The following is a 72,089-nucleotide window of genomic DNA, read 5'->3' on the forward strand; positions in this document are numbered from 1 at the left end:
CTGAAACGTTCTATAGCCTACAGTAGCCCCACCTCGAAATGGATGTGGTCAGACTTTCAGCGGGAAGCTTCCCTCCACTCAGTATGAAAAACAGAGTCATAACAGAAAACATTTACTACAATATTCCTGCTGATAAATCAGGTCAGCAGTAAGTAAATTCCTAGCTTCGGTTTTTCAGCTTTGGAAAATCTGCAGCACAAATACCTCCTTAATTAGTTTTTGTATATCCTATAATCTGTAACTTAATGATTTGCCATTATGTATTCAGATGAATTAGCTTCTTGTATTTAAATTATTTATTGGCATATTGCAGTAAAATCTAGAATAATTGGACAAGTTTGTAACAAAAATGTAAAATATTACACAATTTTCACTGTTTATTTAACCAAGAATTCGAGACTACATCACAAAATATAGGACGTTCAAGTACAAGAAGAACGTAAAAATTACTACATACTCGTACCAGTTTTGAAAACCTGACCTCCAGCACAATTGCCTCCTTAATTCGCTTTTGTCTGTTATCTGTGACAATGACTAACCATTATGTATTCAGTTCAATTATCTTCTTTATTAGCACATTACAATAAAATTTAGAATGATTAGACAAATAAGTAAAATATTACCAATTTTCTCCATTTTTATACTGTATTAACAGAAATATGATAATTATATGCATGACAGTACATCCGACATTCAAGCTCAAGGACAACCTGCAAATGTTAACATATTTACGTAAATCAGTTCACAACACAGCTCCAAAATAACTTTTATGTATGGAAAATAACTGCTCCAATAGAATCATCTGTTCAAATTTACTCTTAGTTATAATTTCTTGTTTGAGTAGAATTGATTGAGACAAAAATATAGTCATATACTGTACATTGAAGATTAACATAACTGCGAAATAAGGAACTGAATTAATAATCATTCATGTAATACTTAATATGTATATTATATTAAATTTATTCACTGATGAATAGGCCACAGCATGTTGGAAAATTTTGACGTTAGTAACAGGCAACTAATTAGAAAACTTAATGTAAAAACTGTTTACTATTATATCTTTTCTTAAGAACCTATTGTGTGGACTTCTTTAGATATCGAATGTTAAACCAGAAAATTGTGTTTCGGTATCCATCTCTGTTACATATACCTCACTGTTTAATATTATATCTTTTCTTAAGAACCTATTGTGTGGGCTTCTTTAGATATCGAATGTTAAACCAGAAAATTGTGTTTCGGTATCCATCTCTGTTACATATACCTAACTTCTTTGCTTTACAGTTTTGAGAGATATCCCAGTTTAAAGAAAATCTACTTATAAGAAAAAGATTTCCAACAAGAAGTTTTGAAGAAATCCACTTTAGTGTAACTTCCATATTATTGAAATGAGATGGTATACAATAAATAACATAGTAAATTCTAATGATTAAATACATTGAAAGATGAGTAAAATGAAAACTGAAAATAAAGTCGTCTAACTAATTTTGCTTATCAAACAACTTATCGTATGCGATGGCATCAAATCAAGCACGGTATCTCATGAAACGTTTGGGAACAAATATATGGTTTCATTGAAATAATGACACATTTTTACTAAGCAGTCACTTACGAGGTAAGAGCGTATTTCGTTAAACCAAATAAGATTATGTGCTATGTAATGAACAGTCACAGAACTTCTTATACAGTAAACTACTTCCTTTTCTAATATATGTGACGAGTTTATGTAATTACTTTCTCATAATTAGAAGTATTAATGTTTACTAACACATAGAATTTTATTATATTATTTCATGCTGTACAATTAATCGAACTTATCACAACATTCTAATGACTTCGGAAGTGTGAATTTAATTGCATTTACTTGCAATAAATGAAATACTGGAATTTTTCTGCATTGTTATCTATTATTTCTCATACATCCATATACCCTCGTCTCGTTTTTTTCTTTCCTTTGTTAATAAATAGTGAAATTATTCAGTGCCATAGTCAAATTCACTGAACTATATGAAATTTGAATACTATTACAGGTTACATCCAGTAAAACAGATATGTATACTAAATTCTTGCCATATACTGTTAGATTCAAATGGCAACATTGGATTGGAAGAAAAAACAGTATAAAACACAAAGTAGTCTATTATAAATATAAATGCTCCCAACGTGTTTGAAAAATAATCATAAAAACGTAGTAGCATCATTCATTTCGTAGATCAGCTGCAATGTTTGTAAAAGTAATGTTGTCTATATAGGGTGTTACAAAGGGTTGGAAAAATCTTGGTTGGGTTGTAGGGCAGGATATTTTGAACCGTTTAAGATAGGGGATGCATGTCCACCGAAACTTCCTTTCAGAGCTACGTCAAGTCTTTTTAAAAGTGTCAGTCCCTACAGGTTGGAAAGTTTTTTTTTTTAATTAAAAGCTCTTTTGTTGCCTGGTAACTATGTCCGTGTTTAAAAAAGATTGTAAAAGCCTTTGTGAAATTACAGAGCAGGATATTTGGAGCCGTTTGAGATAGGATAAGAGGGAATGCATGTCTACCTAAGACTGTCGATGTACTCCTGCCAAGTTTATCGTTCTATATTGTTGGGAAGGAGTTCTCTGTGCACTGTCAACAGACTACAGCTCAGGCTAAGTTTGGTATGAGCATAATGGAACTGTGACTAGAGAGAAGAGTGGCACGGTCATAAACTGTGAGTCTCAAAACAAACGTAAGGATCGCTCTGAACATTTATTGTGCATAAAATACTGTATAGTGTTTGTTTTGAGTTGTAAAACCAACATTTCCAATTTGAAACATTTGAAGTGGCATAGTTCGTAATAAATGAAATGTAAACAACTCATCATGTTGCGCTCTTCTCTTGTCGCCATTCCACTGCTTATTGGCCTGAAGGAATAACGAGTAATGCTGGACTACAGACTACAACTCAGGGTGAGAGATGACGAGGACGTGTTACCCCTACTGTTGAAGAACGAGGAGCACTATTGCTTATTACAACAACCAAAGTGTACCTAATTCTCGCCTACACTATTGCTTGCTTGTTGTTTTCTCCACGGATACAGCAACTTGGCTACCTACAGATATTAGCACATTTGGATGGAGGCTTTCGCGAAAATGCATTCACTACCTCAAAGGCTCCCAATATCTTGCCCTACTACCCCAAGTATTTACAATCTTTTCGAAACACCCTATATACTGTGCATCAATGGCAAACAATGGTAATGGCCTATATACGTGATTGTGTGAACAAAGTTTACATGAATTGTGTCACTTCAGTAGTAACTAACAAGCAAGCCTTCTGATGGGGGCAGATAAAGTCAATTTTTTTTTTCTTCCACTATTTTCCTAATGTCAAAAGAAATGCTTATACAAATTTTGGCCACTCGACCGCAATTACGAGGGCCGTAAAAAAAATAACCTCGCCAGGAGCCGTTAACAGAAAAAAACACAATTTCATTGGATAAATTTATTGGAACGGACACAGTAATTTTTTAGTTATTTTTCCACATATGTTCCATCGTAATTGAGACATTTCTCATATCATGGGATCGACAGAGAGAGGTGCAGACGCAGTCAAACGCTGGTTCCGATCTGAGGCGGCTGACTTCTACGACACAAAAATTGATCCAATGGTATGACAAAAGTCTCAATTCCAATGAGGGATATGTTTAGAAGTAGCGCAACAATTGCTGTATCTGTTTCAATAAATATTTCCATGCAATTGTGCTTTTTTCTATAAACGGCACCAGGGAAAATCACTTTCACGGCCTCGTAATTGCGTCGAGTGGCCAACATTTTTATAAGCACTTCTTTTGAAATTATTAACATGGTGGAAGAAAAAAAATGACTTTTTATCTGCCCACATCAGAACGTTTGCTTGTAAGTCTATCATACCATCACTGAGTAACATTTTTTTTTAAACTGTAACGTAAAATTTGAAAATTGTGTGGTTTGTTCCATGAGCAGTAGTGCAGTGTTAGACAAAATGTTTCGTAGAAGATGGAGGTAGTGACGATGGTGTTGGTAGTGGTATGCGGATAAGGTCACCCATGCAACGTAAGCCTTTAGTTGATTCCCGAAACGTTTTCATCTAGACTTTCTTCGCTAATTTTACAAATTTAATGCTGGCAGAAGTTCATCATAGTTGAAACAGATTACTTTGAAGATGAATGTGCATGATATGTCACAACTATGTCACAGTTCACACAACCCGTAGTGCATTGCACTTTATCAATGCCACGTAAAATAATAAACTCCAATGTAATATTTAGAATATCAGCTGTAACAGAGAACAGTTTCCTTGAAAGATATTCGAATGTAGAGTTAGGCCTAGCTATGAAGAGACTTATTATGCAAATGTGGCTTTCAGGTAGAAGCTCCCTGTGAAGCAGACTTATTATTCCCAAATCATTGACAGCTACCGGTTTATAATAATGGTGAGATAACAGTGGTTTTGATAGTTACAAAAACATGTTTTTAAAATCTTCATGCGTAGAAACTTATTGATAAATTGTATTAACTAACACTACAAATTACAATGCAGATCTATCAAGTATTATGGACTTACAATGTATTTATGTAAATGGATTTAATTTCAGAATACATCATATACGGCTTAAATGATTATTCTTGCATTTTATATGGTAGTATTGCTATCTGAAATAATGAAATTAATCTCATACCAACTACACTTACCGAAATTAAAGAACAAGTTGTCATTTCAAATTTGTTCTCAATTCTGAGTGAGATAACGTAACCATGTAACAAGAAATAACTTCATGTCACAGAAGGTTTCTATAGGTTGCTTATTGGCTTCTTCAGTCTATTACCTGAACGTAGAATTTATAAGTGCACTTAGGACGAAAGCGAGCAATAATAAAGCTGGCGAAACAATATTGAACGTCGCGGCATTCTGTTGCTTGAACTCGTTGGAAGAGAGCACAATGGCTTCTTTGGAAAACAGTAAAATCTTCTGGCCTATGACTTTGTTCCTGTAACAAAAAGAAAATATTGGTGAGTCAGAGACTTGTATTACATAATTATACTTAGTATATCACTGTAAAAACGAGTAGAAACCCGGCTAAATTCGGAATTATGACGAGGATGTACCACTACGTCAACAAAAAGTGAAGTAATTGTCTTATCTGTTGATATATTTGCTCAGTTTGTAATGCAAAGCAAGGCTAAAGAGTGATTTATGAAAAAGCTGGCTATGTTGTTCATATCATGAAAATCTACAGATGAAGAGAAACAAGAAGATTTTTAAGCTACAAAATCTTGTATAGAAACCCTCAAGCTTCCAAGCAAGACATTTGTTTCCAAGACTTTGTACAGAATTGAGTTATTTCAGAATTGATAAGCTACAATAAACTTAAGCATTCCGTTAATAATAACCGCTCGTTATGCGTCAGTAGGCCTACAATGAAAATTTTATAGATCTGTTACAAGTACATTTCTATTGTAAATTTAGACATAGTTCGACCGAAAGCTACCATGGAGAGTTCTTAGAAATAATTATTCTCTCTTTATGCTAAACTTACAATAAGCAGTCACATCAATACAAAATCACGATCTCTAAAAGTTGCGATGCAGCTAACAAGGTCAACATAAAATACCTCGTCGTGATATTTCACTGTAAGATGAAGAGAAAATACGACTGGAATTGAGATAACTCATGAAAGAGACACATCCCTAGTCCAACGGCTAGACCACTACTAGAGTGTCGGCTGTCCAAACTGCTAACCCGGGTTCTAGTCTCTGCGGGACCAAGTGGAATTTGTGATAGACAAAGACGGTGTTTTGTGATAGATTATAGCGGGGTACTTCATCTACCCTATACGCATTCCACCACTGCTTTTAATCATCAATATCAGCAGCAACACCAGCATCATGCTATGCTATGTAATTCACCTCCGAAGACAGCTTCGACGCATCACTTCTAGGAGGAGTGCTTGGTTGTAAGGCTTTATAAATACTGGGTATAATCGTCCGCCATTTTAGTTCTTTCGTTGTCGTTCGCATCAAGCTGACGAGAGCGATATTTACCTCACCGTTAAAAATTATGTCGTAGCTCCTATGACAGCCATCAATCGCGGTGTAATTTTTAGGATTCATAGATAAATGAATGAGGAAAACATATTTAAAAAATCGAAATCAATATATTTTTCGCAAAGTGAGAAAAAATATTGACTTCCAAGATATCCGTTCAAAATAAACATTGACACCCTCAAAAGTTGATAAGCGACAAACTTTTTTATTTTTCACTTTAGATACGGGGGCAAAGCAAGAGAAATGTTTAGAAAGAATGAAAATTATTTTTAAAAGTGGCTGGTACTCAAAATCTATACTGATTTCCGAATTACGGCGAGTTAAACAAAGGAATTCTTTTGCTTAGGGGAGGACTAAAAACTCAATTTTTGTCTGTTAAAGGAGAAAGGACATTTGCTTCTTATAGAAATCATCACGCTACTTTCAGTGTTTGCAAAATTGTGGGTTGAGAGAGTCAAGGTTCTATTGGACATTGTTGGTGAAAGTGAGTTTGTTTTATCGAAATGTGTACCTTTAACACCTTTCGTTATTTCTGCTCCTATTAATATTTTCCCAGACTCTTCACATTATTTGAGGAATAGAACGTTCCATTTCAATCTTTGTATCATGGGCAAGGTGCACAACAATACAAATTTTAATTCTGTCCTCTTGTAGGTGCATGGCATTGAAATTACATAATATCTGAAGCCTTATCCTCGGTATTTCTTGCGTAAAAGTATTACCAAGTTATTGATATTCAGTATGAAATATTAGTTATTATTATGTTTATCTCAAACTTTATGAAGACTCAGGAGTAAGTCTCGGAATAAAATTTTCACAGTACATATACTGCACTTTAAGCTAATAACTGCATTCACATTTCCATAGGTACTTCTACTGCATATAAACCTCTATAGTAATGAATATGCTTTTACCTTTCATCTGATTCAAAAACTTAATATTAATGATTAGAACTTGGATGGATGGATGGATGGATGGATGGATGGATGGATGGAATTGGTACAAACGATTTTTCGAAACTTCAGTAATTTAATATCCGCCGAAAAAATACACACGGATCAAATTTATTTTAGAGTTAAAAGTGCCCAAAAAAAGAACATAACAATAGTAATATCAAATCTTGATTAGTTTGCAGTGGAATGGCTCTTGTGGTAGGGCAGAAAAATGAAACAAGATAGCTTCACTTCATTCAATAATAATAATAATAATAATAATAATAATAATAATAATAATAATAATAATAATAATATAGTAAAATAATAACAGTAAAAGTAATATGATACACATCTCAAAATGGAAATTGTAACACCAAGAAGGAATTGTTTACAGTAGAGTCTCGTTAATCCGAACTAATTGGGACCAAGACCTATTCGGATTACAAGATTTTCGGATTAACCGAAATATTTCCTGTAATGCAATGCATGCTATTCACGAGCGCTGAAAGGCGGTGGAGGGGTGGCGTGAGTAACCTGTTGCTATTTTTAGAACCACAAAAAATTATTGTTAAGTACCCTTGAAAGTGCTATTTTTATAATTTTTTAAAGTAAAAGAAATTGAGTGAATTTATACTTACATATTTTCTTTTCGCTACTTTGTACTATTACAATAGATTTGTTTTTTTTTTTTCTTAAAATAATTCTGTTTGGATTAACCAGATTTTTGGATTAGCGTAGTTCGGATTAACGAGACTCTACTGTATTGATTTGAATTTTGGGCTATTAATTGGATAGATGAAGGTAAGTAAACGATACCAGTTTCAGCGTTATAGGATTATTTAAAAGGCAGTTCCACGTCATTGGCAGTTGAAAAAGCATCGTCCATTATGCAGCGAACAGTGCTCTGTAGTTGACTAAGTGAAGTGAAGTGAAGTGAAGTGACGTGACGTGACGTCAGACATGCCCAGACGACGGAGAAGAGTGCAATATCAACTGTCGCAATTTGAGAGGGCTCGAGCCACCGGCGTAGCTCTGTCGGCTAAGGCGTAAGCGTTCGGGCGCGGGTTCGATTCGCGCTTGGACTGATTATCTGGTTGGATTTTTCCGAGGTTTTTCCCAACTCTAAGGCAAATATCAGGTAATCTATGGCGAATCCTCGGCCTCATCTCGCCAAATACCATCTCGCAATCACCAATTCCATCAACGCTAAATAACCTTGTAGTTGATACAGCGTCGTTAAATAATCAGGTTAAAAAAATTGAGAGGACCCGAATTGTTGGTCTATGTGAGAGTGGGTTTTCTCTTAGGAATGTTGCTGCACGTGCTGGTCGTAATGCATATGCAGTACACGTGTAGCGGTCAAATGAAGAGATACAAGCTCGTAGTCCTGGTACAGGACCACGAAGACTAACCACAGAGCAGGAGGATCGACGCATCATTCGGACGTTTCTGAAGGAACCCCGAGCAACGTCAGATGAAATTCGTGCAACTGTGGCTTCCCATGTTACCAAAGAAACAGTTGGTAACCGTTTGCGTCAAGCTGGCTTGCGATCCCGTGTTAGCAACTGGTGTTCCAATGAGTCGCCAACAATGACAAGTAAGGCTAGTCTGATGTGCGGAAAGATCGCACTGGGAGGAAGAGAGGCAAAGAGTCATCTTTAGTGATGAATCTTGGCCACAATGATCGTCGCAATAGTGCATGAATACATACTGGGGAGAGAGAACGAGTAGACCTTATTACTGAGAGACACAAAGGGCAACATCAAGCATTATGGTCTATGGACCTATTGACTTTAATGTCAAATTTCCATTGGTGATTATTCAAGGCAAACTGAATGCTCGACAGTATGTTAACAGGATAATTAATCCAGTGGTTGTTCCTCTCATAATGGACATTGAAAATGACATGTTTCATCATGGCAGTGCTCGTCCTCACAATGCTCTCGAACACATCACAATACTACCATGGTCCACCAGGTCTCCGGATTTAAGTCCGATCGAACATCTGTGGGACAAGATGGGTCGAAGAGTGTAGCCTACAATTCTCCACAGCCACCCCTTACTATTACACAACTGACCCTCGCAGTTCAACAAGCATGGAATGACATTCTTCAGGAATAAATTCAGAATCTTATTGGCTCAATCTCTCCAAGAATTCAAAACTGTATTGCAGTTCGTAGAGGTCACATCCTCTACTGAATTTTGTAACAAAGTGAGCACAGAGGAATCTGAATTTGTTATCATTGCTTCACTGTCAGTCTTCATATACCCTCAGTTTCAGCTTTGTCATTCCATTCGTTCATGTTGTTGCAATTTCCATTTCAGTAGTGTAGTAATATCAGTGATAATAAATTTAAACATTAGACTGTTATGACATTCTTTTCATTCTTATGAATTTCAAATTCTCATGGTAATAATAATAATAATAATAATAATAATAATAATAATAACACTAATAATAACAATAATAATAATAGTAATAATAACAATAATAATGCTCTATTTTTTCTCGCAGACTTAAGGCCCTGAGGCCTTCTCTTCCAGTCAACTAGAAGATAAAAAGGAAATACATGATAATACATTGTTAATACAAAAGAAAATTATAGGTATACCTAAGACAAAATCGAAACAGAAAAATATGCATAAGCCAGAGAATTATCGAACTTACTTACTTACGGCTTTTTTTAAGGAACCCGCAGGTTCATTATCGCCCTCACATAAGCCCACCATCGGTCCCTATCCTGAGCAAGATTAATCCAGTTCCTACCATCATATCCCACCTTGCTCAAATCCATTTTAATATTATCCTCCCATCTACGTCTCGGCCTCCCTAAAGGTCTTACTCCCTCCGGTCTCCCAACTAATACTCTATATGCATTTCTGGACTCGCCCATACGTACTACATGCCCTGCCCATCTCAAACGTCTGAATGTAATGTTCCTAATTTATAATGTCAGGTGAAGAATACAATGCGTGCAGTTCTGCGTTGTGTAACTTTCTCTATTCTCCTGTAACTTGATCCCTCTTATCCCCAAATATTTTCCTAAGAACCTTATTCTCAAACACCCTTAATCTCTGTTCCTCTCTCAAAGTGAGAATCCGAATTTCACAAGAATACAGAGCAACCGGAAATATAACTGTTTTATAAATTCTAACTTTCAGACTTTTTGACAGCAGACTAGATGGCAAAAGCTTCTCAACAGAATAATAACTTACTTAAACTAGATGACAAATTAAATTACATGATTACTTAATAAACTAGTTACAATTGTGCATCATAATATATAACATGATTTATTTATTTATTTATTTATTTATTTATTTATTTATTTATTTATTTATTTATTTATTTATTTATTTATTTATTTATTTATTTATTTATTTATTTATTTATTTATTCGTCCATTCGTTTGTTCATTTCATTGTTTGTTTTGTTTATTTATTTACTTTTTATTTATTAATTAATTTATTTATTTATTTACTAATTATCCTACTAATTATTTATTTATTATTTCTTTAGTTATTTATTTAACTACCGTAGTAGTATAGGCTACATGTTTATCTTAGAACCTATTTGTATTGTTCTTCAGTTGTTCGTGTTTCCATACAAATTTAGCATTTAATTCCTAGAAACAGGTAAAAATTAGGAGTGGACAATTCCCCAATCCTCCGCTATCTCTCTATTACCTCATTTGCAGTGTAATACTAGTCTTTCACTCTCAGTCTCACAGTTAAAGAGTGCTTTTCCTTGTGAGATAATCACGATCTCTCCGCGCATCTGTGACTTTTTTTTACTTGGTTATTTAATGACACTGTATCAACTGCTTTGTTATTTAGCGTCAATGGGATTGGTGATAGCGAGATAGTATTTGGCGAGATGAGGACGAGGATTCACCATAGATTACCAAACATTCGCTTTACGGTAAGAAAAATCTCGGTAAAAACCCAACCAGGGAATCTGCCCAGGCGAGAATCGCACCCACGCCCGAGCGCAACTCCGGATCGGCAGGGAAGCGCCTCAGCCGACTGAGGTTACGCCTGTATTGGAAGTTCGAACGAGTACTGTTCTCCAACCAGGAGATCAACCGTGAAAGGAATGTGCTTACTATTGCGTCATCTATTGGAGCGAAGTAGATAGATAATATTTTCGTTATAACGTCAGTTTAAAAACCATGCGCTCTCCTGCATTTGTTATTTCCTGTATGGAGAGATTAAAAGACCAGGAGATTAACAGTGATCTAATTTTGTAACTAGAGTAGTATAAACATGTGTGTATCAATGTTATTGTTTGTGCTGTAAGAGCGAGCCAATAGATATACGAGTACCCACGTGTGTGACCTTATGACATCTTATGGCATCAACATTCATTCACAGCATTACCCCGCTGCCTTTCAACCCGCAGAGACTTTCTCGTGGTTGGAGCACAGCAGCTACACTGTGCAGATTTACGTAGCTTTAATTCAGTAGATAATTATTTTAATTTTATCTTTCATTGCAAGTTAGCACAAAAGTTTGTCCTTCATTACGACAAAAGAAGTAGTGTTTCTTCTATAAATCAAGTAAGCGAGGATTCGACTCACCACAGGCATATACAGACTAGAGTCGTGGAAAACCGGTTACGAAAAATAGAAATTATATATTGCTATTCATCGCCTGGCGATGTAATCAGTATGCAGAGCTCTTCTGTCTGTCGGTTTAACGAATACTCGAGTTGTCTCTCCCTTCTTGTAGGTATACGACAAAGGCAGACTATATTGAGCCATGCACGAGTTCCAAGAGCCCATGCAAGGACGCGATTATCATCGTGTAGGCCTACCGTTTAATTGATAATTCTTTCTCTCTCACTACATTCAATCAGTCATCCATGGATTCATTGATTGATTCATTGACTGATTCATTGATTCACTGATTGGTTAATTCATTCATTCAATGATTCATTCATTCATTCAATCATTCATACAGGTATCACAGTTGGGTATCGTCAAGAGCAACATCATTGCGAAAGTACAAGCATTAGAGCTTGAGAGTGCTTTTCCTTTTGTTAATAACATTTTATCTTCTTAAAATTGAGTTATTAATGAAATACTAATACACCTGCTTAGAGTAATTAAAAGGCATTATATATTAACAACTACTGTTTTAGAGGTATGCATTTTGAGTTTAATGTGTAAACGTTACAATAGAATGTATGTACTTATTTGCTCTTCTATTTAGTAAGTAATTGTAATTAATTCTGTTCTTGTACTGTATTTCTTTATACGCCAGATTTCATATTATGCATTACATTTATTTCCTTCCTTGTTGCCGGTGTCCATTTGTTCATTTGTAGATTAGATATGAAGATAAGTGTATTAAAATGCCCAATAAATTGTAGGCCCATATAAAGCTAATATATATATATATATATATATATATATATATATATATATATATATATATATATATATATATATATTTTAAATACACATAGTAAATTTCTCTCAGTTGTTACTCCGTTTATGTACTCAGATAATATCAGTGTTCTTGTATGATGCAGTGCACCTGGTGTTCTGTCTAGCCTGTATAACATCAGGAGTAACCGGTTAAAATTCGGACATTCTATCTTGTAGGATGTTGTCTGACTGGTCGAATATGAACCGGTTGTAAGTCGTATTCTGCAGCTCTCTAATACAGACTTTTCTCCCTCCTAGAGTGACTAATGAGTGAATGTACAGCTGTCAAAAAAAAAAAAAAAAAGTGGCCGCACTCGTGAACAGCGAATATTTTCAAAGTCCATTTCGGGTCGCGTCGATGTTACACGATTCATGTGCTTGTACAAGCAGTTCCGGAACTATGAAAGTGTTCCATATCTGCTCCTCGCAGACCAGCGGTAGAGTGCTTGTTTAATGATTCAAAGGTTCTGGGTTCGCGCCTTCTTCAAGTTTTCATTTTATTTTTTAATCGTTCTTTAGCGATGTAAATGATATTCAAATTATCATTTATATCCAGTTATCGTTCTTTATGGATATTACGTTATTTATATTTTGTTATCGTTCTTTAGAGATATGAATAAAATTCAAGTCATCATTTGTATTCTGTTATCGTTTTATAACGATATGAATAATAATTATTACTATTGTAGTTACAGTATCTCCAATGGGGGTTAGCCCTATATTACATATGTAAGTTAGAGCTATAGTTTTATACACAAAAAAGATAAGCATAAAGAGAAATGGAAAAGAAAATTAAATTAGCTTACGCGATGTAAACAAAACATAAACAATCCGTAAATTAGGCATTGCGATTGCAAAACAAATATCAGTTATCAATTTGAAACATACAAAAACATTAACAACACACATACGTAACACTTCTATAACACAAATATGCAGATTTCCGTACCATACATCATAAATTAATACACAATAGTCACACAAACACAATCAAACTATAATTACGACATTGCGACGACATCAAGCATCCCATAACTGACTCACATACATAACAAATCAAGTATCCGTTGCAACACATACACTTCAACATAGTAACCACACTTTTAAAAGTTACAAATTTGGCTCCAAGAAGAATAAATAGGACACTGTTATTAATTACTATTCTTCTACAATTTCTTAAATACTTCTGTAATAAATCTGTGAAATTCCGATATGAATAATATTCACGTTTTTTTATATTGTTATCGTTCTTTAGCGATATAAATAATATTCAAGTTATCATTTATATTGTTTTCCTTCATTAGCATTATAAAATAATATTCAAGTTATTTATATTGTTATTGTTCTTTCGCAATATAAATAATCTGTATTTTATGTAAGTAATTATTATAACACAAATAAACATCTTTCTTTGTAAAATAGGTTATTTTATTTAGATAATTAAATACGTATTATATAATATCTTATATTAATTAAACAAACCGATATTTATCATTTATATTGTGTTATCGTTCTTTAGTGATACTGTATAAATAATATTCAAGTTATTTATATTGTAATCATTCTTTAGCGATATAAATAACGTAAATTTAATATTAGGTTTGGAAAAATCCAGTTGCATAATACTGGTATTAATTTTTCTTTTTGTATTATTACATTACACTCTCTTGAATCACAATAAAATGAAAAGGAATAACGAGGAATTGAACCTGAGACGTTGACATCTAAATTCCGACGTTCGTCCGCTGAGCTACGAGGGCAAAAGTGTGGAAACATTTTCGGAAAAATTGGAAGATTTTCTGATGATTCGTGGAAGCTAGTCCAGGATGCGGGGGGCAAAGGCTAATTGAGATTTCCCGATCTCTGATAAGGTCAAACATCCTGATAGAATTAATATTTAACCCTTGCCGTGACTTTCGGTGAAGTCCGGAGGGCCCAATTAGTCAAATCCACTCTCCTCATCTCCACGCTTGGGCCCCCTGGAATTTAATAAGATGCGAAAGAGATAGTGGTGTACGGAAAGCAACGGGATGTTACCGCATTTAGGCCTATCCTTCCCAAGAAAAACTGCAAACATGAACAAAGGAAGCTTTTAATAGAAGAAGAAGGATCTCCTGCGGACCTCTGGAAAAAGAACTAAGGAAGAGACTAGTGAAGTGCTTTGTGTGGAGTGTGGCATTGTAGGGGGAAGGAACATGGACATTACGACGAAATGAAGAGAAACGAATTGAAGCATTTGAAATGTGGATGTGGAGAAGAACGGTGCGTGTGAAGTGGACAGATAGAATAAGAAATAAAATTGTGTTTGAAAAAGTGAGTGAAGAAAGAATGATGCTGGAACTGATTAGAAAGATAAAAAGTAATTGGTTGGGTCTCTGGTTGAAAAGAATAATAGACGACATTAGGATATGTGGATCATATGCGGAGACTAAGAGGAAGACAGAAAATAGGAAAGATTGGAGATTGCTGGGTTTGCAATGAAAGACCTGCCCATGGACAGAACACTTATGTATGTATGTTCAGAATGCCTGGAATATCGTGTCTAAAAACAGTCGCTATTTGCAAAGACTAGTCAATTCCATGCCCACTCGACTGCAAGATGATCGAGATAAGAGGAAGATAGACTGAATATTGAATTGTGGCCTTTTGTTTTGTTTTTTGAACGCTTAATTGTTTGAATGTTTTAAGGCCGACGCCAGTAAATTTGTTTTGTTTATGCCACGAAATATATTTTTATTGAGAATAAAATCTTTTTTCTTTCCATTTGCAGCCACAATATCATAATGATAAAGTCATGGCATAATATATTAATGAACCTGATGTTAATTACTAAAATAATCGTAAAAGAGAAAGGAGCCATTGTATATAGTTTGTCTCTCTCAAAAACAGAACAAAAAAGAACATAAAAAGCACGTGGTTGTAGTCGAACGCAGGACCTCATGAATAAGAGGCCTGAACGCTACCATTATGCTATCGATAACACACAGAATACTTCAGTTATAACTGTAGATATCAGGCAACGTGGTCCAACAACATGTAACATCGCCTGTCTCCGAATTGTAGCGAAGATACCCGAAGGGAACATTGTTTCAGGAGAGCGGCCACTTTTTCTTTTGACAGGTGTACATTCCTTCCTTTGTTCTTATCCTCTATTGTTTTAGACAGTAATCTTGCGCCGTGCTAACAGCATAATCAGAATATCCTGCTATTTGTAGGCGTCTAGTTATCTTCAGAATCCTAAAAGGAGTAAAAATTGAATGGACCAAAAACACATTCCATGTACTATAATGGTAACAATGATGATGGTGATTGTGGCTATGTTGGTGATGATTAAGATCATTATGGTGGTGGTGGTGGTGGTGGTGGTGGTGGTCACTGAACTATATTAATATTACGTTAAATTTCATGAAGACCACAGTCTGTAATACTCACAGTTCAGAAGACGAATATACGCTGCTTACGTAGACTGAAAGATCCCTTTTTGCAGAGTAGTACTGACCGAGATCTACGATTTTCGTAACGTTCCCCAAGTTCATAATAACGATGAACACGTCGCTTCCGTGGAGTTCCCTGAAACATATCGTATAAATCAAAATGCAGAATTACAAACCAGTCTTATAGGAACGAACAGTTATAACTTCAAAGATGCTGTTCAAATCAGGGTAGTGGGAGAATAATGTAGTGACTATTTTTCACAAGTATACAGACTGTAAATAATATAACTGTGTAGATTTAACAGCTTATTTCTTGGATAGAGTACAATAAAAAATATCCAAATACTTTATTAGTCCCAAATTAATACTTTTCTCAACACTAATCTCACTAGAGGTTTTGATTTATCTAGAGAAAATCAAAACTCGAGTGGGATTTAATTGACTATTACACGATTAGAAGAAAGTATATAAAGATTAGAAGTAACAAAGTACTCCAATACAATAAAATATTAATTGGCTTACGAAAATACAACTGTCCTCAAATGTATTATTGTACCATCTCAACATTACGCTAGATGGCAGTAGTGTTTTATGATTATGTTTTCTTGTTATCAGTTGTGCCAACTATGGAATCTTCATTGAACTCTGTGGACGGTTACTAGTCAAGAAGGCCTTGTCAAAGAGTTTGTAATATGTAAGTATTACAAACTCTTTGGGCCTTGTTGATTCAGTTTCACTTATATTAAAACATTTGCATTCCACTTCAATCATCCGGATCCCAGTAATCAACATCACTTGACAGATGATTTTCAATAAATCTTAGTATTAAACAATCTCTGATACGCGACTATCCTTAATATAATATAGCAGAAGCTATACCAAACATAACCTAAATAATATAAACGAGTGTTAGAAAAGTTTTAATTAGGGATGATGAAATAAACAAGAAACGTTTTAATTAACGATGATGAAATAAAAAATAAACATGAAAATTTTAAAAGAAACAATTATTGAAAGTACAATTTTCAAATTTGAACGTTTTAGTGGTTGGTGGTTCAGTTGATGTTATATTGGACGTGTGCGTAAAAGAAGTGAACTCGTTGATGTACATCGTGTATCCCTCAACTTATTCAGGATTTCCGAATGGTGCTCTTCATAATATATTACCAGTGATCTTTATTAATTCTTGTTCTTGAATGCCAATGCGAGTCATAGCCTATTTGAAAGTGCTGTGCAGCGACTGGAGTGGTTTGTAATTTTCTGTTTTTTGACGTCCAGACCAGTGCAGTTTGAAATGTTGGCAAACAAAGAAACAAATGCTAGGGTAGTGATAAAAATGAACAAATGCTAGGGACGGGATAAAATTGTGCGATAAGCAGCCATGATTGGTTGAAAGACGTCCTTTCGTACCGTTTTATTGGTCAAAAGTAGTGTGACGTAGTAAAAGTCTAATAGTCAACAGTAATCTCACTAGACGTTTTGATTTATCTAAAGAAAATCAAAACTCGAGTGGGATTTAATTGACTATTACACGACTAGAAGAAAGTATATAAAGATTAGAAGTAACGAAGTACTCCAATACAATAAAATATTAATTGACTTACGAAAATACAACTGTCTTCAAATGTATTATTGTACCATCTCAACATTACAAATATTACGCTAGATGCATGCTAGATGGCAGTAGTGAGCAATGCCTTCTCGTCGAGAAGTTCTCGATCTATTATACACAATGGCAATGTTACTAGTCAAGAAGGCTTTGTTGATTCAGTTTCATTTTTATTAAAATGCAACATTCCACTTCAGTTATCCGAATCCCAGTAATCAACGTCACTTGACAGATGATTTTCAATAAATCTTAATATTAAACAATCTCTGATACGTGACTATCCATAATATCATATAGCAGAAGCTATAACATAACCTAACTAATATACACAAGTGTTAGAAAAGTTTTAATTAACGACGATGACATAAAAAATAAACATGAATAATTTTAAAAGGAATAATTATTGAATGTACAATTTTCAAATTTGAATGTGGTTGGTGGTTCAATTGATGTTATATTGGACGTGTGCGTAATAGAAGTGGAACTCGTTGATTTAGGCCTACATGGTGTATTCAACTTATTCAGAATTTCCGAATGAATAATTTTAAAAGGGATAATTATTGAATGTACAATTTTCAAATTTGAATATGGTTGGTGGTTCTATTGAGGTTATATTGGACGTGTGCGTAATAGAAGTGGAACTCGTTGATTTAGGCCTACATGGTGTATTCAACTTATTCAGGATTTCAGAAGATGCATAGGTATGATAAGTGATTTTTATTAATTCTTGTTCTTGAATGCCAATGCGAGTCATATTTGAAACTTCTGTGCATCGACTGGAGTGGTTTGTAATTATATATATATATATATTTTTTTTTTTTTTTTTTTTTTTTTACGTCCAGACCAGCGCAGTTTCAAATGTTGGCAAACAAAGAAACAAACGCTAGGGACGCGATAAAATTAAACAAATGCTAGGGACGCGATAAAATTGTGCCATAAGCAGCCATGATTGGTTGAAATACGTCCTTTCGTACCGTTTTATTGGTCAAAAGTAGTATGACGTAGTAAGAGTGTAATAGTCAGAAAAAAATAATTTTCTCCTAAATGTTAACCTTGTTTTACTTGATAAGTACTATCCATACGATTCTGACTTTTACTCTTATCATTAGAGACGCCGATAAGAAATGATTTATCCATTTGCAGTTTTTTTTCAACAAAATGGACGGTTTTCTTGCAAATAAAATAATCAATTAAAACGCATCTTTATTTTCTGCCATTAGGAATTCTGACAACTCTACTGCAGTGACTACAGTGCTGCTATTCAGATCTAAATTAGTGTGTGTAATCGTAAGCGAGCCGACGGTGTACTGTTGCAAAATTATGCACTTTAATGTATACTCTTAATTATAAAATGCATGTTGTTTTTTTAATTTTTTTTAATGTATTCTAATGCCCACGTCAATCTGCACAGTTATATCACTTCCACTCTATATACAGGGTGATTCACGAAGTTCTCCTCCGGTTTATGGAAGTGATCCCTGAGGTTATTTAAAACAAAAAATGTCAATAAATTAATGGGATCAAATTCATAATTACGGAGTTACAACACATTTTCGAAACGTGTCAATGGAGCGCTAGACATGTTTGTTGCCATAACTACGTGCACGTTGTTCATAGTCGCTATTTATTAAGCTGTTATCTCTTGTGTAAGTTACATCACGATGCCTTACAAGTTTTTTTCTGAAGAGTATGCAAATATGGTGCTTATTTTGAGCGTGTACGACGGTAATGCGAAAACTTCTGCTGTCGAATATCACCATCGTTATCCTGATCATAGAATTACTGGTTTCTAAACCTTTAGTGAGTTTAGTGGAATGTATCACACATTGCGACAAACTGGTACTCTTCCCAGCGTTCATATTCAATACAAAAGAACTCGTGACATGCGAGAAGATGAAAACATTCTTGATGCAGTTTATTTAAATAATATGTTATCATAATATAATGTTCTCTTAAATTTATTGTTAATATTGGGAATTAATTCAATAGTTTTCACAAAATACGCTATGAAATTATTCATATAATTTTTTTTCGAAAAGGAAGCAAAAACGAGCAAAATTGTATTAAACTTTTTTGTTTGAAATATCTCAAAGAATAACCTCTTAAAATTAATGGCGTTACCAACGGCTCACTTTGTATAAAACAAATCATTTTTTCAATTATTGAAGTCTGCCTTGCATAACGAGTTTTAAATGTTTTATTAAACCCCATCGATTTTACGCTTCCTATACACAAAATATTTCATGGGGTTTATATATTGTGTTGTTTCACAAGTAGGTGAAATGAAGCAGAGAGATCAGTGAAACATTCATCATTATTAGGAAATGACTTTGGACTTTGGTTTCTCCGATATTGGATGATGCACCTTTATTTCCATTATCTAAATATACATTCTTACAACCTTAAAAATATAACTAATAAAATAGCGCCTCAAAAGTGCTAGTTATTAAACAAAAATTAATATTTCTAATAGGACATTGTTGGCTACAGTTTCTTTTTGAGAGAGGACAAAGAAAAATTGTAACAAAAACATATGCAACCTCGATAGCAAGCTATACGTGTATACACGTATTAGCTTATCCATTGTTTGCAGGAGTTTCCGGAGTTTACACCTGCAGTTCAAATTGAGATGATGCTAGGCCTACAGTAATCTCTCGATTAACTGGGATGTTGATTATCCGGAACGATCCATATTGGAAATATATGTATATAGGTCTATAGTAGCCTGTAGGAGTTTCCGAGTTTACCCCTGCATTTCATAGTAAACTCTCGATTAATTGGAATGTTGATTATCCGGAACGATCCGTAGTGGAAAAAAATATATAGCCCTATAGATAATACAGTCTATATACAAAATAAGAAAGTAGGAGAACCTTGACGTCAAAATCTATTTCGTAAATAATACTTTTAATATAGGTTAATATTATTAAAAATATATTTCAACTTCTAATTTTCAACATCATCCTACATATTCGAAACTGCATGTCCTTAACCTACAAAATGCTCGAATAATCGTGAAACTAATGCGACCATAATATTTCATCTTATTAAAAACTGGATTTGATCTTTCTGCAGCTAGAGAAATATGAAGACTCAAGCGCGATAGTTCCTCCCCTATAAAAACACCATTTGTGGCTGCATATCCTGTTTTTCGCTTACATTACATACAGTACGAATGATTAAAGAAGCAATATTCACCTTCGACAAAGTTCCAATTTTTTTTTATTCTGCATTTCATTCTCGTTTAGGTTCATGAACCTTCAATTTACTCGTATCTACGTATATTCTGCATACTACAGATTTCTTCATTCACCTCTTAAGGGGAATTGCTCATTATTATACACGTTTGTGCTATTAAGCGTAAGAAGTAGAGAACCTAAGCAATTATAGCATATGACATAATGTAGCCCTACTACATGTTGTGCCGCATGAAACGCTCTTGCCATCTAACGATAAAATTTCGCTTGAGGAAGGAAGAACGAACCCACTTGTGTCAATCGAAGTCTTGAGGTTGCGAGTGTCGAACACAATATTGCGAGTTTTGTTTTAGTGCGATATTCTACTTCAACGTTATTTATATGTTATTTGTTTAAGTGTTTATTTTATTGTTTTACTGTGTCCTGTTATTTTGTGTTTTATAACAGTAACCACTGCACTGGATAGTGTAAGTGGGGAACAGTGGCTCTTCCCTGTTGTGAACATGTTCTATTATGTTGTAGAAATGCATCAGAACACAGAAATATTTATATTAGTTCCATATTTAATAATATTTGTTCTGATATTAATTATTTTTCAAACCAGTGTTTGAAGGAAGGGAAAACCACTGCAGTCAGACTGAAGAGAAATTGTAATTAATGTGCACAAGTTCTTTAAAGACGAATTTGATGCACTTAAAAATGGAGCGCCTACCACATCAGTCGCAGATGTCATCGGACGAACTGCTACCGCTACTGGAGTATCTCGCGTAAGTGTTCATAGAATGTTAAATGAAAAAATAAATGCTGACAGTACAGGACCCAAAATTCGAACCATTGGTAAAAAAAATGCCCAACAGTACATCGAAAAAGACGAATATAGACTCATTTACTGCATCTGCCATTAAGAGGACCATTTATTCCTTATATAAAACAACTTTCGTTCCCAGTTTGCTTGATATACACAAAGCTTAGAGAGAGGCGAAGTTAGTTGAGGGCAGCATATGAATAATGCGACAAATATTAAAAAAATATGAACTTCCAGTATGTTGAAAACATTGTAGGGCGAAAATGTTTAATGGAAAAACCCGACATTGTAGCAAAAAGGTTTCATTGTTTACGAAAAATGCTAGAACTGAGAGCAAGTGGTCGACCAATCATTTACCTTGTTTAAATTTGGTTATTACAGGAATGATGTGGTTATGTGACACGCCAGACGGTGAAATTAACATATCTATGATTGTCCCCCTGGGTAAAGGGCAGAGATTTATTATAGTTCATGCCGGGTCTTCTGAAGGGTTTATTCTTAACGGCCTTCTGTATTTTCGGTCTAAATACAGAAAGGACTACCACGAGGACATGGACGGTATTGTTTTCAATCACTAACCAACCAATCCCACGACGTAAAGCTCAACTTAAGTTATGCATTTTTGTTTCAAGTATCACAACAAAAGAGATGTTTGCCTTGTCAGGAATTTTAGATCAAACATGAGGAGGCCATCCTCCAGTAATACAAAATCATTATAATACAAATATTTTAGAAACACAACAGAAATGATTAGATTAATTGGCTAGTGAAATTTTAGTCTTCTGAAAAGAAATTGTTTGAATTCACCTATAGTTTCTACCACTTAGTCTAAAAAAGAATCTTATTCAGACGCTTATAATGCCCCATTTTGATTATTGCGATTCCTTGCTAACTAACGTAAGTTCACTCTTAGCTGAGAGACTACAACATGTTCATAATGTGTGCATACGATTCATCTGCAATACTCGTAAATTTGACCATATAACATTTTCCCTCCAGTTACTTTCATGGGTGCGTCTGAAGGAACGACGAACAATACATTCACTGTCTCTTCTGTTTAGAATCATGCATACTTCTACTCCTAATTATCTGTTATCGCGCTTTCAATTTCTTACAACTCTTCGAAACCGACATCAAGCACTTCTTTCTATCCTTCATCATAGAACGTCTTTATACTCATCTTCCTATACTGTAGAAATACCACGCCTCTGGAATTCGTTACCTAATGACGTCAGGAACTGCCGGACTTTATCACAATTCAAAATTAAATTGGAAAATTTTGTCTTAGCTAATGTTCTTTAGGTATTGCTAGAAATATTGATTTGTGTTTTTTTTTCTTTTTTAATCTAGACTAAAATTGCAAGTTTCTTGTTTATGTTAGTTAATTAGTTAGGATACAATTAATTATGATACTTAATCACTCATTTAAAGTTTGTGTGACTGCAATCTGTGTATATTTTTGTGTAGCTTTACTTTGTTTATAGTGTTTCTCTCTCTCTCTCACTCTCTCTCTCTCTCTCTATTTCTTGTGTAACTTTACTTTGTGCTTAGTATTTTTTTTCTGTTTATTTCTATTATTGTATTTGTATTCCTGGTGTTGTGGAAGAGAAGGCCTGATGGCCTTAACTACGCCACAATATATAAATAAATAAATAAATAAATAAATAAAATAAATAGTTCTCCTAATTGCAACTTCAACTCATTGACATTTTAATATATAATTCTTAATGCTCGACAGGGTGGAGTTGCGTTGGCTTATTGAAAGGCTTAGTTGTTGCCATGACTTCTTGCATTGAACGTACTAATAACGACACTTGCTTAAATACTTCTTTAAGTTGTAGTAGAAAGTTTTGGATGTTAAAAGAACGGAACAATTTATGAAGTTCATTTGGTTCTTTCTGTCTGTAACGGTTGAGAAGTTTGTCTAGATCCTGATTGAGAATTGACAGACGCCCAAGTTGAAGTTGAGACCAAAGGTGATGGGGGTTGCATTTTGAGTTCACTTTGCAGTATTGATTTCGGCGTGGTGAGTTTAACGTATGAAATACAATTTGGGCATTGACGGTAACTCACAGTGTGTTTATCTCCACAATTTGCACATAGAGCTTCATGTTGTGGTCCTTTCTTTGGACAATCAGCTATAGCATGTTCACCTATACACTTAACACATTTACTTTGGTGCTACATTTACTTTGGTGGTGACATCCTGTAGCCACATGACCAAAATCCTGACATTTGTAACACTGACGTATAGAGGGTTTAGGTTGGTAGGGCTCAACAAACATTTTAATATTAAATAGTCCTGTACATTGACGTAATGATTCACCGGCAGGCGAATTTTCTAAGGTTACAATCCAAATAGGAAGTTTCTAAGCTTCTTTGAAACCAGTTGATTTTGAGGTAAATTGACGAACAGATTGAACTGGATAGTTCAAAACTAGAAACTCTTGGTAAATTTCTTCTTCGGAAATTGTAGGTGGCAGTCGTTTAATGACATACTTTAACGGCCTTTCTGATGGAGAAATAAAGGTATTAAATTCAATGTTTTCAGAAATAAAATGTTTAGTAAATTTGTTGTGGGCCTCTACTGTTTTTTTATGAATTTTTAATCCATCAATAGTAAATGTAAATGTGAGGCTAGGGTCACCTGTAATGCTTATAAACTTTTTAGTGAAAGGCAATTGATTGTTTACCTTTTTGACTACAATCGGTAGTGGTTTAATGGGCCTCGATGAAAAACGAAGTCTGGACTTGAGTATTGAGTAGTGACCGAGGATACTGTTTCTTGATTTTTATGTTGTTGTGCTGCTGATAATGATGATGTTTCTGCTGCTAACGATGATGATGAAGATCTTGTTGTTCCTGCTGCTGATGATAATACTGCCGCTGATGTTCGTCGTTAACGAGAAGATTATCATAATTTGAGTGTGTGTTAATTCGGTTAGATAATGGAATGTTCCCAGATGTTGATGTTGAGGGACGATTTAACGTAGATTTGCGTTGAGATTTTTTCCTCGACTTTACAAATTGAAATCCTTCTTCGGAATTAGAAGACTCATCTCTCACTCTTTTATTGACATGTCTATTTTTAACTCGCTCAGCAAATGCTTGAGTGACATAGGAGAGACAGATAGCGAGGACGAAGGATGTGAACACTATAATGCTGACACCTCCACGGACATGATGGGAGAGATCAAGAGATTGTACCAATGCCAACAACACAGTAATAGCAGCTTTCCGAGAGAGAGAGATAGATAGATAGATAGATAGATAGATAGATAGATAGATAGATAGATAGATAGATAGATAGATAGATAGATAGATAGATAGATAGATAGATAGATAGATAGATAGATAGATAGATAGATAGATAGATAGATAGATAGATAGATAGATAGATAGATAGATAGATAGATAGATAGATAGATAGATAGATAGATAGATAGATAGATAGATAGATAGATAGATAGATAGATAGATAGATAGAGAACATATGCTCTCCACTTGTTCTTCAAATATGCGTGAAAAAGAGAAAGAGAGTTGAGAAAGGTGGTAAGGGGTAATAAGGGATAGAGGAGACGAGAGGGACATAGGGGGGGTGGAGAGGAGAGGAGAGGGTGAAAAAGGGGAGGAGAGAGGGAGACTGTCAGTATTGTTAATAAATGAAAGGACGTGGTGGTTGTATGAATATGAGATGCAATGTTGAATGATTTTATCATATGCAGTAGATATTACAATGTTCATATAAAAATTCGAGAGTAGCAGCAGCATGCTTCTCATTGGCCTTGGTGAAGGAAAAGAAAATCAGCATTAAAGGGTTAGTAATCTTACGAGAATGCAACTTACACATCAGTAACCTCATAGCCAAATATGCAGATGATACAGCACAGTCCACTGAAAATGTTTAATGAATTGTTTTACTTGAATAGATCTTCAAAATTAGACCGAGATATGGGGTACCAGGACGGGAACGGCAGTGTAACGATATAATGTTTGCTTCCGATACCATAACACAATTAAAATAAATGTGATCTTGTTCAATCGGGTATACTACTACGATGCGAGCATGAACTTGGTGAGGGCCCGCGGCGGCTGGCGGCTATTTTTGGCGTGCTTGAAAATTTCCGAGCAGTAATAATAATAAAATAATAATAATAATAATAATAATAATAATAATAATAATAATAATAGGCAGAGTTTAGACCTTAGGGTATTCTATTACACTCTACCTGCTCACAAAGTACGATTTAAATTTGTAAAATTTAACAAATATTACATAAAATAATAACAAGCGTTGATACTGTACAAAATGAAAATAATACCATAGGCTAAAAGAAAAAAAGTAAAATACAGATCTAAAGACTGGAATATACCATAAGCAATTCTTATTAGTACAAACATTTAAGAGAAAACGTAAGGTAGTATACAACAAATGTAATGTAATATGACAATAAAAAAGCTAAATTTAAATAAAAGCCATAATAAAAGGCTATGATAATAAGGCCTATATCCAGGGTGCGAATTAAGATTTCTGATGAGGGGGGATAGAATCCTAGATACAGAATACCATACAGAAAATTATTATTATCCTCATTCTATACACCTCAACGCTTGGTCGCACTGAGTTGCTTGTCTTGCATCTTGATCGTGATAATAATTATATCCATGAGCAGGCTTAAGATAAGATGTGTAATTTCTAAGTTATTGATTGTTGTCAGCTTGCTGGTGATGATAATATAGAAATATTATTTTCTTTGATACTTTGCACTTTATAAAGTACATATACTACGCGTATTAAAACAATTATATTTTGTGAGGGGGGGGGGATAGAAGTTATCTCTGGCAGAGATGTTAATATGAATTTATGAGAGGAGGATAACTTTCCAACAGGGGGGAAATCCCCCCATCCCCTCCATTAATTCGCACCCTACCTATATCTCGCGATTCTGATGTGCTACCACCTTATTTTGGTGCCAAACGGAAGATATCGTTGATATCAGTCGATTTAAGCCAGAAGCATTCCGTAAAACTTTAAGGCATTTTAATGGAATAAAACATCATGTTTCTAGAACACGTGCTAGCCACTGATCATTGTTGAAGCATCTCTGTAAATTAAGTGTATAACTACTGCTTAATGCTACCGGTTGTGTTGGCTATTGGTTAATTATTTCCGGTGATCTCGCCAAAATTAATTTATTAAGTCTATATTCGTATTCGCTTATATAAAACAATTGAAGTTGCATTGTTTTCGTCTCTTCAAATCCTTACAATATATTAGAACCGACTGGCTAAAAGGCAGCTCGTTGAGTCTTACCATAAGGCCCGCGGATCTTTTGTTTTATGACTAAAAATGTGCAAGATTGAAAGGAAATTTTGTTTTAAAATTAATTTATTTTAACTGCAGAATATGAAAATAATTGAAATTGTAATCTGCTGCAAAACATAAGCTGCGCCACGGAGACTTTTTTTTTTTGTGGTTCAAAAAATTAAAAAGTAAATTAAACAAAGAAAATTTTGTTCAAAGTGGAATTTAAACTGCAAAGTATTCAAATAATTGAACAAGGAAATTTAGAAATGTATCATCATATAATGATTTACACTGTATATATATATATATATATATATATATATATATATATATATATAATGAATGATAATGCTCCTTATTGTGTATATATATATATATACAATAAGGAGCATTATCATTCTCTAAACAGAAGCATAATCGTTTGGAGTGGACACCAGTAAAAGTGATTAGGAAAAGAACGAGCAATATAACTAAAATCTAGACTGTAGGTGAAGGTGGTCTTTGCAATAAATAAATAAATAAATTGTCGTTTGTTAAGTAATACACTCGTAGCGTAATATATGAATTCACTCGTATATTATTTGTGCATCATCTGTTTTTGTGTAAATCTTACCTTGCAAAGAAAAAAATGTCAGCATGAGGAATGTGGATGGTCAAGCTGCCTATTTGTATTGTAGGATGCTTTCTCGCTGCCACAAGACGCTTGTAGATAAGATAGTGGCTCTTGCTTGCTTTCATTTGAGTCTTCAGATTTAAAAATTTATAATTGGAGTTTACAGGCAACCACGTCTTGTTTGTTGAGAATCCTATGAATCAAATAATAACTGTCACTTAAGTGATAATGTAATATTTATAATAGAGAATATGTACAAGGCGGGCCAAAGACACGAGAGATTTTAATTTTGTTATTGGTAGTACATGGATTATTTTAGTAGACTTAGATTCATTGTCATTATTCAGCCTCATTGTTGAAATTTATTAAACGTGGAGCATTGGACTGGTGAGCCAAGAGGATTTGCAGTAAAACCTTATTGTCTAAATGGCCAATACGCAAAAGCTGCTCGTAGGGAGTTTCGCCGTCACTTTCAACTTCGTCGTCATGATTCTGTGACCTCGTCACATACGATTAAAACCCGAGTTCGCAATTTAGAATAAACAGGCGCGCGCTCTCTCTCTCTCTCTCCTCCGTCTCTGTCTCTGTCTCTCTCTCTCTCTCTCTTTCCATTGCAATCTGTTCTCATCGTTCAGCGGCTTGAAATTAATGGTTTTAAAATTAAATTTACACGAAAACCGTCCATGCTATGGAAATATGCCAGAATAATAAATGATTCTTTATTAGATGTTCTATCGATGCGGACAAAAATCACGATCCTATTCGTAAATAGTTACCGAATAAGAGGGTGATAAACATTTGGGGGGGAAAAAAAAAAAAACATTTTTTCTGAGAAAACTATTAACTCTCCACCAATATGGTATTACACTTTTTTTGTTACATACATGAGCCATTCGCTCTGAAAATCTGTAGGGCTATTTCACTTCTACTCTGTATATTGGGATAAATAAACTCAACAGCTCTTAAATTATGACAGGAAGAAGTGCATGCTTGAATACGAATACTTCTGTCTTTAAAATAATAATAATAATAATAATAATAATAATAATAATAATGACGATGATAATAATAAACTTTACTTCTCATTTCCGCAAGGTTTCTGGAAAGAAATATGATGTCACAGCATACATGCAGCTCTGTGCAAATACAGTCAAGTAGAACCTAGAGTTTAGTTGACCACGGTTCAGACTATGTCTTATATATTCTGTTTATATTGTTGGCTATATCCAAATCATCATTCATTGGCATGACAACCATAAAGTATAAGAAACATTAAAAACATAATGGAACTTTATACCTTCAGACGTTTGATATCTTGAATTTGTGATAATTATATGACATGAAATATAATATACAGTATAATAAATCACAGTAAGACATAATTTACGAAAAATAAAGCATAACCATAACTCATAATGTTTCATTTCAGACATCTGTATTTTTTGTAAATTTTCAAAAAAAAAATGAAAATGCTCTTTAAAAATCCTCTAACAAAGAAACCATTGTAGTGCTGTCATCTAGTATGACAACGGTGATCAACGACTAACTTCTTTCAAATGTAATTTATTACATTCCGTTTCATATTTATAGAACGGATTTGTTTCATCTCATTTTCTACTTCTTTACTTCTATGATACGTTCATTAAAATTGAGATAAGCTACTTTCTGCTAAAACATACAGGGTAATTATGAAGTAAGTACCCATTTTTGCGAAAACGGAATTTAATGAAACTGAAATGATGATAATAATAAGGTATTACAGCGATATGTGCTACTAAATCAGTAAATTTCGACATGACCATCCTGCGTATCTCGACACATCTCCCCGCTATCCACCACGTGTCGAAACACCTGTTCCAGAATATCCGGTGCAATGAGAGCTACAGCATTTATGATGAGACGTCTCTGTTGTCCAAAATCGTTTACCTTTACCTTGTACACTTCAGACTTAACAAATCCCCAAAGGAAAAATCTAACGGTAAGTCTGGTGAGCTGGGAGCCCACAATCTTGTTGAACCACGACCTATCCATCGTCCGGGAAATGTAGCATTGAGGTAACCCCGGTCATCGAGAGAGAAATGGAGTGGCGCTCCATCATGCTGGTAAACAACTGTGTCCAGAATTCCAACGGATAGCAACAGAGGCTCCAGAAATTGTTGCAGCATGTCTAGGTAACGCCAAACATGAAAGGTCCATAAACTTCGAGTTTGTTATTCTAACCCAAATGTTCACTTTTGGTGTATCCCTCTGCGATTTTCGGATCTCGTGCGGTTGTTCGATAGCCCAGATTCTGCAATTGTAATGATCCACTAGGTCTCATCGGAAAGCAACACATTGTTCATCAACCCTTCTTCCGCAGCCTGCACCAAGTCAGCACACAGCACACGTAACCTCTCGGGCATTATAGTCCTCCGCTGAAGGAGATGCAAGACTCGAATGTGGTACGATTTCAGATGCAGACGCTAATGTATTTTCCAAACTGTCGAATGTGGGATACCGAGTTCTCTACTAAGCAGCCTGGTGTAAGCAGATAGGATATGTGTGATAGCCTCCTCAATACGTGCCACAGTGAGATCTGATGTGAATGGCCGCCCAGAACATTAATTTCCTATCCTGTTTATATGATCTTCCTGTTTGGTCCAGATTTTCGGAACCTAGGTTGAGGTTCTCCTGGACCTGTTGATATGTCCATCCATGCAACCTTCTATATGCAATCACTATTCGTACCTCTGTGAACAGCATACTTTCAGATTATGTTCAAATAAAAATTCGAAAGTGAGTATTTCACACAAATGGGTACTTACTTTATAATCGCCCTGTGTGTGTCTATGTATATATATATATATATATATATATATATATATATATATATACATAGACACATATATATATATATATATATACATAGACACACACATATATATATATATATATATATATAATTTGATGATTAAAATTAGTACTTAACATGCACTTCAAAAACAAATCTTGATATATCGATAATAATGGCATAAAGGAATATTACTCCTGTTCAAATTGTGAGTACTTTCATTTCATACACTAAAATAAAGCACAATTTTAAAATACGTAAAGTAAAACTTGTAAAGCATAAAAAAGCATAATTTTTTTAAAGAAACCATTTTAATTCACAATTACATAAAGTATTAATGTGGTCGCTTTAGTAAGTTTTCTTGTATTCAACATCAAAACCTCGGTTGATGAAAGATTCGGGGAGGTGCTGTCCCATGTAACCCATATAGTTATTACAGTTAGATTCATTTGTACTAGTTCTTTGTTTAGCTAAATTCGAAATCCGCAACAAAAAGTCTTCGATTTAGTATTGGCACGGTGCATTATAAAATGTGATATCGTAGTCAAGTGAGAACAGTAATTTGATTTTGACATGAACATAATACATATAAGATTTCTTTTGGATCTTTTCAACAGAAACAAATGTCGTTAACTTCTACAACGGAAGATGATCAAGCAATGGATATGAATGTAAATACGACGAATAAAGATATTTCACTTTCTCTGAGTCTGTTAAATTGCTAATAGAGTAACATATTATGCTAAAACATCACAGCATTGAGATTTCCTTATTGATATTTTAATATTTTTTCACATTTTTTTGCCTTTTGATTAAAGGTTTCTCAAGTTTTAATATATTTCGTGCATGTCATGCAATTGTGTCACGTTTCCCACTAAAATAACATACTTTCTACGAAAAAAATCGGTGCAATTTCTCCATTTAGAATATTCATAAAAGTATCATATGGGCGACGTATTGTACTGCATTTTTTCCCTTCTAAGATAAAATTTACTCACTAAATACTTACTTCAAATCGTTGATTTAATTTATTATTATCTTTCTGCATCTTGTCATTCCTTTTTGGGTCATGCTAAGTATACGTGATTCATCGATGATATCTTACTTTTATAATAAATATAAGTTGAATGAACATATTTTGATGTATGTTCTTTCAGAATTTGGGAAACTGAATAATTTGTAATTTCTAATAATTTTTCAAGTCTTTTAGATAAAATATTTGGCTGCATAAAATGGAGATTTATAATCTATAAAGATATCAGTATAACGAGCTGTCAGATATATTTTTCTTACCAGCATACTGTGTGTCGTCCCATTGGAAAGGAGTCCTTTCAGGATCTCGAGATCTTCTTCTACCAGCGGTAAGAACTAATGGATCCACAGTTTGATTCCACCCGATGGCTGTATCTTGCATACCAATCTCCTCACCGTTGTACGTGAAAGCAGTTCCTGGCAGCAACATTATCAACATGTTGATAGCATCTACCATATGAGAACCTAGTCTGCTAGCAACCCGGCTCGTGTCATGTGTACTTGCCTGAAACGTAACACATTCGTTAATCGTTTGGATCGCACAATATGTACAAAGTGGCAGAATTACATGACGAAATTTATAGACAGATTTCAAAGTAAGGTGCTAGAAATAAACATGAACAAAACCCAGTCTACGTGACACAAGGCAATATATCACTGCAACGGATATAAATATTTGTAAACTACGAGAGAAAGTAAATGTAAGGTACCTGAAGGTAATATGGCCACCTTAATTTGAATTAATTTTTTCATGACTGTGGTATTCCCTAAATAAAAAGTTCGTATGTTTGCATGAACTTTGATTTTTTATGCATACATAGAAAAATAATCTAAGACTTTTCTTTAAACCAGAGTTTTTTATTTTTACATTTTGGAAAATCTTTCATTGTGCAATTAATATGTCCATATGGAGGTAATATGGCCAGAAGAAAGAAATTTAATTGTTTTGGAAAGAAAAATATTTATTGGTGTTTAATGAAGTTTGATTTGAAAATAATGATTCTCGGCTTCAAAACAATATTTCCACAAAATATAATTTGTGACTTGGTCTATAAAACATTGTAATTAAAAAAAAATGACAAAGTTAACAAATATAAAAATGAAAAAAAAAATCATAATGTCCCAAATTGATGTATACACTCTTTGAAATACTATTTCACAGCAAAGAAATGAGATAGAAATACGATTTTTACGGTTTATGATTCAGAAGGCAGTGGAAAGCATGGAAGCGTGTTCATCTCAACGAGCTAGATACTAAAGAGAGGCTAAAGACCTCTGATAAGCGCTCCCTGCGGAGGCCAACAGTACTATGGATCGTTCCCTACAAAACATGGCGGTCTATAGTACCACCAGCCTCCGCAAGGAGTGCTTATCAAAGGTACACTGCCTCTTTGAATAATAAGGTGTCCCGTAGTTTCCAACGAATACTTTATTTCATATTCTTGTATGATACACTTTCAATAATAATATTTCACAACATATTATTATTATTATTATTATTATTATTATTATTATTATTATTATTATTATTATTATTATTATTATTTGTATTAATTGTAGACTTGGGTCAGTGGAAGAGCAGGCCTTAACTCTGCCAGGTAAAATAAAATAAATTATATTTTTCGGATACATCAAATTTAATTTAAACATTTCGCTATAGGTTTTGCAAAAAGCTGATTTATAAATGAAAGAGTAATAATTTAAAATTTCCAAAAATGTCTCATTCCCTCGGATTTAAATGAAATGTACCGTAAATCATAATATGCGTTGCTGGATAATTAACCCCTCTCAATACAAGTACCATTGCCCCAGAGAATTATAAGATAAGACGGACTGAGCACAAGCGAAATATCTGTATTAATAAGTTTGTACCATCAAGAGTTTAGTATTTATTGCGTTTATAGGGCCTACTCCAATTTTCTTTTTATTAATACGTTGGGCTCTTTTTGTTAACAAAGAGGAAAGTTAGCACTTGCATCACACACAATTTGTCATTATTGTTCAAAATATGTAAGAACAGTTTTATTCTGAAAAAGCCTCTGCTTAGTTGCGAGATACGTGTGAGATCAATATTTGTTTCAAATTATATTAGATTACACGATGTCTCCATCAAGCGACAATATTCGTTTCAAATTATATTAGAGTACACGATGTCTCCATCACGCGAAAAGAAGTGTAGCTAGCTGTGGCTCCTGTTGTTTCTGATAACAATGTTAATCGTAAGTATCTTATCGTTTTAATAAATGCGGTGAGTTATGATCACGAGTAACTTTCTATTAGTGTCATTCTTTAATTATTATGTTGCATGCTAAGATGTTATTTGTAGTTTTAATAATTGCAGTTTTCAAAAGTTCTCTGTGTTAATTGCAATTTCAAATGAATTTTTCTCAATAACTTAATTATTGGATTTTTTTTTTTAATTTTCGCCACTACCTTTCCTATATTTTACTCCTATTAGTTACATACGTCGTCTCTCTTGAAATCACCTCGTGAGCACTGAATTACATGATTTCATATTAGGTTAGATTAACTGTAAGGTCATTAAATTTGTGACGAAGTCAAAAAATTATTTATTTTTCTTCTGCCGAATACATTCATCCGTCTTTAGGTGCTTTGCTTTTGTTACATTGAGTATAGCTTGTCATTTAATATCTGGGCTATATTTAGTGAAAGTAATAAAAACATAGGCCTACAGCTGTTATAAAACGTAAAGTTTTGTGTGTATTTTACTTTTTACTTATTAACATAGTCTTAATATGTAACTCAATTCACAATAATACTAACTTCATCACAGTCTTTTCCTACAACATCCGAGCCACGCCCCTTTGTTTTGACTAACCAAAATATGGCGGACCAATGTTCAATTGTCTTCAACTTTCAGAAGTCTTTAGCCTCTCTATATAGTATCTAACTCTTTGGTTCATCTGTTTATAAACAAACAGGCGGTGCATTTATTGTTCGATGAACGTAAGTGGATACTGAAATGTTATTGGAAAGTGGGGAATGTTGTTGAGGTTCAATGTGTTCACATAAACTCCTTTAGGGAAAAGACCCAAGGTAGACTTAGGCTTATATATTTGGACAATCTGGAGAAGTGCCTACGAACTTTAGAAATTTACAGCTGGAAATGTTTTTGTCAAGTCAGGGTGCAATGATACTATATCACAGACTAGTATACGAGTATACAGTCACGAAGTTCAATACGTAGTAAATATGCATCCATAGATAGTGCTGACCACTAGGATCGCTACTATCGCCTCATTACAAACAATACGAAATAGTACCGCACAGTCTAGTGTTCCAAGTACCCTCATAAACTCAAGCTTGGTAACTGTACTCGTATACTAGACTGTGACCATATTGTAAACTCAGCAGTCAAGAGCATTCGTAGCTTATAAGACTTAATAATAATAATAATAATAATAATAATAATAATAATAATAATAATAATAATAATAATAATAATAATAATAATACTCAACAAGGTTTTCATAACATGGACAAGAATAACTATTTTTATGTAATTTGTATATCCTGATTACGAATATGGCATTGAAAAAGTGCCTACACATCATATTTTTTCAGAAACTTATATTTTTTAGTTAGCGAATCGTATAAAAATGTAGGCTATTAAAACATAGCCACTTTGAAAGAGGTTATTTTCTTTAACATAGATCTTATACACAATTATATATCATTTCTGTTCTTTTAAGGTACTATTTGAAAAATACTTTCACTTTCGTGGGTTGAATGAGTGTTATCCTTCGCGGTGGTTTATTGTTTTATTACCCTTATTATGCAGCTGCACGGAGGATAGGTCATATTTGGCTATAACTGACTATAAGGGAAACGAGGAAATATAGTCGCTGTTGTATCGTTAGACAAGAAATTAACAATTTAGCGATTAGTTCTGATTGTGGAGATATTGTGAGCGGTACTAGTTATTCTGTAATAGTGTTAAATGGATCGCAATCGTCGTTCCTATAACAATTTTCCAAATAGTTTCTGCTAAGTTTGTGGGAAATTAACTTTGAAATTACAACGTCAATAAATAACAGACAATGTAAAAAAGGCATATTACTTGTATTTTGGCTATAAAGTGGGTGAACAAGTCGAAAATTGGGCACCACACGTGTGTTGTGTAACATGTTACGTGAAGTTAACAGAGTGGTTGCGGGGGAAAAATAACAACATGTCTTTTGCTGTTCCAATGATTTGGCGACAGCCCACCATTCATCTGAGAGATTGTTATTTCTGAATTATCAAACCACAGGGATTTTCAAGAAAAACTAAAGATAAAATTGTGTATCCTAATTTCCCACCGGCCATAATACCCGTGCCACATTCTCCTGAAATTCCTGTCCCTATCTCTCCGCCCAGTGAGGAAGATTATGTCATTCCAGAGGAACACGAACTATCAGAATTTCCAGACTACCCTTCAACGTCCGCTGATCTGACCCACATTCCCGAACATCATAAAACACCACATCTGATACGACAAGCAGAATTTAATGACCTAGTTAGGGATTCAGGTCTTTCCAAGCAACACGCTGAACTATTAGGTTTTAGATTACAAGAATGGGACTTATTAGCAAAAGATACCAAGATTTCTGTGTTTAGAAAACGAAATGATAAACTGACTAGTTATTTTGTAATGGAAAATTCTGTTTGTGTCTGCAAAAATGTGAACAGGCTTATGGATGAATTAGATATTCAGTATAATTCAGAAGAATAAGACTGTTCATCGATGCATCAAAACTAAGCTTAAGAGCAGTTTTATTGCACAATGGCAATACAAAACCTTCCATCAGTGGCTTATTCAGTCACTATGAAAGAAACTTATGAATACATGTCACTAATATTGAATGCAGTAAATTGTAATGAACATCGGTTGGCAATTTGTGGGGATTTGTTGCTTGGATTGAAAGGAGGATTTACTAAGTTATGTTCTTTTAATGTTTGAGGGACAGTCGAGCAACAACACAACATTATGTGGTGAAGAACTGGCCTATCACACAAGGTTATAATCCTGGTGAGCATAATATTAAATATCCTCCGCTAGCGCAACGTGAAAAAGTACTTCTTCCTCCACTGCATATAAAACTAGGGCTAATGAAAAATTTTGTGAAAGCTCTAGATGAGAGTGGAGAAGCCTTTCAACACTTAAAGACTCTGTTCCCTAAAATCAGTGATGCTAAATTAAAAGAAGGCATATTTGTCGGTTCACAAATTAGAAAACTTTTTAAGGACAGCATTTTTGAGAAAAGACTTAACCCCAAGGAATTACCAGCATGGAATTCTTTTGCATCAAAGGGTTTTTAGAGAGTCAGAAGGCAGAAAATTATCGCCAATTAATAGAGACGTTGCTAAGAAACTACAAAAAATGGCCTGCAGTATGTCACTGAAGATCCACTTCTTACATTCACATTTGGACTTCTTTCCTAAGAACTTGGGGGCTGTAAGTGATGAGCAAGGAGAGCGATTTCACCAATACATTGCTACAATGGAGCAACGATATCAAGGAAGATGGGATCCAGCGATGATGGGCGATTAGTGCTAGTTTTTAAAAAGGGAAGGTTCCAGCTCTCATAAGAGAAAAAATGAAGGTATATTTTTAATCTTTCTCTATTTTATTGCATGAAGAGTAGTTTTCATAAGTCTTAATGACTGGTCAGTTATTAATGTATCAGTTTTATCATATCTAAGCTGCCCTTGAAAATTTTCACACAAAAAATGAGAACAAGGTAATTTTTAATAGTTCAAAAAATCCTTATTTTTCAGTGAATCAAGTAAGTATCTATAACATAAAAACGTGACGTGTTACGAACTTTTCATTTCATTTTCGTGTTCAGCGCATGCAAATTAGTTGAGATCAGCCTATTTTATTAATGTTCTGGAAAAAAAGTTCAAATTTGTTGAGTAGTGTAATAATAATAATAGTTGAAAGTGTTATTACACAATATGTTACATATTATAAAAAACTAAGTTCGTGTCGTTAGAAGTTGATACTTAAGATCAGTAAGTATATCATGGAAACAGAAATTAAAATAATGAAAAACTCCAGAGAAGAAATAAAATTAACAACGAAATTTTAATGATATTGTGTACAAGAGGAGAGTTCAAGTTTTGGACGGTTTGGAACAGCTTATCGTTCAAGTAGTTGCACTAATAACATCTCAAATTCTCGTAAACACTTGTCAGAGCTTGAGTATTGTTTTGATAAGCACTTTACTATTGGAGATCTGAATGAATCTTACCGCCCAGTTGTACCAGTTTCCTCGAGGTACATGCGACATCCAGTCTAATATTGTCGAGCTGACAATTTCAGCATTAGACCCAGGTTCAATTTTCTTGATTAAATCGAAGTTAAATGGAAAATGTGCTGCAGGTTTATCCATGGTACCGTAATAACGCATTGTCTCATTTGTATTGCCTCTGCCATCTTCCACAAACAGCAACCTGCAATCAGTAGGTAGCATGGTCATTAGACAACGGGCTAATAAATATAGATAATTTCCTTTATATCTCACATTCAGTTGAAAGTTCTCTGCTGTTATCCGAAATATAGGTTTTGTGGTTACAGATACAGAGGGCTCAAGATTCGATAGTTGTCCAAGGTTGCGGGTTCGATCCTGGGCCAAGTCGATGGCATTTAAGTGTGCTTAAATGCTACATGCTCATGTCAGTAGATTTACTGGCATATAAAAGAACTCCTGCGGGACAAAATTCCGGCACATCCGGCGACGCTGATATAACCTCTGCAGTTTCGAGCGCCGTTAAATAAAACATAACATTTAAAACAAGATTCCATAGTCAACAAACAAGTAGAGATGTGACATATTTCTATAGAGATAAGTCGTTTTCTTGTTCTACAATTGTCACAATAGTGAGCACTACACTCAGTATGAAGTTACTGCGAAATAGTATTCTTCTTTACATCATTCAAGATTTAAGGAAAGCCATTAATTATAAATTAAATTAAATTCAAATTTTGGCCTTTGAAGATAATTGCCCAAAATAACGAATATTTTTATATAACATAAGCACATAGAACAAATACAGGGTTGTTTCTGATCTCTGATAACGAATTTGATTGACGTCATGTGCGTCAGGATTTACACCGACGTGACAGCTGAATTGCGGCGAGAGGTGACAGACCAGTAGTGAGTGATTTCATAGTCAGAGTGCACAGTATATCACAGTAGGAATGCCCAAGAAAATCGACCCTTTTTAGGAGGGGTACATAACAATTCTTTTCGATGCCAAGTATAGTTACGTGAAAATCATAGGAGCCTGCAAAAAAACGTGGTTTCGTTATTTCTAAGAAAGGCATCTTGTGTGTACCTAATAAGATTGGCAAAGCTCGGATGGGATTAATTCCAGAGTGGAAAAAGCAAGCAAATTCACACCCCGTTACAAGTCGCCGCACCCCACGAGATGATACAAATTAATTCCATTCGAGCTTTACCAATTTTATTAAATACACAGAAGATGCCTTTCTTTGAAATAACGAAACCTCGTTTATTGCAGGCTTCATTATTTTCACTTAACTGTACTTGTCATTGGAAAGGGTCATAATGTACCCCTCTCAAAAAGGCTCGATTTCCTTGGGAATTTCTGTTGTGAGTCGCCGTGCACTCTATGAGATCACTCACTACTGGTCTGTCACCTCGCGCCACAGTTCAGCTGTCGTGTGATTCCTGACGCACATTATGCCATTCAAATTTGTCATCAAAAATCGGAAACAAACCTGTAGTTTCATTTCAAATATTGTGATTGTGACATAGGCTATGAAAGAAACAATATATGTTAATAAATTTATTTATGACACTACCTGAAATGTCTTTAGAGAAAGAACAAAAAGGAAATTCGTTAGGAATTTTTAAGATTGTGAATATCTATAATTACGAAGGACTCAGAAATATGATTATAAGAAAAGGGAAGACAAAAAGGGATCGAAAAAATAATAGTTTGGAATTCTTAGAAAGTAAGTTAGAGGGATATAATAGAATAGACACGAGTATAAAAAAGCATCTCATTTCCATTGTCTGGATATCATAGGGTAAATTAGGGTCTGTTAGACAGTCGGGCATGTTGGACACTTTGTATTTTAACGTGTTACCTCGCCACTTGTGGGCACCACATTCGCTAGAAGTCAATGACGGAAGTAACCCCGCTCGTGGCTACTTCCGTCATTGACTTCTAGCAGAATGTGGTGCCCACAAGTGGCGAGGTAACACGTTAAAATACAAAGTGTCCAACATGCCCGACTGTCCAACAGACCCTAATTTACCCTATGTTGAAGATAATTATAACTCTCAAAAACTGCATAGGCCTATATCGATGGATTTGTGGTATTCTCAAAAGCATTGTAAAAAACACAATTAAATATTACGATGTTGTGGTAACCTGTGAACCTGAGTTTATGCACAGTTCAGAAGTATAGATGTAACCAAAAACACAGAAATGAAATAAAATAACAGGAATAATATTTTTTTCATAAATTAAAAAAAAATATATATATGATATATTAAACATTATTAAAATTATAGTACATTATGCAACGAGCCTATAATGATAGTAATTAAGAAGCGAGTATGGATGTTTATGAAACGAGCGCACGCTCGTTTCATAATTTTCATACGAGCTTTTTAATTACCATTATAGGCGAGTTTCATACGACTTTTTATGCTCGACCATATTTCTAACTTGAAATTACAGTATTCAGATGCATACATTTTATTTGTATCTGACAAGATCGGAAGTGACCTTGTTCTAGGTCGTGAATTGTGAGATATGCGCAGACGCGAAAGTATTGATTTTTTCCGAGGAACAATAATGTCATTGACCTTGTGTAATCCGTTAAACTTGGTATAACTTTAATTATTGAATTCGACATAGAAAAACGAGATGACAGATTGAATTTATTTGAATATTATTTACAATTAACGCTAATTATTATAGTAACAGAACATAACCTTCTTCGACAGTATTGGATTTCCAGCCTACGTGACTTTTCGCTAATTCTCTTTCGATTGCATATCCGAGAATAATCGATACTTGCGGTTTTATAACGGTACAAAGCTGACTCGTTATTGGCTGAACACCTGTAAGCTGAGTTGTCATTGGCTGAAAACACCTGAACTTTAATGAGTAGGTGTACTTTAATGACATGCATTAAAGGACTGCTACCAGGTGTATAATTACTACATTTCGGCATGGTCGAGCATAAAATATATTAAAGGTCTTAAACATAATGGGCCTACTCAACATTAAAAAATCAAGTGTACGCAAGAATTTGGAAATAATCGGGAGAAATTTTAAGCGTAATTTTAGGGCAGATAGCGAACCTCAGTCTCGACTTTAAATATAGAGATACTGTTACAGAACGAAACAGGTATCATACTTGATCCGCGATAGGATGAGAACATTGTGAATAATGAGTAGCTATCTTAATATTCTCCTGCTATACATCTTGGGGGGTGGAGTTGAACATGGTGTAAGTTCATATTCGGATTTTTCCTCAGTTAATATTATTTTATGTATAATAAAAGACTATTAGACAAGCAATCGGTGTATTTCGGCGGCAACGAGCTGAGCTCGTGGCTCGATGTTGCGCTCGGCCGTGGGTTCGAACCTCGCTTCAGTTGGATTTTCTTCGAGGTTTTCTCTAATTGCTAGGCGAATATCGAGTTATCTCAAAGCACATTCTCGGTCTCATGTCGCCGGAATACCATCGTAGTATTACTGATTCCACTGACACTGGATAATTTCAGCATCGCTAAATAACATGTTAAAACAATAGACAAACATTAAAATTTCACTCATGTGGAGACGGCACGTCCGTCGCCAGGCCTTCACCCAAGATAACAGAGTAAATCGCATTTACAACTAACAAACATCCGTACAAAGGCGGAATGTTGACTTTTCACCATAACCCCTGTACAGATAGCTGAAATTATTGCATGCCCAATAATAATAATAATAATAATAATAATAATAATAATAATAATAATAATAATAATAATAATCCGTGGTGCGATAGCCCATAGAGGGCTAAGGTACGTCTAGTCGGTTATTGGTCTCACCTTCACATGCCTCGCCAGAAGTGAGCAATCATCCAACCAGTAAGTAGATAATGTATGATAATTACAATGATCCTCCCAGGCATTATAGCTGGTTTTAGAAACCGAATTTTGCTACTCACTGTAGCTCTCCACATTCATCGCGATGCTGAGTGGGCACCGGTCCCATACACCGACCAAAATTTCATGAGAAAATTACTTTCTTCATGATTCGAACCAGCGCTTATTCCGTAGCACTAGTTTAAGACATGTCTTAGACCACGCGACTACGAAGGTATACATAACAAAAATACGAATCAATTTTATAAGGTACTAACCTCGTTTTTCCATCCTTTTTGGAGTACTCGTCCAGGTACTGTCTCCATCGCGCTACCAGATCATAATTCTCAGGCCGGTCAACCGTGAGGTTATGCACAAGAGAATCGTAATCTCCTGGTCTCGCGTTCGGGTCGTTAGATCTCATCTCGTATCGCAACTCCTTGTCTTCATACAAGTGATGCACAGCATCCACTCTGAATCCGTCAATCCCTCTATCCAGCCAGAATTTTAAAACATCCTGCACAAAAATACAGTATAGTGTTTGATTTCAATTTCTAGAATGGTAGGAACTTACTTATTTACTTACTTACTTACTTACTTTACTTACTTACTTACTTACTTACTTACTTACTTACTTACTTACTTACTTACTTACTTACTTACTTACTTACTTACTTACTTACTTACTTACTTACTTACTTACTTACTTACTTACTTACTTACGGCTTTGAAGGAACCCGGAGATTCATTGCCGCCCTCCCATAAGCCCGTTATCGGTTCCTATTCTGAGCAAGATTAATTCAGTCCCTATCATCATATCCCACCTCTCTCAAATCTATTTTAATATTATCCTTCCATCTACGCCTTGGCCTCCCCAAAGGTCTTTTCCCCTCAGGTCTTCCAACTAACACTACTTCATTTCTAGATTCACCCATACGAGCTGCATACCCTGCCGATTTCAAACGTCTTGATCTAATGTTCCTAATTATGTTAGGTGAAGAATACAATGCGTGCAGTTCTACATTTTGTAACTTTCTCCATTCTCCTGTAACTTTATCTCACTTAGCCCCAAATATTTTCCTAAGCATCTTTTTCTCGAACACCCTTAACCTCTGCTCCTAAAAATGAGAGTCCAAGTTTTACAACCATACAGAACAACCGGTAATATAACTGTTTTATAAATTCTAACTTTCAAATTTTTCGAGAGCAGACTGGATGATAAAAGCTTCTCAACCGAATGAATAACAGAATTATAGGAACACCTTAGAAAATTTGATAAGGAACAATTCAATCATTCCAGGGAAATCCTTTACAAATGAGACTGCTGCCCATTCTGTAATGGCGATGAACTGTCTTGCTGGAGAATGGTCAGTTTTTTATTAATGTAGATACGTACTCGAAATGTTAACCATCTATCTGTTCGCATTTACTCTCATCTTCGGAGTAAGACCTTCAGAACTCTGCTCAGTTCTTCCCTCCACATGAAATGTCAGAAAATTTTGTAATCATTTACTTTAATTTCTCGTCCGTGTTGGAAATAAAATTATTTTTTGATTAATTCTTAGGTCTGACATTTATTCCTAGTTCCTATAGATGTGAGCAATGAATTTAATAATTTAACTTTCCACCAAACAACGTAAAATTGCTACTTAGTAAGAAACTAGAGCAAACTGTTACTGGCAGCCTGCCATAATTATATTATGTACAATAGATTAATTTTTTTAAGTGCCCGTTTTCTCTTTACACTAAACTAACTTAAAAGAAGGTAAAAAGATAAACCCCATCTACACAGAAATCCACCTGTAACTGCTGGGCTATGCCAAATGTTATGAGATTCATCTGTTATATTCATTTTATTATCGTTATGGTAAATCTATCATTTGAAACCCTCAGATACTTTCAATGAAAATTTACTAAATGTCTGATTTAATAACATAAAGAGGTTTTGAATCACTTTTCATAAGTAAAACGGAATACAATAACGGAACGTTGGCACTCCACTGACAAAATATGTACCATAATTGCATCGCCATTGTATAATGGTTATTTTAAAATGATTAGGCATATTACACTTTTACTACGTCATACTACTTTTGACAAATAAAACTGTACGTAAGGACGTTTTTCAACCAATCCCACAATTTTATCACTTTCCTAGCATTGTTTATTTTTATAGCTTCCCTACTAGTTATTTGATTTTATCACTTCTCTAGCATTTGTTTCTTTGTTCGCCAACATTTCAAACTGCAAATTCTTTATGGTACTATAAAACATGCTTTGCGATCGTCATTTCTTTCTCGTATAGAAAGTCAACTGAAAATGGCGGCTCCGTTCAAATGTTCTGGTGAAGCTAACATTAGTGAAATAGAATTTTAGTAAGTCAATTAATATTTTATTGTATTAGAGTACTTTATTTCTTCTAATCTTCATATACTTTCTTCTGCTCTTATCACCTCCCTATCATTTGTTTCTTTGTTTGCCAACATTTTAAACTGCAAATTCTGTACGGTACTATAAAACATGCTTTGCGATCGTTATTTGTTTACCGCATAGACAGTCAACTGAAAATGGCGGCTCCGTTCAAACGTTTTGGTGAAGCTAACATTAGTAAAATAGAATTTCAGTAAGTCAATATGTTATTGTATTAGAGTACTTTATTTCTTCTAATCTTATACTTTCTTCTAATCGTGTAATACTCAATTAAATCCCACTCGAGTTTTGATTTTCTCTAGATAAATCAAAACCTCTAGTGAGATTACTGTTGATAATAGCTCAACTTCATCAACCGAAAACATTGGATGTAACATTGGCAATGTTAACGTACGCACTGCTATATCTTAAGAAACAAGAACGTTTTTGTTTATAATTTCCTTTACAAACACAAATATCAAGGATCTCCTTTATCACCTATCATGTTCAACGTATACTCGGAGGATTTAGTGAAGAACTGTTGCCAGAATATGAGAGAGATTATAGGAGGAAGAAGAATAAAGTGCATAAGATTTGCTGATGAAATAATGTTGTTAGCAGAAGAGGTGATAATACTAAGGGAAGTGCTACTGGAGCTAAATAACAGCTGTGAGCAGTATGGAATGAAGATAAATGCAAACAAGACGAAGACCATGTTTATCTAAAGAAAAATAAAAGAGATAAACGTGCGAATTAGAAATGAGGCAGTAGAACAAGTAAACAGTTTCAAATACTTGGGTTATACTGTAAGAAATAACATGAGCTGCTGCCAGAAAGTCAAAAGAATAGCAATGACAAAGGAAGCTTTTATAATATAAAAAGGAGCATCTTCTGTCGACCTCTGAAAAAGAACAAAGGAAGATACTAGTGAAGTGCTTTGTGTCGAGTGTAGTATTGTATGGTGTAGAAATATGGATATTACGACGAAGGGAAGAGAAACGATTGGAAGCACTTGAAATCTGGATATACAGAAGAATGAAACGTGTGAAATGGACATTCAGAATAAGAAATGAAGCTATGCTAGAACGAGTTGGTAAAGAAAGAATAATGTTGAAACTGTTAAGAAAGAGAAAAAGAAATTGACTGAGTCACTGGGTAAGAGGAAATCTGCCTACTGAAGGATGCACTGGAAGGACTGGTAAACAGGAAAGGGGCTAAAGGCGATATCAGATGATAGACAGTATTAAGATATACGAGTACATGTATCATAATATGGGGAGATCAAAAGGAAAGCGAAAAATAGGAAATATTGAAGAATGCAGGGTTTGCAGTGAGAGACCTACCCTTGAACAGAAAGCTGTGGATGAAAATGATGCGAATATTTCAATGGTCTATGTTTATAGGTACTCGAAATCTATATTTTATTCTTAAATAAAAAGCTGACTTTTATAAAATTACTAGTAAATTGGTTCCTCCGCTAGATGTAGAAATTCATATCCAAACGAGTAGAAATGAGGTAGGCCTTTATACTGACCAAGGTGCCATCAGGACAGTTTACGCCACAGAACTCCTTTTCTAACACCATTTTAACATCAAATATTGTATTCCCTCGTGTTATTGCTCTGTTAGCCAGTAGATATAGTAGGCCTGTTATGACAGGTTACATAAGTTAAGAGTAGATTAAAGCAAGTAAGTTTATTATTAAATTATGCATACCATCATTTCCTTGTCAACATCCAGATTTCTGTAGTTGAGATCCGGCTGCCTGGAGCTGTAACTATGGAAATAATACTGCCCCCGGTCTTCGCTCCAGGTCCACGCAGGTCCTCCGAATGCGCTCAGCTGTAATAAATACAATTCCAGTAACAGATTAGTGTAGTGGCATAGTCTAGTATATAGTCACGAAGCTTGAGTTGTTGAGGGTAATAGGAAGTAGGAATAATAGACTATGCCGGTAGGCCCTACTATTTCGCATTGTCTGTGATGAGGCGATAGTAGCGATCCTAGTGGTTAGCAACTGTCTATGGATGCATATTCCCTATGTCCTGAGCTTCGTGACTGTATATACTAGACTGTGGCAGTAGCTAGGCCTATGTGTCAGACTTAGATACTGTGTGAGTGTCGACAATTTTGTTAAATATTAACATTCTATGAATGAAGTATATCATAAAATATTGATGTAGAGAGTTGATCTTCTTTTTAAAAATTAATGGGTTCCTATTTTGCAATAAAAGACGATATAGGTTACTACTTAAAACCAATAAATGTTTTTTTTTTTTTTATTTCTGCGTTTATATTGCATAAAATGAATTGACCACTGAAATGGTGAAGCTAGTGCCAAGTAAAAATGATGTCCTAAAATAAATCAATCAATTAATGTCTAGTCCTAGAAAATTGTTTTTACTTTTCTTCGTGATTTTAGTAGTATGACCAAATGATTAGATACAGTGTGCCTGTTTAAATAAAGGATTAACTGTTACTAGTTATTAATTTACTTTTTTGCATGTGGGTGAGTTTACACATAAGTAAAGTAGTTAGTGTTAAAAGAAAGTCTCTCTGAATGGCAGCATTTCTCACATAATCTAATGAAAAGTTTTCAATTTATAATTGAAGTTAAATGCTTTACTTATGGAATTATGAAAAATGTATTTTGTGTGCAATCCAGAAAGTTAAATTGTTCATTTTATTTTGTTTTATAATAAATGATTTCATGTATAAAGAATGTGTCTAAATTCCCATTACGGACTTCGAGGGCTTGTAGTGGGAACCAAGACGGTTAAGTTTCTGTCATATCAGTTTCAGAATCTCTCATCTCTTCATGGCTTTGGCACTCGGTCTCAACAAGAAACTATTGTTCTTATACCTAAGCACAGAACTTGCCGTTATTCTGAACCATTCACAATCTACACCTCTCGAATCTGGAATCTTCTTCCTGCCGGTATTAGAATCTATCGGACGCTATCCTTTTTCAAAATTAAAATACACAATCACGTAATTCAACAGGCATAGTCAATCACATTCGCTCTTACATTTAATACTCATAAATAATATTTAATAATTTAACGTTTTTTCAGACTAGTTTACTGAATTGATTTTCTTTTATTATCCTAACAGTGATTATATTTAAACAACCCAATAAATGTATTTTACTTTATATGTGATAGTTTTTAGTAATTATCATTACATTTCTAATCTATTCAGATTAACTGGTAAGTTAGATAATTTCAGTAATAATCTTTCACAAGGCATCTCTTATTATTATTATTATTATTATTATTATTATTATTATTGATGTATTTGTCTTAATAATTTATTGTAAACATGGCTGTGTGGAAGATAAGATCTTAGGACCTTAATTCTGTCAGGTAAAATAAATTATTATTATTATTATTATTATTATTATTATTATTATTATTATTATTATTATTATTACTACCACCATTAATCTTAGCATTTTTTTCGGAAGACAGACCAGTGTGCGCTGTTTATTCTACTACCATATTTTTTTCTTTATGCCTCACAGTCTTCATAACTTGTCTTAACTTTAGACTAATGCCTCAAAATTCTTTCCTTTCTTTCTTCTTCTGCTAAACCTCCTCCATCCATACCAATCGACTTTCAATCCAATGCGGTGGAGGAGAGGATAGGCCTATATAGATATAGATCAACATTGCTGGTCTCCCTGGTCGTATGGACAGCACGGCTCAGGCGCACAGTTGAGAAAACACAGGACAACATATGACAAGGAACAATCTTCCAGTCCCGTGGACGGAGATAAATCTCTTTCTTTGCCCACACTGGAAACTGAATCAAGAACCGTTTTGTCGCAGCGAACACACTGTGCATATAGTCGCAACGGCGCACCTAATATGTGAACATTTCATTCTTTCAATAGGCTACGTTTTCCTGTAGGCCAAATAACGCCACGATCACTTTAACAAAAATTTTATAAGATCCAATAAGTGATACCAAATTATATTTAATCAAAATAACGTGTCCTAAACTTTTCAATTGTATAGCAACTCTTGAAAGCTCGTGATATATGAATATAATAACCATGTTGGGTCCGATAAGTTGTATGAGTAATCAAAGTTTATTTCTAGTAGGCCATCAAAACTTATCTAATTGTATTACAAAATCACAATGTTTTTATTTCAGCATATCGATAGACGTTTTCGGCTTAATTAAACCATCATCAGATCTTCCGTAAACCCCGTAAAAATTATGAACAAGTTGTTACATTGTGAACAATCAGTGGAAAAACAATGGGTTACATGATTGTAGGTCATGCTAATAGATGTAAAAATACGTGCAAGTTACTATAAGATATTAAAAATTATACATAAAAGATAAAATGTTAAAAAGCAATGTTCTAATATTAGATGTGAAAGTTGAACAATATAAATATCAGAACGACCCTCTATGCAATCATATAATTGGAATTGCATGATGTCTGCATTTACAAACGTCAACGCTCGCAACATATGTAATCTTTTAATGGAAACGGAGTGGAAGAAATGTGTCCGATGCTGCAGGAAGCTGAACCACAAATGCAAAGGAGCTTTACGTTTACAGATTGACTAAGTATTATCATACTGAAAAGTAGAGGGGGAGGGAGAGGACGTGTTGGAATACTGGAAACTGTCTGTGCGTGGAAAAATTAAAGTTATAAAGCGGACTATGTAAGTTTGGAAGATATTCATTTAAGAGATATATACTATTATGTATTGCTTGCGAAATGTAAAATTCTTCAGCAATATGAATTCGTGGATTATCATTCATGGGGTGGATGACCTGTAGTGTATAATTTATATTGGTTAGCTCGTGACCTTGTTCTATCAGATGTGTTGCAAATTTCGATTTTTGTCTATTGTATTTAAAATCGGAAACATGTTCATTAAACGGGGTTTTGTAATTTCTGCGTGTTTGACCAGTGTACTTGTTGAGACAATTATATTGTTCAAATCTCACATCTAGTATTAGAACAATTGTCTGCTTTTTAACATTTTATCCTTCATGTATCATTTTTAATATTTAACAGTAACTTGCACGCATTTTTACATCTATTAGCATGGCCTACAATTTCATGTAACCCATTGTTTTTCCACTGAGTGTTCACAATGTAACAACTTGTTCATAATTTTTACGGGTTTTACGAAAAGTCTGATGATGATTTAATTAAACCGAAAACGTTTATCGCTAGGCTATGCTAAAATAAAAACATTGTGATTTTGTAATACAATTAGATAAGTTTTGACGGCCTACTAGAAATAAACTTTGATTACTCGTGATATATAGATCTGAATTTTTGTAAATATTTGTGGGTATGTCATATTGGCAATGAATTCAACATATCCGATAAGTGAGTTTAATGTACAAGTGTGGTACCTACTCGAATAGCCTAGCACTAGGAAAATAGGAAGACTTCTTAATGTACTTCCCTCACTAGAAGTATTAGCATTACCCAGTTGTTGGGAGGCAGGCGTTCGTACGTAGTCTCATTGATTCTGCCGTCGGCCCAGATGTAGTAGTCTTTGTACGTGTCATCCTTAACCGACGACTTCTCGAACCATTCATGTCTGTCACTGCTGTGGTTTGGAACGAAGTCCAAAAGAAGTTTCATTCCTGTGAAAATTCAAATTGCCTAAGAACATGCATTATATGTACAATGAATGTGGGACAGAATGGTTTTCATCACGTGCTTTATGTACCGTAATTATATAGAATCTTTCATAAGTAACGAGTCTATCGAAAAATAAACTATTTTGGATAATTTTTTTGAAATGATGTTCATCCTTACGAGAAAGAATCCTTCCCGGTGCCGTAGAGTCGATATGGAAACAAACAGCCCCCCCCCCGCCAAAGGAAGCTACTTATCCATGTGTAATGCGCATTTGATGCCAACTTAAAGCAATCTATGGCCTTCTATACGCCAAGGGTAATGGCACAGGTCATGCGTATACACATTGTTGTGATAGACTGGAATGATAAAATGTCACGCAGCCGCTTAACGTTATTGCAGAAGAGAAACATTTCCCAATCCGTTGGCCTCTGCGATCACCTGATTTGACTCCCCTGGACTTCTTTTTCTTGGGATCCATCAAGGATCGTGTCTATGCGACTAAGCCACGCACCATTCCTGAATTAGTTGAACGAATTGAACACACGATACAAATGGTTACGCCTGACATGGTCACCAGAGTCCATGAAGAGTTGATACGTCGCTTACATTTGTGCATTCAACAGAACGGAAGACATTTTGAAAATTGTACACAATAATTTGTCAAAAATTGAAATTGTTTTTAATTTATGTGTTTAATAAAGGTTTAAAACACTAAGCATTCTTTTGTTTAATAGCTCTGGCGGTGAGGGGAGGGGATGTTTGTTTCCAAATCGACTGTACGGCACCGGGAAGGGTTCTTTCTCGTGAAGATGAACATCATTTCAAAAATTATCCAAAATAGTTAATTTTTCGATAGACTCGTTACTTATTAAAGACCCTGTATGTTAATCCGTATTTATACACTTATTACGACAAATTGAAAATATTCAGGTGTAACTTAATATGTGGGATAAACCTCTAGTATGGTTCAGAACTTAAACGTGATTATTTCATGTAAATAAACGTGATTTTTTTTCAGTAAGCCAATTTCTCTAGCTCATCTTCACAGTAACCAAACGTTAGTCACTCTCCTTGAACTCTCAGAGCACCTAAGTCACTGGTGAACCACAATATGTAACAACAGAATGTCATAACTCGTAAGTGTATTTTTTCAATCATACTAATACTCTCAAGAAGGAGTACATTACCTTTGGCTTCGGTTTCAATCCTTAACTCATCAAAATCCGATAATGTACCGAAAACTGGATCAATGGACTTATAGTCGGAAATGTCATATCCATTATCAACCATTGGAGATTTGAAAATTGGCGACAGGTAAATTGCATTTATCCCAGTGTCTGCTAAGTAATCCAGTTTAGAAATAATGCCTGACAAAAAAGAAGTGTTTGACATTAGTCGTTGCGATTGTTTTGAGAAAGGCATAACTTAAAAAGGTAAAACACATGTAAGAAAAATGTAATATTGGAACAAAATATTAAGTACAGTATTACTATTGTGTACACATTAATTTGTACAAAATTTCCTCTCATTGACTTAACTTACAAAAGCAATCAATATCCGTTGACTAAATTATTGAAGTTTCTTATGGAAAATTCCTTGAAATGTTACATAATATTACTGTACAAAAGCACAGTTAAATTCTACCACCCCCTAATTATTAAATGTTAAGTAAGAGGGAAAGAAATTTATCTTCAGTCCATGGGATTGGGTGTTTGTCCCTTGGCATGTGTTGTTCTATGTTGTCACAGCGGTGGCCTGTGCCATGCTGACCACACGACCAGGGAGGCCCATAATGTGTGCCTGTCAAGTGTTGGTCCATATCTATATACCTTCCTAAGTCTGTAGGAAAACAAGAGTTTAAATAGAGAAAGAAAGAAAGAAAGAAAGAAAGAAAGAAAGAAAGAAAGAAAGAAAGAAAGAAAGATTAAGAGGAGTATACCACAAAGCTATCTATTGCCGTGGTGGTGGTGGTGGTGGTGGTGGTGGTGGTGGTGGTGGTGGTGGTGGTGGTAACGTAGTAGTAGCAGTGTTGGTATTAGTTTTATGAGTTGCCCTAAACCCAGTAGTGATGTTTTTAATTGTTTATTTTACGACGTTTTATCAATTACTTAGTTTATTTACTGCCTGGATGAGATGAAGGTCATAATGCCAGCGAAATGGATCTAGGGTCCAACATTGAAAGTTACCCAGCATTTGCTCTTAACGGGCTGAGAGAAAGCCCCGGAAAAAACTTCAACCAGTGACTTGTCCCAGCCAGGATTTCGACCCGGGCCCGCTCGTTTCACAGTCAGACATGCTAACCGTTACTCCATATCAGTGAAAGTAGTAGTGGTAGTGGAGATGATAGTGGTAGTAGTAGTTCGCGACGAATTGCTCTAAACCCAGTAGCGATAATAGTGGTGGTGGTGGTGGTGGTGGTAGTGGTAGTGGTAGTGAATCGCCAAAAATTTAGAACCATATTTTAAATTGCTTATTAGAGTTATAGCTGACTAACGTAACATCACAATGAATTATCAAAATAATGTAGCGACAATAGGACTATATGAGTGTTAGTACAACAGTGCTCAATATTTCACAACTTAAAGGTACAATATAAACGGATTTAATACAGAAATAATACTTTAAAATAAATCGATTCAAATTACAAGGAAACTGATTGAAATAATTTATTAGACTTTATAAATAATTGAAGTTAAAATATATATTTTAAATACGTTTTGTAGAATGGAAGAAGTGTGATTACATAATGTTAAGCATCAAAATATTAGAAAATAAGAAAATAATACTTTAACAGTCTATGAAAAGATTTTTAGATAAGCGCACAGATCCGTTTAATGTATGCTTATTAATTTAAAATATCTCGAAATAAGTTCCTGATTTATATATAAAATTACACAACATTTGTTAATAAGTTGTGAAATATTCAGCACTGTTGTACTAACACTCATACGGGAAATCGGGGGAATATGGCACCTTAATGCTATTTCGGGTGCAATATCTCTTGGTTTTTTCTAATAATTAATTTTGCAGCTGGGATATGTTTCTTAACAATCTAACCATATTATATAAGAATCCTGACTGCTTACTCCTAAACGTATGTATGTAAAACTGGAAAATGCAAATTAATGTGTTTTGCCCATATTCCCCCGAGTGTAGGGGTAAAATGGACATTAATGATGTTAATCACAGACAACTGAAAGAAGTGAAAAAACACTTAAAATACTTGAAAATATAACTGTATTAACTATATTATATATTGTATATGCAATTTGTGATGGTTACTGCGTAACGCCTTTGGCAGATGTGACTCTTTGGCGATGAATGACGTTAGGAGATTCTAAGACATTTGTATCAGTGGAAGGAAGTGTATGAATTGTACGTTTGTCACCTGATGCTGCAGTGCCAATGTAAGCATAAACAGGAAAGACACTCATGTGCAGTGGAAAAGGGCCTGAAGCTCGGAAGGAATTTACAGCCCGACATACATTGACACATCTGTTCCATGCTTCTTTGACAATGGAAGCAAACTCGACCTTCGTAAAAGGTCTCCTATGTTGCCTGAAGAAAACTGAAGCACCACTGTTGTAAGCTTTCTTCAGAGGACCAAACAGACCCTTATCTGCTGATTGAAGTCAGGCTGTGGGGTGTGGAGGAAGACAAAACATGCATAATCCGTTTTCTACTGCAAAGTTAAGAGTGCCAGGATTACAACTATGTGAATCACGTCCATACACTATCAAAATTGCAGATACATGCTTACTGATGTTGAAATAAACAACGAAGTTCTTGATTATTGAGAAAAATACACGAGGTGTGATCATTAAATTCCGAGATTGTGTCTGCTGTGGGCGAAGGAATCACGTGATTGACACCTGTGCACAGCAGTGAAACTAGACGACCTTGAAGAGATGCGACACAAAGTTTCGAAGCGCTAACTTCATTGAGACCTGTGTCGCACAAGGTTTTGTTAGCACGTGCATCCGCGCATTTGCGAAATCACGATCGACTCGAAATTGGAGTAGAGAACCAACGTCAAATTGTTTGGGAAATCGGCAACCGTAACCCATGGAATGTTGAAGCAAGCCTACGGGAATGAAGCAGTGAGTCAGGCGAGGTGTTTTGAGTGGCATTCGCGTTTCAGAAATGGCAGAACATCGCTGAAGGACGACGAGAGGCCAGGTCGACTACACACGTGTAACACTGCCGAAAATGTCGAGAAAATTGACAAATTGTGTATAATGATCCTCACGTCCATTTTAAATATGAACGACCACAACTCTGACACTGTACCAGCTCACAGAGCTCTCGCAACACTCCAGTTTTCCACCCATAATAAGATGGTCGCCGTTTATCTCCCCCGTATTCACCAGATTTGGTCACCTGCGACTTTTTTTTTTTTTTCCGAAGATGAAATTCAAGCTAAAGGGTCGCCGTTTTGGCACAGTGAAGGAGATCCAACGCGAATCGCAGAAGGTGCTTGACAGGCTTCAAGTACGCGACTTCCAGGAGGCATTCAAAAAATGGGAGACACATTGGAATCAGTGTATAGCTGCCTGGAAGGGGATAGTAGCCAAATTTAAATGAGGTATTTTTTTTCCACTTATGGGATAGGTCTCGGAATTTAATGATCACACCTCGTATCTCCGTTAATGTAGGCAGACTGCTTGTTGAAGTACAACTTACTGACAGCAGGCAGCTGTTCTTTCAGTCATAATTGCCCTCACTCCTTTTATAGTGATACTTGGAGGAAAGTAGTTCCCTGCTGCATAGGCGCAGGCCACAAGGGTAATGGTTTCTGCCTTTTATTTAGGATAAATGCAATGCACCACTTTGTGTTCTTTGAGTGCAATGACATCTTTCGCTCTTGTAATCATTTGTAGGCCATTTTCATCAAGATTGAAAAGTCATTTCTATAAAGTATAATGCTTGCCCATATTCCTCCGAACATTAGCACCCATATTACCCTGACATGTAGGGTTTACTTTCAACAGTTGGCACTACCATAAACTATTCACAAAACAACGTCTGACGCAATAGAACGGCAGTTCAAGATGTGTATTCTGTATGTATACTATTAGAATTAAAATATTTTCTAAAGTTCATGTGTAATATATTGCATATAACATATCTATAGTCGACCTGGTTGGCAAGTTGGTATAGCGCTGGCCTTCTATGCCCGAGGTTGCGGGTTCGATCCCGGGCCAGGTCGATGGCATTTAAATGTGCTTAAATGCGACAGGCTCATGTCAGTAGATTTACTGGCATGTAAAAGAACTCCTGCGGGACAAAATTCCGGCACATCCGGCGACGCTGATATAACCTCTGCAGTTGCGAGCGTCGTTAAATAAAACATAACATTTTAACAACATATCTAAAAATAAGTACTGTGAAATTTTTGTACACTTGTAAGTCAATACGTTTTAGATGCTGTTTTAACGATGATATGAGACAATACTGCACAGCGCGCTTCCCACAGCAACCATTACGATACTCTCATTTTATACTAACCGTTATTAGCGAAGAAACATAATTCGCTGCAAGAGTTTCGACATGAAAACGTAATATTGCCTATATTCCCCACGTGCCCATATTCCTCCGAATTCCCCTATAGTCCTATTGTCGCTACATCCTCAATATTTTACAACTTAAAGGTACACGGGAAAAACGATCAAGATCAATCAAAAATCGAAATTGAGTTATTGATGCCATCTTATAGTGGAAAGAGAGTGCTATGGTTTAGCTATTTTTCTGTTAAAACGATCATGGCCCTCGAAAATGAGCGTTGAAGTGTTCATGTACCGGTACTTCAGAAGAACGAGTCCACGCCTGTGTAGTAACGGTTAGCGCGTCTGGCCGCGAAACCAGGTGGTCCGGGTTCGATTCCTGGTCGGGGCAAATTACCTGGTTGAGGTTTTTCCGGGGTTTTCCCTCAACCCAATATGAGCAAATGCTGGGTAACTTTCGGTGCTGGATCCCGGACTCATTTCACCAACATTATCATCTTCATCTCACTCAGTTGCTAAATAACCTAGGATGTTGATAAAGCATAGTAAAATAACATACTAAAAAAAAAGAACAAGAACGAGCAAGCTCCAGTCGGCTCTGTGGAAAAAGATCAAGATCCATTTTTCTACTCTACTTTTTCTCCTATGTTTTGCCGTATAATGCTGCAGCTTTCCGGCAATTTATTTAAAATGACCTGAACGATACTTTAATTTTACTTTTCCACTGCTGAGTACAGATGCAATGATTACTTTTCGCACTAAGGTAAACAAGGTCTCATATTGCAGCTTGAACAAGGACAATGAAAGGAAAAGAAGAAGAAGAATATTTTTAAATTAACCATCAGATGGCCAAAAATAAATTAAGTGTTGGAGTTAGAGGTAGTGTTTCACTATAATGCACGCTTTATCTCATGTATCTCGAAGTTTTCTATTTGGACCTTGATCGTTCTTATTTCGGAAGTTTACACATTGTTTGTTTATATTGCATCCAACTTTAGAGCAAAATGTAATTGTTTAATTAATAAGAAATCATCGTTCTTACATTCCACTATGGCAATTTCTATTAAATATACCAGTGAGGGAAGTGAGACAGTATGCGCCGGTATGGAATACCGCCACTGCTTTCTATACCCAGAAAACATACCGTTAGTGAAAAATGACATATCGTCACTAAAAAAATGTGATCCGTAAAAAATAATTGTTTATATATTCCTTCATAGCCTTCTGGAACTGTATTCAACGCGTATTTAGACACATTTATTTGATAAGTCAACCTGGAACGCTTAACAAAGGTAGCATTTCAAGTATAGAAGGCTGTGTTCTGTAGCTTGTGGTGGCCATTGTTGCCAATTTAGTGACTATGTCATCAGATCTTATTCTTTTAAAATATTTGTCAATGACAAATATAGTTAATTATGTAATATTTAAATAGGGTTACATACAGTACTATTTTAAGTATTCGCACTTTGAAGCTTTAACATTATTTTAAATGATAAGTCTCATTGGACATTGCAAAGTAATCTAGTAAATAACTGAAGTAACCTGAAATTTATTTTATTAAGAAATTTAATATGTTGCGTAAGCTTCAAAGACTGGTGTTACTGACTAAATGAAACAATTTATTGCATGGTACTTGTATGTTGTAAAGGAAAGGGGGTAGGCCTACGTCTTTTTAAATCGAGGTATGCCAGGGGAAAATCTTGGGGTAGCATACTGTCTCTGGTTTTTTTCCCACTTCCCACACTGCACATAACTAAGTATTAAGTGCTTAAAATTTAAAATTAATTTTTCTCGAAACTTTCTAAAATGTACCTTGATTGTGTACCTTCAACTGTACAATAATCGACGAATATAACACTTCACTACACTTCTTTGAACAGGAAATTCACTGAGCACGACATTCCTTATACCAGACATCTTGAATTTTTTACATATTTTCTTTGTGACATTAAGTGAAAACTCAGCCTGTAATAATTTTCTAAAGCAGAACACATTTACCTTTAATGTCTCCAATTCCATCTCCGTCGCTGTCCTTGAACGACCGAGGATATATTTGGTATATCACAGCAGTCTGCCACCAATCAAGATTATCTAGCGTTTGATTGATATACACTGTTTTATCATTTATATGTACTGTCGTAATATTATTGTCAGCTTCGGAAAGATCACCAATGAATACAAGAGCTGAAACGACTGCAACCACCAACCACATTGCCATGGCGACTACTTGAATCCTTCTGTACTCTGCAAACAATTGTATAAGTGCAAAGCAATGAGGAAACGATAGGCCTAACATGACCTGGAAAATCAGCGATAAGAATTCTGCACCTGACCATTTGCGCCGAGCTGTTTTCCTTAGCGCTCACCCAAGGACGTCGCACTGTACTTGTCTTCTAGTAAGCATTTAATTTTTGTTGTCTCAGTATCTACGCGAGTTCTAGTGAGAAATGAATGAGATCCTGAAAGAAATTGTTTCCATTAATTTATAGGATAATTAATTTTTGGATTGCCGTATAGGCTATTTGCCTTTAAGCTCTTCTCCTGAATTAATGGACGGATATTGTTCAAATAATATCTACGAATGATTTAATTTTCATGAACTTGACACATACTAATTTATAATCATCATTATAACGTCTAACGAATTTCCCAACAGCTCAATTACTTTGTCATATGGTTAATGCTGTTTCCATTTGTAGGTAGCCTATGTAGTTCATTTTCTTGAAATATCATTCAGAAGACGTGCATTAATGAAATCATTTAGTATGTAGGTGTTCAAATGAGACAATTTTTTGCGTTACCCATAACAAGTAAGTTGTTTTTGTTGTTTGGTCAACTATCCGAAGAAAGGTTTGAACTTCATAAATGATACCAATGAGGCGTCACTCAGAATACAACTAAGACAGATGATAACGGGGTAAGGTGGCCAGTTCTTTTCTTCCTCCATTGCATACACCCCTGACTATTTACATATTTCACCAATCACATTTCAGATGTATATAAACAATTGTTTTCCTCTGATGATATTATCAAATGAGGTGTACAGTCTTCGAAAAAAGTTTTGTCGGACAGAACATTTTTTTAAGTCCCAGAAAGGAGGCAGTGCACATGATCAGTAGAGCTAGGATTCGTATGTAGTAAAAGCTAATATTTTTAGTCGGTATAGTTTATAAACATACAAGCTATGACCCCCACTCCTTATACATGTCATTCTTGTCATTCAGTACTTCCATTAGTTAGCGCTAAGGGTCTTTAATCCTTTTAACCACCACTTACAAAACAGCGAGAGGTTTAAAAGCTGCATTGTCTAGTCTTTGTGACTTTTCTTGCATTTCGTGTCTTGTCAACCAGTCTTAAAATCTTCTTAACCGGCATCACATCGACTCAACTATACTGTAGTAATTCTTACTACATATAAATCCTAGCTCTAATGATCAGACATACACGAAACAGAACTAATTTTATTACCTCAACTAGTCGCTCGTCTTCTGATCATGCGCACTGCCTCATTTCTAGGACTTTGGTATCCGTGCGACAAAACGTTTTTCAAAGACTGTACTGTCATAATAGATGTACATATCAGCCAAAATCTCAAACAGTTATGTATAGTATTATCCATAATTTATTATACGCGTGATTATAAGAGACTTTATGAATTGTACGACTTATGTAGCTGTATGCACGTTATTAGAATTGTACATATTGACATGAAATAGCTATTCGTATATTCTAATATTATTTATCTTCTTACAAAATCAAATCTTATGTCAATAATGGCTCATAATTAAATTCTAAGTATAATATTAAAAACTTACTTCTCAAATGGCCAACAGTCCTTCGGCAGCATATAATTCAAACAGAACTTGTCAAAGTATAGTCCTGGATACTACTTGGGATTTAACAATGCTATCTTTAGAACTCGGCGTAGGGATGTGGCGACCCCATCGCCCGGTTACGGCCGCAGTCAGCCAACCCAATGCCTGGGGGTATATCTGGGCCACCCTGTCTCCAGGGGATATAAATATGGAGGCCCCTAGCCAGGGTTAAGGTGAAGACCTCAACGACAGCGAAGGTGGAGAGGAAGATCATCGGTACAGCGGACCTGGCGGAAGAGGCAATCCAAGATGGTATGTCTGTTCTCAGATTGAGCGGTACCTACTTGGGAATGGGCAGATGAGGCTCAAAGGTGCAGAGAAACCAGCTCATCTAGGGGAGGATACCCCAAAATCAAATCAGGGGTAGACTGGACTCTATAGCCGTAGTGAAGGCAACCAGTCTAGGGGACGGAAACCCCAAAATCAAATGACCTGGTCCTCCAGGTTGGGGGTTGAAACGTGAGGCTGACAACCTCACTTTTGTAAAAAAAATTTACCGTTGAGAAACCTAAAGCGGAGAGCCATAGAGAGGGAAGATTGGGCGGCAATTCTTAAGGAGGTCAAGGCTAAACTAAAAGGGCTGTATGACCACAGATGATGATGATGATCTTTAGAACTAGTGACGGCAAATCTTTATTACAAAGAGATCAAAAATTATTTTTTTGTCCGACCTTCCTTTTAAATTATTACTGCCAGGAAATGATTTCTGAAAGTGATTTGGCAGCCATGTTTACAAAAGTTGCGCTTTCACAGAAAAATGCAGTTTTCTTATTTTGTTTAATTCCTATGACAATTACGGTTACCATTCATTCATTCATTCATTCATTCATTCATTCATTCATTCATTGTTTTCTGCTCAAGGACAGTACTTTCACTGCAAACTTAGCATTCTCTAATCTTGTAATTTTTTGCCTTCCTCTTAGTCTCCGCATAGATCCATATGTCTTAATGTCATCTATAATCTAACATCTTCTTTGCTCCGAGCTCTTCTTCCGTTCACCATTCCTTCCATTGCATCCTTCAATAGGCAGTTTCTTCTCAGCCAGTGATCCAAGCAATTTCTTTTTCTCTTCCTGATCAGTTTCAGCATCATTCTTTCTTCACCCACTTTTTTTAACACAACTTAAAACGCGACTGACTAATTATTTTTAACTATATAACAAAACCCTCCACGGAATCTAATAAACTCCCCTTGTGTAGAGGAATGGACTCGTTCACATTGTCATTTTGCCAGATATGATGTAAGCATTTCTTGTGACGATAAAGAAATCGTTACACATTACTATGGAAAGTAAATAATCTTTTATTACAAAGAGAGTTCAACTCAGGTCGAGCTGTCTCGACTGATTTTTAAACTGGTGGCGAAAAAGCAATTCTGACCGCATATTTTGGACTGTTATGGTATAATACGCTTTTTATAGAAAATAAGCCCTAAAATTCTTATCTTAAATAGCTTTAGATATGTTATATAAATTGTTTTAAGAATGATTCATTTCCCCAACACATCACTATTCTAGAACATACTGCCAATCTCATTATTTTATCACTGTATTTTACGCAAGAAATAAAGTTTAAAAATGAGTTAATTTCGAGAAAGTTGAATTTTGTGTGTGTGTGTGTGTGTGTGCGTGCGTGCGTGTGTGTTTTTTTTTTAGATGACCCATTAGTTCTAGCAAAAGTAACATCATTCCTGGTTGAATTTACTTTAAGGTGTCGTTAAATCCTAATAAATGTTCCTTTATGACGTATGCTAAAAATAAGATAATTACTCGAATTTCATATGAAATTAATGGTGTGAAATTACTTAGAGTAGAATCATGTAAGGATATGAGTATTCATTTCACGCATAACTTATGTTTCAAAATGCACTTAAATCACGTGGTAATTGATGCATATAGAAAATCAAGATTTATAATCGGAAATACAAAATACTGTAATTTTAAAATATAAATACTATTCTGTGGCCGGGAGGAAAAAGGTCTTAAGTCAATTTTTTGTGAAAATGAGATTTTTATATATTCTGAAAGCGGAAACAATTCTCTACAATCTGGTGAAACGGCTAAAGTCAAATAAGAGTCCTGACTGGATTTCTAGAGCGTTACCAAATGTCCTAAGTACTTTTTGAATCGAGCACATACAGAATAAAGGACTTAAGTATATTTAATACTTTACTCCTTACAAACCATCACATGTTTACTTTTCATGCTTCCCTATTAAAAAGGTCTAACTTGTATTTTAGTCATTTTATCACATACTGATGCCCATTTTTTTTTAAACTTTAAGCACCAGGGTAAACAGTCCTATAATTGTTTAAGACCCATTTTGCATTCCTAATAATTTACATTTCTCATTTATGTAGACATGAAAAAGGTCTTATGTTTAAATAGTCTCTTCTACTCAGTTTGAGTTCTAATCTTAAAAGGGCTTAAGTGCGGCTATTTTTGGAAATAATCAAGAAAATGGTTAAATGAGCAACATTTCCTATTTTAGAAGAAATATAAACAAATAATATCGACGAAAAAACTCTCAATTAAAAAAACCCTCTATAATTGACACCAATTTCAATCTTTCTACTGCTCTCCTGAAAAGTATAAAATTTTTACTTAAGACCTTTTTCCTCCCAGCCACAGTATTAATACTCCATATAAAACTGTTGTTAGAAGTAAACTAATGTATGCGTCTGTAATATGGTCACTTCAGTTCCAGTCCCATCAGATGCAAATAGAAAAGATAAAAAAAATATATATGTTACTTATATTTTTAAAAACATCACGTGTCGTCTTATGAAAAGCAAATTTTATATAATCATTTCTTTTTGAATTTAATTATAAAAGTTTAAAATCTAGACGATTAATGAATAGCCAAATTTTACTCTATAAGACTGTTAATGGTATATTCAATAACTGTGATTTTCTTAAAAATTTCTTCAATTCGATCTAAAAAGAAAAGAATTATGTCACAAGCAACCTTTTGTTATTTCCAATTCCTGGAACTGTTTTTTTTAAGAACTCCCCATTGTTTGTTATGTGTAATACTTACAACTCTCTGTCTTTAAACCGCGATTCTTAATTAGATTTCAGTTTATCAACTAAAAAAATCGTACAATTTTAATTTTTGCCTTAGGTATTTAAATTATGAATGAGTGTATTATAATGTTTTTACTCCAATTTTGAAATAATTTTGCATTTTATATTGACATTTGGCACTAATATTAACTGCAATATTATATTCTAGCATCTGTTATGTATCTTTCTTTCTTTCGGTTGTGTTGCTTGTTTTATTTTTTCAGTATTATTGTTTTGTATATAAATTGGAAGCTTGCTTCTGTTGGTGGTGAAGTTTAAATAAAATAAATAAAATGATCAAAATCTGCTCTACAGTTCATTTAAAATAGACATATACACAGATAGAGTGTACCGAAATAATGAGAACATAATTTCCGGGATGTACTCGAAATAAATTTATGCTTTGTAGGCTATGATGATAAAGTAAAAATAACGCAGAATTTAGTTTCTAAATTCTCAATTCTTGAGTAAGAACTTCTTTTAAGCATAACAGAAAAGGCTTTGCGCAACATGTAGGACGCTTGCATAACTACGGGAAATTAGAATTACTCTGTTCATTAGTCACTTTTGCAGTAGATGCTTCGTCACGCTTTTATCACGTGGAGTGTAGTCACATGGAATAACCTGAACAGATAAGAATTGAAACATTTCAACATCTCATCAGAGACTGAATCTAATATTTTATGTTACTAAAATACTGAAAACAGACTTATAAAAATGGTAAAGACGTGATAATGTAGATTTGAACAAATTCCTACAATTAACATCGAAGATAAAACATGACTCATTTTATTAAAAGGAAATAAATTACTATCGATATTAAACATATTTCAAAGAAAAAAATTAATGAAAAATCACTCTTTCCTCTATTTATAAATAGTAGCCTATTGCTTACTGACAATTCAATCCACAATACACTAGATCATCCATGTTATTCGTTGATTATTTGTCATCGAGGTCCTCTCCAGCCTAATCTGTGGCACGAACAGACAATGAAATCGAAAACTCGTCTCCTGGTCTCACGTCCACATGCCTCAGCAGAGGTGAACGATCATCTAACTAGAATGACGGTATCACGTGGTCAACACGATGTTCCCCCCAGCCGAGCCGTTGTAGTTGGTTTCCGAAAGTATATTTCGCTATCTATTATAGCAACTCAAATTCATCACGATGCTGGGTGCACACCAGTCCTATACACTGACCAAATTCCTTCCCAATGAGGAATCGAATCAGCGCTCATTTCGTGAGTTCTAGGCATGACGCCACTTAGGCCACGACACTACGGTGCAAGTCATCGGGGTCCTGTCCACATTGCACAAGTGACAATACGAACAGTAGGCCTATATTTAAATACAGATAAGGTAAAATACTCGTTGTGGACATTTAAGTACGAGCCCAGAAAGTTATTTCACAAAGCAAAATGCATGGTGACTGGTACGAAAGCTAAACAATAATTTATCAATAGTCAAACAGTTCCACCTTGTACAGAATGTAAACATTTGGAAACTTTGTTAGTATCTGCCTATACAAGACCAATGGTGATAAGAACTTTAACAATTATGTATTGTAATTTTATAGTGTATTGTTTATATTGTGTGTACCACTGCCACCGGGTGCTTGCCCACTTGCAGTGTAAATGGATACATATATACAATAACGAGGAACAATAGGGAAGCGAACTCTATAGTAGGCCTACTGTAGCTATTCAGTAAAGCAATGAACCAAGTGTAAGACGTAGTGAGTAGAATAAATATATGAAGAAAGAGTACTTGCTATATAAATGAAGAGTTATACAAAAGGAGTAGTGTCCAAAATACAGTAAATAAAGTGTACGAAATTTTTTAGATCCCAAGAAACAGACTACACTACATAATTTCATAAAAATATAGAGAGATTAAATTAGTAGTTAAATGCACATAGCAGGATCACGGACATAATAAAGACATTCATAAGCAACTAAAAACTGACTTCATTATTTTAATTATAAATATATAATATTATTATAATGCAATTATCATAACTGAAATTAATGTAATTTTTAAACAGAGTGAACAATCAAGACGAACTAAGCATGAGTGAAGAACGGGATTTACTTAATCTCTGCTAAACTATTTTATATTAAAACAAAATGCGTTCAGTGTTATGACGCAACTATTAAGCTTCGAAAATGAACAGAAATTTGTTAATCATTTAGCATGTGTATTATACGCATTTTCAAAGCTCGTGAAAATTATTTTAAATCTTCAGACAAGAGATGGGTTGGTTCCATGCAATTTTGAATGTAGTAGGAATTTCACTTCCGAACTGAGAAGATTTCGGACAAAAATGCATCTGAGAAACGGACCTTTTACCATGCTTTCGTATCATAACATCGAGAAGTTTGAAGAAACTAGGTCAGTTCATGATAAAAGAAAATCGGAAAGAACAAGAATGAATTAAACACAGGCAGCAGAGTTTCTTCATCGAAGTCTAAACCTAGTTAGAGAAATTCCTGTATCAGTCAGTAGTACTAATGTGTTAAACGCTTCCAAATACCACACTACTCAAACTTCTGAAATTTTATCCTTATAAACTGCAAAGTGCAAATGATGTTTGTTGATTCCCCAACCATAAAGCAAATGCCAGGTAATCTATGGCGAGTCCTCGGTCTTATTTCACTTCATCCCGCCAAAAAGTTGTAATCTTGTAAAATTTGGACTTCTTCCACATCTTTAAAGCTTCGATGCTAATTTAAGATCTATGGAATACAATAAATGAAATGAAGGAAGTTGATTGTTAAAAGGGATACAGCTTTTTTCTACATATAATATTAGCTCAGATGGAAATTGAACCTGAATGGTTACTTCGAATACTGTGGACAGATGAGGTCCACTTTCTCAATGTCGAGGTCAATACTAACAAAATGTTGTCTAATGTGGACAACAGACAATCCACGTGCACAGACTAAATCACATTCTATAGCCGCTTAATTAATCTTGATTGCTCTTTTCTGTGGCAGTTAGGCCTACATTAGTTTCAACTAATGTCAGTTTCTTCATAATGAACCTATATTAACCTACTAACTGGATCCAACATGTACGGAGTGTGGACAGGGAAGAGTTCCACAGTTAATTCTGAAAATCAAGCAAAGGAAAAATGAAATCAAGGGCGTTCTCTGAAGGGACTCTGGATAACTGAGGTCAGAAAAGGTCACATAACACAGTTCCATGATAGTTTGATGGTGATGATTATGATTACGATAGTAACACTACATTCTAAAGAATAGAAAGAATTCACTTATTCTATTTCAGATTTTATATTATTTTTGTTCGATTAGTGTCAGTAGAATTATTGTGACGAACAAATCGAAAACTCAGTTAAAAGAGAAATGTCTGATTTTTGTATAAAATATCAAAATTTCAAAATATATGATAAAGCAATTATTTATCCTTGACTTTAAACTACTATATAACGTATTAGTGCTCGTTGCTTGTAAGTACGGAAACAACGGTGATATTTTGTCATATCGCATTTAATATTCATGTAAGCAACGCCTATATCACGTAGAGTTTATCTGAAGAATAAATGTTCACCAGAATAAAAAGTTGTCAAGTCCTTGATCCCGTGTACATAGGTACTAATAGATCATTCAGGACGTTATCGCTAAGCACTAAAATATTAAGCAGGCTTCCCTTTTGTTCTTCATACTATTTCCTGGTAATACTCCTCACATGCTGACGCCAGTTATCTTAATAGTGACATATGTCTGCTAGTATAGTTCTTTTCAAGTATCTTTGTGCCTTGTAGCTTTTTCTTTGTTTCAGATAATACAACTATGGAAATTTCCTTCTTTGCCAAAATGCCATCTAATTGTTCTTCCTTGTGGGCAATTCTTTGTACATTCCATGCACCAAACTTAATAATGTTTTACTTTTTCCATTTCATGTCCTTCTTCAGAGCTGTGTTGTCATATTGAGAATCCGTCTGGCTATATCTTTTTGTAGACTTGCAAGCATATTAGGAATTTCCCTCCAACTAAACTAGACGTCATTTCGGAAGGCGGTTAGCTTCTATATGCGCCGTAGCATTTCTGGTATGTGACGTCACAAGCTTGTACAGTAGAACCAATCAGAATCAGTCTATAACAAGCACTTCCTGAGTTCGTTTGTTCATGTGCGAGTGTTTCAATACATTGAATAAGTAAAACTAACATTTACTATGTGTATGTAAGGTAAATAAATGGAAGAAGAGACTGTAAAAAGACAAGTATTACACAAGCAGGCGCGGAAAATAGTGTTTAAGGTGTATAATTATTATAAAAACGTTAACGAGCAGAACGCTGCCGGCCATCTTGATGCTGGCAGCAACATTGCCAACGTGCAAGAAACGACTGCAGAAGCATGTGGTGTGGGATTGAGAAACGTGCAAAGAATATTGTTAGTGAAGGAAAGAGGGTTTGTTTGGTGTCATGCTTACAGTAATCAACGGCTAAGGTCATTATTGTCTTTTGATAATTTAAATTCTCTCCTGCGCTATGTGTATTGCACGTGCGTGAAGTACGATGTGGCAATGTTGTACGCTGCCTTGCTCTCTCTATCTGTCTCGACGCAAACGCTAGCAGACAACCCGCCTTCCGAATTGCCGTGGACTCTAGTTGCTAGTAAGGAGGAGATAAATCCAGTGGTGGGGTAGCCACCTCATAGCTTCTGGACAAGCTGCATTTCCTCAGTATACGGTGGAATGGTTATACTGTCATGACTCGATTCCCAAAGCCTCATTTGTTAAAACAGGTTACACCACGGGAAGGTGAGGTTGGGATTTGAGTAGGAGAGGTTATGGAATTCACTTCACAACCTGTGAGAGGATTAAAATGATCAGAGAAAGCAATGGGGACGGTAGGCCACAGTATTAAATAAAGGATGATAAGTGCATAAGTCATCTGCTAAGTTTATAAATGATGTAAGTAATATAAGAACGGGAATAGTGGCTCGAATATAGTGTGACAGCGACGTGAGATTCGAACTCACGACCAGCGTCCCGCAAGAAAGCAGATCGCACAGGCTCCACGGAACACTGAGTGACGGCGCCGCGCGGTGGAGAGAAGAGAGGGTGTGTATTACGTCAACGCGACGAGAGTGCGCGCGCATCTAGTGCTGGTAGAGAGGAGAGGGCTCTGGATTTTTCTGGAGTGCCATCTCTGGAGACGCATGGAACTTTCGAGGCTACGTCGCTGTGATTATAAAAGAAGAAGCGCCAGCGAACTCGAGCAGAGTTTTCAGTTATTCAGTCAGTGAGTAAACCAGAGCAAGCAAGCTAGTCTTGTGTACCGGAGTTCGACTCGAGTGTGCGTCCGCAACTGTATCAGCATCCGAAGGCCTGAGTTCGAGTGCAGTGGACCGCAGTTGGAGAGACCCGAGTTCGAGTACAGTGAACTGTCTCTGAAGGTCTGTGGTTCGAGATACTGTGAACTCGAGTGACTGAGATAGAAGAACTGTGAACTGAGAACTGGTGGTTCTGATTTGTAAATAGTGCTTTGTAAATATTAGTTAAGATTAACAGTTCATTGTTGTTCGTAATAGTCCAAGTAAATTGTCATTGTCGTCGGTGGAGTGCTATAACGAATACTGTGTTGAGTGAAAATCCAATTGTTGACGAGAGCGTTTAAGGCGAATTGTAGAAAGGAATTATTGTTGGAAGAATAAAATCCTATTGTTGAGTTGAATTAAATTCACAATAGGAATATGAAGGGCCAGCAGGACCAAATGATTGAGTGACAATAAACCATATCATATCAAATATTATATTGCTGTATTTCTATCACAAACTGTGATTTCTTGGTTTGAACAACCAAAATCTCAATGACCTATAAATATTTTCATTAATTTCATTATGTTCTGCCCAAGGGCAGGTCTTTCCCTGCAAACCCAGCTTTCTGCAATCGTTCCTATTTTCTGCCTTCCTCTTTGTCTCCTCACTCATATGAATCATATATCGTAATGTCATCTATCATCGGATATCTTCTTCTGCCCTGAACTCTTCTCCCAGTCACCATTCCTTTCAGTGCATCCTTCAGTAAGCAGTTTCTTCTCACCCAGTGATCCAACCATTTCCTTTTCCTTATCAGTTTCAACATCAATCTTTCTTCACCACTCATCTCCCAATCTGCTATAAAATATTCTACACAGAGGTGCATCACATTTTTCCATTTTTCTCCAGAAGAAAGAGAGAGAGAGAGAGAGTGTGTGTGTGTGTGTGTGTATGTATGTGTGTGCGCGTGCGCGATTTTATTTATTTATACTGGCAGAGTTAAGGCATAGAGCCTTGTCTTATACCGTACCAGGTCACAAAGTGTACAAGAAGTAAAATTTAGCAAAAAGTTAAAGAACAGAATACTGAAATATTACAAAAAATAATAGCATAACAAAATCTACACTAAACAATGTGAAAATAATACCATAATTAAAAAAATTAAGTAAAATACAAATCTAAAGATTGGAATATAATAAAAACAACTCAGTTAGTACAAATATTTAACAGAAAAAACGTAAGGAAGAATACAACAAATGGAATGTAATAAAATAATAATACAAAAAAACAAAAAGTACGAAATTTAAATAAAGTCCACAATAAAAAGGGTATGATGATGAATTCATCTGGTGATCAAGAGAGCAAAGAAAAAAAAGAAAGAAAAAGAAATATATATATTTTTATAACGCTATCGCAGAGTAAAGGGCTTGTAATTGAAAGGAATCTGAATTGAAAAAAAAACACATACACAACCACACATAAAAGAATAATTTCAAGAGTAGCTTAAAATGTTACTGTTTCACAGGCGATACTCTGAATGAAATATTTAAGCCTGTTTCACAAGCGGTACTCTCAGTGAAATATTTAAGCTGTTTCACAGGCTGTACTCTCAGTGAAATATCTAAGCCTGTTTCACAGGCGGTACCGGTACACTTAATGAAATATTTAAGCCTTTTTTACAATAAATAATAATCTTTGGTGTAATATTGTAACTTAAAATGTTACCGTTTCATAGGTACTGCTCTTCATAAAATGTTTAAGTCTATATTACTACACTGACCGGAAAAAAAAATCGAACTTTACTAGTACGTACTTGTTTTAGGCATCTCTATTTCAACTAGTAGTGCATATCATAAACATCGCTGAACTGAAGTATACTGTACTTCTTTACAGTAAGGAATGTGTTGTAGAGTGACCCTGTAGTGCGCCTTATTTAGGGTGATTGTGAACAGAGTCTGTATTACTCACCATTCTGTTTGTGGAACGGCAATTGCTTGTACTAATACACAACGCGCCGCTGTCATGTCACCTCTGCAGTAAGATTTGTCTCTTATTCTTGTCATAGACCAGGCATGTCAGAAATCAGACTCTAAGGGCCCTATTCATAGACATTCTTAGCGCGGGCTTTCTGTGGATGATCAGCGAACTAACGTTTTTCGTATTCATAAACCAGTGTTAGCGATATGATATGATATGAATCCTGTTTAGCACGCTCGTAGCGCGGGCTAGCGAAATGTCTATGAATAGCACCCTTAATGTGCAGTTATGTGCGCGGATCGCCGATCTGTGCAGACTGCATCATTCGAGCTTTGCTCTTACCCGTTCTTAGTTGGAGGAGTGTACAATATCTATTCTGCGCTTCTAGGGTTGAATTAAATAGGAATTTGTACATTATAAACACACTTAGCAGAAGGAAAAAAACACGGTTATTATCAGTGTCTATATTTGACAATTTGTAATACAAGAAACTTTAGGCTTACTCAGTTATACTTCACAAAGTAGTGGTTCGCAAAGCATAATGTATTAATATGATTTTATATAGTATCTGAAGAAAAAAAATATTGCAGTAACTTCGAAACAACAAAAAACGAACAAGTATTTCACTTTACGTAGTAGGTACTAATTATTTTAAAGTAATAGACCCTATTCTTTCATTGTTCGTCGAGCATTGTTATTTATTGGGGCTATTAGTACTGGTACACAAATGTTGAAGAAAATATTATACTTCCAATTAATTACATGCAGTAGGACTTTGTGAAGTTTTTACACTGAAATCATTTTCTTGCTGTATGTCAATATAAATTAACATTAACATTAATAAATAATATATATTAAGCTTAGAATTTAAATTTATATATGCAGTAGTTTATTTGGAAAACTTTGAGAATAAGTATCGAAAAGTTGGAAGCGTTACTGAAAGAAATCAAAAGTGTAGTTCACAAGTTGTGAAGCGACTACATTCTCTTTATGTCAGGTTTAAAGATTTATTAATGTAACTCCGCCATAGCCTGTCCCAAGCCAGGTTGAGAAAGGAGGAGGGGAGGAGAACACCTCGTAAAAAATCGTGGGCTCAGATGACCCGGCTGACAGTACCTGCTCAGGGTCCCTTGCCCAGGGTTATGGGTGAAGTCTCGAACGGTCGATAGAGGCATGGTTGCTTTATTGCAACAATATGGCAAAACGAGCGGAGGGAGAAACCCTCTCTTTCAGGGGCCAATATGAGGAGAGGTTGGATTAGAAACCTTAAGATGGCAGCCCCATCACTAATCTACCTAACTACGCACTGGTCCTACGCACTAGGGAAATTTAAAAGACTCAGCAGCTTCAAGTAAAGAAATCAAACCGGATGACTATTTTACGACGACCTACGGCTATGAATAAGGCTAAACGATCTGGTATAGCAACATATCTCAAAGTCGGAACCTGGAACATATGAGGGATTTTCCATACAGAAAATGAATTGGAAAATGAGCTTAAAAGAATGAAAATAGATATTGCAGCAATCACTGAAACGAAAAAGAAAGGTAAAGGATCAAAGGAATTGAATGAATATATTATGTTCTATAATGGAGTAGAACTACATAAAAGAGCGGCAGCAGCTGTGGCACTATTGATTCATAAATCATGGAAAAATAAAATTCATAGTTATACATGCATCAATGAAAGAATGATCGTTTTGCGCGTAAAAATAGAAAGAGGATATTTGACAGTTTTTAGTATATATGCTCCAGAAGAAGGAAGAGATGTAGAAACAAACAAATTTTACAACTTACTACAAAATACAGTGGATAAAATTAATAAAAATGATTACTTGATACTAACACGGGATTTCAATGCTAGAGTTGGTAATACAGCAATAAAAGCGATATTAGGCACAAATGGAGAACCAACTTTAAACTCTAATGGAAGAAGACTAATAGATTTTTCTACATTTAATGAGTTGAAAATAACGAATACGTTTTTCAAACATAAGGATAATCATAAGTATACATGGAGTGAGAGAGGTACTAGGACTATAATCGATTATGTTCTGGTTAATGTAAAGACTGCAGCACTAGTAGAAGATACAAGAGTGTACAGAGGGGCTGATATTAGTTCAGATCATTTTTTGGTGCTATCTAAAATTAAAATATTAAGAAGGTGGATAACAAAAAAAATCAGAAAAATATTTAAGGAAACATTTAAAGTAAATTTGCTAATGGGAGGCAGTGTCAAATTCCTCTACCAACGCAGGATTAATCAATATTTAGAACAATACCCTGTGAGTAACAACATAAACTTAGAATGGGAATCTCTAAAGACGATAATTATAAAGGCAGCTTCAGAAGCAATTGGAAAAAGAAACAGAAGATATAAAAATAGAGCTCTAAGGATATGGAATGATGAGATTGCTGAACATATTCAAAAGAAGAAGGAAGCCTGTTTGAAATTTTTAAATACTGCTTCAAGTGGAGATAGAGCAGATTATAAAATGAAAGCGCCATAGTTAAGAAAGAGACCAGAAAGTTAAATAGAGAACACTGGAATAGATACGTAGCTAATTTGGAATATGATGTACCGGGAAACAAGATAAAACTTTTAAGATATTGAAGAATCTAAATAAGGAAATGAAAGATAATGTACAACTAAATTCAATTGCTGCTAATGAATGGTGAGACTACTTCGAAACATTATGGACAACTAAAGAACAAGATCCATTTTTATGGATACCAAATAATGTAAATGTGGATCCCATTACCCTTGATGAATTGATGTTATGTTTGAAACAATTTAAAAATAGGAAATCTCCAGGCTCCGATGATATCAATATAGAACTTTTAAAATACGCACTACCTACATTGTTAATAAGATTGTTAGATTTACTAAACAGATGCTGGAAAACTGGACATGTTCCGGAAGAATGGAACCTAGCAATTATTATTCCGATATATAAAAAAGGAAATAGAAATGATTGTAATAAT

At 35.0% G+C, this 72,089-nt stretch overlaps 1 protein-coding gene across 2 annotated transcripts; it reads right to left on the bottom strand.

Moving 5' to 3' along the window:
• Positions 1-3,811: 3,811 nt before the first annotated feature.
• On the bottom strand, positions 3,812-57,236 carry LOC138700299 (maltase 2-like). 2 transcript variants are annotated; one of them, XM_069826823.1, is made up of 10 exons: positions 56,901-57,236; positions 50,586-50,765; positions 49,240-49,400; positions 45,492-45,617; positions 41,645-41,883; positions 37,500-37,701; positions 31,504-31,747; positions 27,381-27,573; positions 15,847-15,984; positions 3,812-4,990 (listed from the first exon to the last, which is right to left on the bottom strand). In XM_069826823.1, exons 1-10 carry the CDS (start codon positions 57,196-57,198, stop codon positions 4,825-4,827), a joined length of 1,947 nt encoding a protein of 648 aa, XP_069682924.1. In that variant the 5' UTR covers positions 57,199-57,236; the 3' UTR covers positions 3,812-4,824. The 2 variants fall into 2 exon arrangements, with proteins under 2 accessions (XP_069682924.1, XP_069682934.1); XM_069826833.1 differs by lacking the exon at positions 50,586-50,765 and having other exon boundaries at positions 4,688-4,990; positions 56,901-57,172.
• Positions 57,237-72,089: the final 14,853 nt, after the last annotated feature.

The sequence above is a fragment of the Periplaneta americana genome, chromosome 1, assembly GCF_040183065.1.
Source record: "Periplaneta americana isolate PAMFEO1 chromosome 1, P.americana_PAMFEO1_priV1, whole genome shotgun sequence".
In the NCBI taxonomy this organism is placed as follows: Eukaryota; Metazoa; Arthropoda; class Insecta; order Blattodea; family Blattidae; genus Periplaneta; species Periplaneta americana.

Bases quoted from the DNA above. Each gene is read 5' to 3' on its own strand.
- LOC138700299 (XM_069826823.1), bottom strand. From the start codon at position 57,198: ATGTTAGGCCTATCGTTTCCTCATTGCTTTGCACTTATACAATTGTTT. The intron at 50,766-56,900 runs GTAAATGTGTTC...CTTTTTTGTCAG, and splicing joins TGGAATTGGAGACATTAAAG to GCATTATTTCTAAACTGGAT. The intron at 27,574-31,503 runs GTAAGAAAAATA...TTTGATTCATAG, and splicing joins GGACGACACACAGTATGCTG to GATTCTCAACAAACAAGACG.